Source organism: Triticum urartu, chromosome 7 (assembly GCF_003073215.2).
Source record: "Triticum urartu cultivar G1812 chromosome 7, Tu2.1, whole genome shotgun sequence".
Lineage (NCBI taxonomy): Eukaryota > Viridiplantae > Streptophyta > Magnoliopsida > Poales > Poaceae > Triticum > Triticum urartu.
The window spans coordinates 422,047,713-422,119,801 of record NC_053028.1 but is presented as its reverse complement, the minus strand read 5'-3'; the positions used below and the strand labels follow the sequence as shown (position 1 = coordinate 422,119,801).

The window sequence follows — 72,089 nt, the reverse complement described above, 5'->3', positions numbered from 1 at the left end:
TGAACGGCGGCGAAAGCTTCAAATATGAACACGAAATTCAACATATAGAGTGAACAAAACTACGATCTAATCGCTTGAATGGAATCAGAACATCGAGGTGCATATTTTTCGTGTACAACTTATCGCGAATCGAATCACGGTTGTGTAGAAGGGATGAAGAAGATTCACGAGGTGCTTAGAGTGTAGAAGGGATGAAGAAGATTAACGGGGAGTGAGTGTAACGCCCTCGATGCGGCTATATCTCCCACGTGTCGAAGCACGACTTAGAGGCATAACCGCATTGAAAGCAATGTCACAAGTGAGGTAATCTTCGCAAACAACCCATATAATACAATAAGGGAAAAGATACATAGTTGGCTTACAATCGCCACCTCACACAATACATGAATAAAACATTATATCATCCAAATACAATCAAGGTCCGACTACGGAACCAAAATAAAAGAAGAACCCCAAATGCGACAAGGTCCCCGATCGACCCCAACTGGGCTCCACTATTGATCAACTAGAACGAAACAACACAAAGGACAAGATCTTCATCGAGCTCCTCCTGAGCTTGGTTGCGTCATCTGCACGGACTCATCGACACCTGCAAGCTGGTTTTGGAAGTAACTGTGAGTCACGGGGACTCATCAATCTCACACCCTCGCGATCAAGACTATTTAAGCTTATGGGTAAGGTAAAAGGTATGAGGTGGAGCTGCAGCAAATGACTAGCATATATGGTGGCTAACATACGCAAATGAGAGTGAGAAGAGAAGGCAAGGCACGGTCGATAAAAACTATGATCAAGAGGTGATCCTAGAACAACCTACGTCAAGCATAACTCCAACACCGTGTTCACTTCCCGGACCCCGCCGAGAAGAGACCATCACGGTTACACATGCGGTTGATGTATTTTAATTAAGGTCAACTTCAGGTTTTCTACAACCGGACATTAACAAATTCCCATCTGCCCATAACCGCGGGCACGGCTTTCGAAAGTTCAAATCCCTGCAGGGGAGTCCCAACTTAGCCCATCACAAGCTCTCATGGTCAACGAAGGATATTCCTTCTAGCGGGAAGACCCGATCAGACTCGGAATCTCGGTTACAAGACATTTCGACAAGGCAAAACTAAACCAGCAACACCGCCCGAATGTGCCGACAAATCCCGATAGGAGCTGCACATATCTCTTTCTCAGGGCACACTCAGATTGTCCTAGGTACGGGTAGGCCAGCCCAGAGTTGCCTCTGGTGGCCACCGGCAGCTGACAGGTGGACCAACACTCAGAGGAGCACTGGCCCGGGGGGGTTAAAATAATGATGACCCTTGAGTCTGCAGAACCCAAGGGAAAGAAAAGGGCTAGGTGGCGAATGGTAAAACCAATGTTGGGCATTGCTGGAGGAGTTTTACTCAAGGCGAACTGTCAAGGGGTTCCCATAATAGCCCAACCGCGTAAGGAACGCAAAATCCGGGAACATAACACCGATATGACGGAAACTAGGGCGGCAAGAGTGGAACAAAACACCAAGAATAAGGCCGAGCCTTCCACCCTTTACCAAGTATATAGATGCATTAATTAAATAAGATATATTGTGATATCCCAACAAGTAAACATGTTCCAACAAGGAACAACATCTCCATGTTCCAACAAGGAACAAACTTCAATCTTCACCTACAACTAACAACGCTATAAGAGGGGCTGAGCGAAGCGGTAACATAGCCAATCAACGGTTTGCTAGGACAAGGTGGGTTAGAGGCTTGGTTCACAATATGGGAGGCATGATAAGCAAGTGGTAGGTATCATAGCATAGGCATTGCAAAGAGCGAGCAACTAGCAAGCAAAGATAGAAGTGATTTCGAGGGTATGGTCATCTTGCCTGAAATCCCGCAAGGAAGAAGAAGGAGTCCATGAAGAAGACAAACGGACGTAGTCGAACGGGTCGTCACAAACGCGACGTTCTCTGAACCAAACCGAAGAAGCAACACCGGAAAGAAGCACACAACATAGTAAACAACCAACACATAATCATGGCATGATGCATAATCAAGTGTGATGCATGTCCAGTTTAATGAGGCATGGCATGGCAAAGTGCACAAGCAAACCTACAAATTAAGTGGAGCTCAATATGCAACTCCGTTGCGTATTGACGAAACACCACGTGACTTATTTAGTTCGATCTCGTTTATGTACCCAACAAGATTAAATGTTAACATGGCAAGAGGGTGAAGCAAAGAAAACTACCTATCTAGGCAAGTTTAAATGAGGCCGAAAGCAACGAACACAATTCCGGAAAACTCCTCATGAGCATATTATAGATTTGGTACTGTTCTGCCCTAAACAATATTTTAGAGTTGTTAAACATGCAAAGTAAAGTCACCATGTTAAACTAGGCATTTTTCTACCCCATTTACATATAAAGTTTATTAGGTTTGGAGCTACGGTTATTTAGTTATGAATTAAATCATTTTAGCATGGCATAGGAGCAAATTTAACCAAACATCATTTTAAATATTTTAAACATGGATGAAAATGACATATTATGAAACTATATGAAATTCTAAGCATTTTACATATTTAAACCATTTTAATCCGAAGCACGGTTCATGAGTTATTAGATGCATGAACTCTAGGGACTTTTTCTGTAAAACTGCACTCTCTGGATAAATAGCAAATTCGCATAACAGGGAAAAAACATGATACGGGCCAAATCTGGCTGGCCCAACAGTGCACAGGGGCTCGGGTGTGCGCTCACCCATGGGCTGAGGCCCGACTGGAAGCAGAGGAGGCCGCTGGCTGGGCCAGATCTGGAGTCCAGCAGGTGACTCACGCGCGTGGTGGCCGTGTGCTTGATGCAGCGCTGCTGCATCTCGTTGAAGAAGAACGGCAGTGGCGCCATGGCGACAGGAGGCAGGAGGTCGCAGCGGCGGGGCTCTTCCCGGCCGGATCGCGCCTGAACCCGCGGGAACAAAGTGAGGGCGCACGGATCCACGTAGGAGGAGACGAAGCAGGGGCTTGAGGCGACGAGCTTGAAGGAGGCTGCTGTTGCCTGAAGAAAAGACAGAGAGTTCAGAGAGAAACAGGGGAAGGGAAGGAGAGAGAGACATCGTGGGATGGCAAAGGCCTGACGAGGCGACCTGAATGCTCACCGACCAGGTCGGCGGCTGCAGGATCGTGATGAGGAAGGGGCGCCGGCGGTCAGAAGGGGCCTGAGGCGTTGGTTGGAGGTCCCATGCAAACGGGAGGCTCCTGGAAGGCGTCTGCTTGGAGCTCATGCGGCAAGCGAGGCGGAGGGCGCCAGGAACGGAGCAGATTTGGCGAGGGGAGGCGGAGCAGAGGCAAGCCGGCGGCGTCCGGATCCTCTTGGCAGCCTTGGCGTTCGTCCATGGAGGTCCCCTGTCCAAAGGAAACGAGCAGAGGGATGAGTAGAGGGAGAGGAACCCAGAGAGGGAAAATAAGGGGAAGGGGAACTGGGTACCGGTCTTGTTCTTGTCGCCAGTGGTGGTCGCCGGCAGCAGGTCGAGCTCCTGCTCAAGGAAGGAGGCGCGTGAGGGGCTGGGCTGCTTGGTTGGTCGGGGATGCAAAACGAGGAGGTGGTTGGTTCGGCCGGGTGGGGTGGATGGATTGGATCGGGGATCCCGAGGAAGGGGGAGACCAGGTGGAGCTAGTGGCGGCGGAGAGGAGGATGGATGGGACAGGATCCCTAATTCCTAGGGTTGCCCATTATATACACTGGTGGGTTAGGTTAGGGGCTAACGGAACCCTCCGATCGTAAACGGGCGGTCGGGAAAAATAGGCTAGGGAGCCCAAATAAGAAAACGGAGACATTTTGTAGATGTTTGGGGATGATCCGGATCCAACGGTGACGAAAGTCCGGTTCGGGTCCGGGACAACTCTCGGACGCGCGCGCGAGGAGGGCCGCGGGCTGACGAGAGAGGTTAGGTTGGGTCTGGCGGATTGTGAAGAGCGGGTTGGTCTGAGAGAAGAGGGGAGAGATGCAGCCCGGCACGGTTTCCGGAGACCGAAAACGTCCGACGTTAGACCGGCTATACTGCCGCTATAGTTATCCGTTGGGGCATCAAACGATCTCCGAATGCGATGAAACTTGACAGGCGGTCTATCTACACTATAATAAGACCACACGTCAACTCTCATCCTATTCTGAGAACATTTTCTGGCCACTTATAAAATACTATTTCGGACATGTCGCGGGCACATGCAAGTGTGTCTGGGCTCAGAACGGACAACGGAGAGAACGCGGAGGCCGGGACGGATGCAAGTTTTGAAAACATGATGATGCAATGCACATGATGACATGACAAGATGCAACACGCAAGCGAATGACATGGCAACAACATCGAATAACTGAAAGACACCAGGCACATCGGTCTCGGGGCGTCACAACACTCCACCACTACGAGAGGATCTCATCCCGAGATCTAGAATGGCACCGGAGGGCAAACGGAAGAGAAAGAGAAAGGTAAAATTAAGTTGCTTCTTTGACAAACGAGTGAGACCAAAGAACCTTGAAAAGGTTAAGCCAATCGAGAGAAGCATACAACGGAGATGACGAAGCTGAAAACACTCCGTTAGAAAAGAGGAACAAGGGAGAACAATTTCGGGCAGCACTCCGATTGTAAAGAAAAGGAATTGAATAAGAACTTGATAAGATGAGAAGATACTTGATGAAATCGCAATACACTGCCTCCGTAACTATTGAATGGATGGAACAAGGGGTAAGAAAGATCTCGGACAGCACTCCGGTTTAAAAGAGATGACAAACTTGATAAAATGAAAGAGCTTGAGAAAAAGGGACACAACACTCCGGTTAAAAGGATAAGCATGAAAAGAACATGATCCTGACAAGAACAAGAAGAAAGGTTGAAGAGAGCAACAACACAATGCCTCCGGACAGAAGAAATAGAAGATAGATAATTGAAATAAAAGAATGGAGGAGAAAATGCCAACTTCTGCTACAAAAGAGCTTGAAAAGGCATCTTTAGGAGAAGGGTTGAACTGAGTTGTTGGAAAACCAACAACGAAAAGAATACGCTTGATATGGTCTTAAGGAATACATCTCAAATTATGAGGTGACAACCTGCCACTCACGGGAAAAAGAATTGGATTGATATGAACAAGGAGATGAGAAAATATTTCACAGGGAGGATAAAGAAGAGCTTGGGTCCTTTATAAGCACCATAAATAGCAACAATCCTTAGGGAAAGCTTAAGGTGAAAGAAATAACCCAAGATAACTCCAATGAAGAGATTGATGGATTTAAGATACCCCAGTCTTAACAACCTGTGAATCATGAAACATGAACTCAAATTATCAAGAATGACATAATACCACCCCCAGTGATACGATAGAAAGAATTGCACTCCGGATTGCAAGATGGAGAATGCTTGAACTCCTCTGAAAAGAATCTTGATGAACACTTCGAAAAGGAATTAAATCCTTTATGAACCATCATGTAGAACATCTATGAAAACCTCCGGTAGAAAAAGGATGATCAAACGAAAATAAAGATGAAAAGAATAATATTGGAGCCTGGCAATGATTTAGATGGATCTCCGTGACGATATAGTTGAGAGAGCTTGGAACTCCGGTAAAAGATGAATAATTGAGATCAAGAATTTTGATGAGGCTCCGGAATAAGGAATTAAATTTACTCGATGAAAACAAGAATACGAATTACGTTATGCGTATCCTTCACCAATTTAGATTGATGACAAGCAATGGATTTGGCATACTACTTATTCTCGTAGAAAGGATTAAGATAGATATGGAGCAAACTTGAGAAGGTCTTCAACGAACCACCGGAAGGATTGAAAACAACGAACCACCGTAAGAATTAAAAATGAACGAAGAGAAGATAAAGAAACACTGGGAAGAATTATAAAAAGAACGAAGATACTTGAGAGAATTTAGATACAACTGAAACGAAGAGATCACGCGCTGATTAAAGAATATTGAATGATGCACCGGTAAGATTTGGGGAACGAGAGCTGAAAACTGAGAATGAACAAGTCTTCTGAAATGATGGGCTCCGGATAATCGAACTGAAAAATACCCTTGAATATCTCCTGATGGGTGAAAAGGATTCTCACAATCGAAAATAATTATGAGAGGATGACAACAAGCTAGCACCATGAATCTTGAAGAGAATGGAGCAAGATTAAAGAGAAACTCTTCTTCGGTCTTTAATATCTAAGAATGACGATGAGAAACACCACCAAATTGTTGAGGTACTCCGGGATGAAAAATGGAAAGGTTGAACCAACGATGAAAAGAATTTGAAAGATCTTGGAGAAATACATATGACTAATGCTGAATCATTCTTATGTCAAACTTTGAAAAGAATTTGATTATAACTCCGGAAAAATAAGAAGAGTCAGGTAAGATCCTGGGAAAAAACCTGTGGGTTAGGGCCCACTCAAAAGAAACACCATTGAAATGATTAAAAGAGGGGTTGCACCGGTTGAATTAAATGACTTGAATGAGATAACAACCTGGAAAGATCTTGAACGAATGCAGAGTGGAGAACACGAATCTTCGAGATATCTTGAGCACTCCGGAACAAATGAATAGCGAGAAATGAATGGTTATGAGGTGCACCGGCACGAGAAAAGCATTTGAAATGATGAAAAAGGATATGATCAACACCAAAGCTTGATTTAAATCCACCGGAGAAGAAAAGAATGAATAATGATGAACTTGAGGCTCCGTTAGTATCTTCATGAGCATCACCGGATAAGAACATTCAAAGACAAGAATGAAGAGTCTTCACATGAATAAAATGGATACTCGATTAAGATATATGAGCCCTTGAAAAAAAAAAGGGAGGGAGGGCGGGAAAACAAAGGCAACTTGGAGACGGATGAAACAAACACCGTTGAGAAGAACTGATACTTGATCTTGCGGTTGTTGAAATGATCGGATCCACTTGAAGAGAAATACATCGGTTGAAAAGAATTGACATGACAATCTCGATTATCATGAAGATTGGTATTCACATCGGAGTATGAGAACACCGTTTAGAGAAGGTATGGAATCAACATTTGACATTGAAGCAACTCGAATACCACAACTCAAAACAAAAAACAAAGGATTGGCTTGCAGAATAGGACGGAACAAACATATGATAGAGATTTCGTCCGAAGTTTTCATGGTGGGGCCTACACGGGCTCGATCGTACAGCACCATCATGTACAAGGCAGTGCACATGACATACGAAGCGTCCCCGAGTCGGCATAGCCAAGGACTCTTTAAGACACAACGAGACCACTGTAAAACCAACCGTGAATAGGCGGACCACTAGACGTCGAACCCCAATTTCGTATCATACATCTGTCGGAAAGATATCCTAAGAGCTACTTGAATTCCCACTTATAAACTCCGGAAATTTTCCGGTTATGCAATCAGGTGTTGGGGATACAGGGGAAGCATAATATCTCACCCAAAACTAACAAATCCTACATCCAGCTGTATCCATCCTTCAACACATAACCAAGAAACCTTCGGAAATCGTCTACCTCAACCCTCGAAAAGCATCTGTTATACAAGTTATGGCAATACTCCCGAACTCCCGCCCCAGTACTGGGTCGCGTCGAGGTTATCTCACCAACAACTGCATAAAAGAGATTTTCAATGTTGGCGAAACTAAACTCAGGTATTCCAGAACTGCAACGATAAAATTGTGACGACAACACCTCGGAGCTCAACTCCCGGGGACACTGCCACAACCCCTAAATGTCAGGAGGCACCAAGAACAATGTTCTCGTCACAAAACCATCGGAACGATTCCAAGATACCCGCGTGATCCTAAATTTTTTTATGAAAATTTGAGAAGAGAAGAGTCAAAACTCTACGTCAGGATGCCTTACCAGAGCGATGAAGGGACTGGGGATTAAAAAGAATTCCTAAACTCTCCGATATATAATTCCTAAATGACTCAAAACATTTTTCTAGACTCAACAACGGCTGCTAATCCGATCAAGCAGTGGGGGCTCCTAAGGTCGGGGAAGGCTCTGATTACCAACTTTTAACGCCCTCGATGCGGCTATATCTCCCACGTGTCGAAGCACGACTTAGAGGCATAACCGCATTGAAAGCAATGTCGCAAGTGAGGTAATCTTCGCAAACAACCCATGTAATACAATAAGGGAAAAGATACATAGTTGGCTTACAATCTCCACCTCACACAATACATGAATAAAACATTACATCATCCAAATACAATCAAGGTCCGACTACGGAACCAAAATAAAAGAAGAACCCCAAATGCGACAAGGTCCCCGATCGACCCCAACTGGGCTCCACTACTGATCAACTAGAACGAAACAACACAAAGGACAAGATCTTCATCGAGCTCCTCCTGAGCTTGGTTGCGTCATCTGCACGGACTCATCGGCACCTGCAAGCTGGTTTTGGAAGTAACTGTGAGTCACGGGGACTCAGCAATCTCACACCCTCGCGATCAAGACTATTTAAGCTTATGGGTAAGGTAAAAGGTACGAGGTGGAGCTACAGCAAGCGACTAGCATATATGGTGCCTAACATACGCAAATGAGAGCGAGAAGAGAAGGCAAGGCACGGTCGATAAAAACTATGATCAAGAAGTGATCCTAGAACAACCTACGTCAAGCATAACTCCAACACCGTGTTCACTTCCCGGACCCCGCCGAGAAGAGACCAGCATGGTTACACACGCGGTTGATGTATTTTAATTAAGGTCAGCTTCAAGTTTTCTACAACCGGACATTAACAAATTCCCATCTGCCCATAACCGCGGGCACGGCTTTCAAAAGTTCAAATCCCTGCAGGGGAGTCCCAACTTAGCCCATCACAAGCTCTCACGGTTAACGAAGGATATTCCTTCTAGCGGGAAGACCCGATCAGACTCGGAATCCCGGTTACAAGACATTTCGACAAGGCAAAACTAAACCAGCAACACCGCCCAAATGTGCCGACAAATCCTGATAGGAGCTGCACATATCTCTTTCTCAGGGCACACTCAGATTGTCCTAGGTACGGGTAGGCCAGCCTAGAGTTGCCCCTGGTGGCCACCGGCAGCTGACAGGTGGACCAACACTCAGAGGAGCACTGGCCCGGGGGGGTTAAAATAATGATGACCCTTGAGTCTGCAGAACCCAAGGGAAAGAAAAGGGCTAGGTGGCGAATGGTAAAACCAATGTTGGGCATTGCTGGAGGAGTTTTACTCAAGGCGAACTGTCAAGGGGTTCCCATAATAGCCCAACCGCGTAAGGAACGAAAAATCCGGGAACATAACACCGATATGACGGAAACTAGGGCGGCAAGAGTGGAACAAAACACCAGGAATAAGGCCGAGCCTTCCACCCTTTACCAAGTATATAGATGCATTAATTAAATAAGATATATTATGATATCCCAACAAGTAAACATGTTCCAACAAGGAACAACATCTCCATGTTCCAACAAGGAACAAACTTCAATCTTCACCTGCAACTAACAACGCTATAAGAGGGGCTGAGCGAAGCGGTAACATAGCCAATCAACGGTTTGCTAGGACAAGGTGGGTTAGAGGCTTGGTTCACAATATGGGAGGCATGATAAGAAAGTGGTAGGTATCATAGCATAGGCATTGCAAAGAGCGAGCAACTAGCAAGCAAAGATAGAAGTGATTTCGAGGGTATGGTCATCTTGCCTGAAATCCCGCAAGGAAGAAGAAGGAGTCCATGAAGAAGACAAACAGACATAGTCGAACGGGTCCTCACAAACGCGACATTCTCTGAACCAAACCGAAGAAGCAACACCGGAAAGAAGCACACAACATAGTAAACAACCAACACATAATCATGGCATGATGCACAATCAAGTATGATGCATGTCCAGTTTAATGAGGCATGGCATGGCAAAGTGCACAAGCCAACCTACAAATTAAGTGGAGCTCAATATGCAACTCCGTTGCGTATTGGCGAAACACCACGTGACTTATTTAGTTTGATCTCGTTTATGTACCCAACAAGATTAAATGTTAACATGGCAAGAGGGTGAAGCAAAGAAAACTACCTATCTAGGCAAGTTTAAATGAGGCCGGAAGCAACGAACACAATTCCGGAAAACTCCTCATGAGCATATTATAGATTTGGTACTGTTCTTCCCTAAACAATATTTTAGAGTTGTTAAACATGCAAAGTAAAGTCACCATCTTAAACAAGGAATTTTTCTACCCCATTTACATATAAAGTTTATTAGGTTTGGAGCTACGGTTATTTAGTTATGAATTAAATCATTTTAGCATGGCATAGGAGCAAATTTAACCAAACATCATTTTAAATATTTTAAACATGGATGAAAATGACATATTATGAAACTATATGAAATTCTAAGCATTTTACATATTTAAACCATTTTAATCCGAAGCACGGTTCATGAGTTATTAAATGCATGAACTCTAGGGACTTTTTCTGTAAAACTGCACTCTCTGGATAAATAGCAAATTCGCAGAACAGGGAAAAAACATGATACGGGCCAAATCTGGCTGGCCCAACAGTGCACAGGGGCTCGGGTGTTCGCTCACCCATGGGCTGAGGCCCGACTGGAAGCAGAGGAGGCCGCTGGCTGGGCCAGATCTGGAGTCCAGCAGGTGACTCACGCGCGTGGTGGCCGTGTGCTTGATGCAGCGCTGCTGCATCTCGTTGAAGAAGAATGGCAGTGGCGCCATGGCGACAGAAGGCAGGAGGTCGCAGCGGCGGGGCTCTTCCCGGTCGGATCGTGCCTGAACCCGCGGGAACAAAGCGAGGGCGCACGGATCCACGTAGGAGGAGACGAAGCAGGGGCTTGAGGCGACGAGCTTGAAGGAGGCTGTTGTTTCCTGAAGAAAAGACAGAGAGTTCAGAGAGAAACAGGGGAACGGAAGGAGAGAGAGACGCCGTGGGATGGCAAAGGCCTGACGGGGCGACCTGAATGCTCACCGACGAGGTCAGTGGCTGTAGGATCGTGATGAGGAAGGGGTGCCGGCGGTCAGAAGTGGCCCGAGGCGTTGGTTGGAGGTCCCATGCGGATGGGAGGCTCCTGGAAGGCGTCTGCTTGGAGCTCCCGCGGCAAGCGAGGCGGAGGGCGCCGAGAATGGAGCAGATTTGGCGAGGGGAGGCGGAGCAGAGGCAAGCCGACGGCGTCCGGATCCTCTTGGCAGCCTTGGCGTTCGTCCATGGAGGTCCCCTGTCCAAAGGAAACGAGCAGAGGGATGAGTAGAGGGAGAGGAACCCAGAGAGGGAAAAGAAGGGGAAGGGGAACTGGGTAGCGGTCTTGTTCTTGTCGCCGGTGGTGGTCGCCGGCGGCAGGTCGAGCTCCTGCTCAAGGAAGGAGGCGCGCGAGGGGCTGGGCTGCTTGGTTGGTCGGGGATGCAAAACGAGGAGGTGGTTGGTTCGGCCGGGTGGGGTGGATGGATTGGATCGGGGATCCCGAGGAAGGGGGAGACCAGGTGGAGCTAGTGGCGGCGGAGAGGAGGATGGATGGGACAGGATCCCTAATTCCTAGGGTTGCCCATTATATACACTGGTGGGTTAGGTTAGGGGCTAACGGAACCCCCCGATCGTAAATGTACGGTCGGGAAAAATAGGCTAGGGATCCCAAATAAGAAAACGGAGACGTTTTGTAGATGTTTGGGGATGATCCGGATCCAACGGTGACGAAAGTCCGGTTCGGGTCCGGGACAACTCTCGGACGCGCGCGCGAGGAGGGCCGCGGGCTGATGAGAGAGGTTAGGTTGGGTCTGGCGGATTGTGAAGAGCAGGTTGGTATGAGAGAAGAGGGGAGAGATGCAGCCCGACATGGTTTCCGGAGACCGAAAACGTCCGACGTTAGACCGGCTATACTGCCGCTATATCTATCCGTTGGGGCATTAAACGATCTCCAAATGCGATGAAACTTGACAGGCGGTCTATCTACACTATAATAAGACCACACGTCAACTCTCATCCTATTCCGAGAACATTTTCCGGCCACTTATAAAATACTATTTCGGACATGCCGCGGGCGCATGCAAGTGTGTCTGGGCTCAGAACGGACAATGGAGAGAACGAGGAGGCCGGGACGGATGCAAGTTTTGAAAACATGATGATGCAATGCACATGATGACATGACAAGATGCAACACGCAAGAGAATGACATGGCAACAACAGTGAATAACTGAAAGACACCTGGCACATCGGTCTCGGGGCGTCACAGTGAGCCTAGCTCAACTGGTTCGGGGAGTGGATGTACAAACCCAACACCTGGGTTCGAATCCTCACGGAGGCGAATTTCGGTTCCTATTTATTCTTGAGGACTAGATTAAAAATCCTAGTACTCGTACATAAAAGGCCGGATGCATCCCTGGATGGTGCAGAGGCCGGGGAAGTGAAATTCTCCCCAAATTTTTAAGGGGACGTCACCGGGGTAACCGTATCGCCGGCCATGTCGAGCATCTCCTGCGGCCGGCAGCCGCATTAATGGGGGGCTGGCTCTGCGCTGAGTGTCAGAGGACTGGCTCGAGTGAGTGGGTGAATGACGAGCCGCTCCCGCGAGTGTCCTCGGGCGAAACCCTAGCCGCCGCCCCTCGTCCTCCCTCGCCGATCTCTCTCCCCCCGCCGCCACCGCATAGCGCCGCCGGGCAAAGACCGGCCGGCGTTGGTGGCTGCGGGGATCTTGCCCCTCTCCTCGCGGTTGGCGTCCCATGTGGGACGGCGCTGGGCTGGGCGGGGCCCAGCGGCGCGGCGGAGGGCGTGCTGGGTGGCGGTGCCCCTGCCTGGCGGCGGTGCAGCTGCGGCTTCAGGCCTCTCCGACGCGCGGCGTCGCGAGGTATCCCGGCGGCGGCTTGGCGGCGTGGCGCGGCGGAGCTCCGGCTATGACTCAGCGGTGGGTTGGAGGGCTAGGCACCGTCCAGTGGTGCTGCCTCCACGGCGGTTGCGGCTTGGGGCCCTGGACCCTGATCCGATCTGGATCTGGTGGTGCCGGGATCTGGGCCATGGCGGCTGGCGAGGTAGGGGTTTCGTCGGGGCTTGTCGGCCTCTAGGCACCATGGGGGTGCTGGCGGTGACGCGTGCCAGGCGTGGTGACACTGGTGGACGTGGTGGTCATCTTCTTCCCGAGATGGCCGACCAGAGGCTTGGTGATCGGATCTCGAGATCCATCATCTTGTCCCGGCTGCGAGTAGGGGAGACATGGTTGCCGGTGAAAACCGAGCCGACGGCAGGCGATGGCAGTGTTCTCGCCGTTACCTTGATGAAGGCATCGTCGTGTAACTATTGTCGACCCACTCGTGCTGCTCCGGAGGAAACCCTAGGATCTGGTGTTCCAGATCGGACGATGGCGGCACTGTGGTGTCGTTTCTCTCTTGGGAGCATCGTTTGCGGAGCAGCGCTCACTACTAGGAAAAGGGCTATAGATAGGATTGACACTAATGGCGCACCAGGGAAGTAGTGCGCCACTACTATATACTAATGGCGCACCTGTTGGTGATGCACCATTAGTGTGGAAGACACTAATGGCGCACCGGACAAAAGGTGCGCCACTAGTGATTTTTTTTCATTTTTACATACATACTAATGGCGCATCCGACCGAAGTGCGCCATTACTAGTTCTAACTAGTAATGGCGCACCGGACAAGGAGTGCGCCAGTACTGAATTTTTTTTAATTCTTTTTTTGCAAAACAACTAATGGCGCACCGTGTCAAAGTGCGCCATTACTAGTTTAAACTAGTAATGGCGCACTACTACGCGGTGCGCCATTAGTATATATATATTTTTCACTACTACACGACTATCTCGGTTACGGTTATCCCGCGGGGCAGGTAGTCCACGGATTTTCTGGATGCGTAAGGTGCATGGATGACACAACGTATCGCCAGCTAGATAGAGATCCCGGGTCTTCGAAAACCGTGTTCATGGGACATCGACGTCCCCCTCGCCGCCGACGATCAACCGCACCCTCCCCCGCTCCACCGCCGCCGACGATCAACCGCACCCTCCCCCGCTCCACCGGCCGCCGCCACCGACCCCCGGCCCGCACCCTCCCCCACTCCACCGTCGCCGATGACCCACCGCACCCTCCACTCCACCTTTTTCATATTCATAAATATTTTCAAATAACAAATTTGAACATATTTTTTAAAAAAATTATTACTGTTTTTATAAAGAAAATATTACTGTTATGATTTAAACAAGTTTGAACATATTTAAACACAAATAAATATCAAACAGCATTTTAAATGCACTACTACACGACTATCTCGGTTACGGTTATCTCGCGGGGCAGGTAGTCCATGGATTTTCTGGATGCATAAGGTGCATGGATGACACAACGTATCGCCAGCTAGATAGAGATCTTGGGTCTTCGAAAACCGTGTTCATGGGACATCGACGTCCCCCTCGCCGCCGACGATCAACCGCACCCTTCCCGCTCCACCGCCGCCGACGATCAACCGCACCCTCCCCCGCTCCACCGGCCGCCGCCACCGACCCCCGGCCCGCACCCTCCCCCACTCCACCGTCGCCGATGACCCACCGCACCCTCCACTCCACCTTTTTCATATTCATAAATATTTTCAAATAACAAATTTGAACATATTGTTTTAAAAAATTATTACTGTTTTTATAAAAAAAAATATTACTGTTATGATTTAAACAAGTTTGAACATATTTAAACATAAAAAAATATCAAACAGCATTTTAAATGCACTACTACACGACTATCTCGGTTACGGTTATCTCGCGGGGCAGGTAGTCCATGGATTTTCTGGATGCGTAAGGTGCATGGATGACACAACGTATCGCCAGCTAGATAGAGATCTTGGGTCTTCGAAAACCGTGTTCATGGGACATCGACGTCCCCCTCGCCGCCGACGATCAACCGCACCCTCCCCGCTCCACCGCCGCCGACGATCAACCGCACCCTCCCCCCCTCCACCGGCCGCCGCCGCCGACCCCCCGCCCGCACCCCCCCCCACCCCACCGTCGCCGATGACCCACCGCACCCTTCACTCCACCTTTTTCATATTCATAAATATTTTCAAATAACAAATTTGAACATATTGTTTTAAAAAATTATTACTGTTTTAAAAAAAATATTACTGTTATGATTTAAACAAGTTTGAACATATTTAAACACAAATAAATATCAAACAGCATTTTAAATGCATAAAAATAAAAATTGGGGAGCCTGGGAATCGAACCCAGGACCTCCAGTGTGTGTGCTGCGTGCTGACCAGTCGGGCTAGTGGGCGGGTTCTGATGTAGATTGGGTTAGGTGGAATATAACCTGAGGGCTCGAACTGTAATAAAAAAACATTCTAATGGCGCACCGCTGCTGGGTGCGCCATTAGTAAGCTTCCCCCCACTCCACCTATTCCCCTCCCTCCCTTCCTCCCCACTCGACCTAATTTGCCCCCTCCGCCCCAACCGTACGCCGCCGCCGCGCCTGCACGCCCCCTCTGTCCCCTGCCGCCGCTGCCCCGACCCCCGCCCCCACGCCCCCACGCCCCCACCATTGCAGCTCCCCCGCGCCGCCGCCCCCACGCCCCCCACCACTGTAGCTCCCTCGCGCCGCCGCCCTCGCGCCCCCGCGCACCGAGCCGGAGGAGGAGGACCAGGAGGAGGACGACAAGGAGGAGGAGACGACGACCGCCAGCTCAGCCAAGCCATGCGACGCCGCCGTCCGCGCGCTGCTCTGCCCTACCTTAGCTCAGCCAGGCCGGCGCCGTGTACTCCCTCGACTGCAGGTGAGCCCCTCCCCTCCACTTCCTTCTTCTTCTTCTTCTTCCTCTTGCCCTCAACCTCTGCTCTGAGTCTCGACCGCTGTGCAGGGCCCGTCCATCTCCGGCGAGCTCACCACACCGCGCGAGCTCAACAACCGCTGTGCAGGGCACCACCACGCAGGTGACAGTTAGGTACAGTTACAGAAAATGGCTTGTAAATAGGGTTAGGGTTTGGGAGTGGAGACCATGGCCATGGCTTGTAAATTGTTGTTGATTCTCAAGTAAATTTTTCTGTTAGGTACAGTTAGGTACAGTTACAGAAAAATTCACACGGAAAGGTTGTGTCATGCATCACAGGATTTGTAGGAGTTCTTGGAGCCACAAAAATAACTTTAGAACCCAGAGAGGCCTCAGACCAGCATCATAGGCAATAAGATCAGGCAACATCTGTTCTTATTAGTTTAATAGAAGAGAGAGGGATGGAAAAATAGACAAGAAAGCAGAATATAGCCAAGACAAGTAGCATCTATTCTTAAGCAGAGTATAAGGATAGCATAGAAGAAATAGACAGGGTAGCACCCAACTGAACATCTGCTTCTGTAGAACACTGCACTCCACTTACACATGGTATTTTTCTGCAAATAGGACACCACACCCACAAGCACTTGGGCTAGTATCATTAGCAGTGCTGCTGTAAGTATATATAACAGCAGTAACCTGTAACAACAAGTATAAGTAGCTATTACCCAAAGGTTAGCCAGACCAATGGGAATAGACAGAATTAAGTAACCAACTCCAGGAACTAGAGTAGCATATTCAGTTAACTGAATCCAAACACCCTTTTTATCCTTCAGTTTATGCTGTACTATAGTCAAGAGGATCTGATTGTCTGTAATTCTCATCTCACAGCCATTCTGAAGCACTCGAACTGCAATGTCTTGAAATATCCCACCACAATTTGTTTAAAAAAATGTTTGTTTGCACCTCATCTACTGCTTGCTTCATATTAAGCCTGAACCATCACACCTGCTTAGCATATGATGGGGTCCAAAATCTGTATAACAGTTTAATTTTTTTTTGCATGGAAAGGTTCACCCAAATTGCCATTAAGAGAAACCAGAGCTCTCTACAAAGTCTCGAATACTAATCTTTATAACTATGTGCTTTCTTTTCTATATTTTCTGACAGGTGGCACATATGTTTCTGATGCCATATTTGTTGGTTTTTTCTGGAGGGTGATGATGTCATGTCTCTACCGTAGATTAAAATAAATGGAAGTTTAAAAATATGAGAGAAGTTGTCTTGACTAATTACATGTTTATGTAAAAAAGAATAGCAGGGATATTTTACAACTCCTGTGTGTGTAGTTGCTTGTTTTTACTATAGTTGTGGCTGCTTTCTTCTTGTATCATAAAAATATCCCTGCTGCTGTATTTGTGATGATGTTGTACTTGTGATGATGCTACTTGTGATCTTCTGAAATGACCCATTGGCGACTTCATTACGCGGGGATAATGATTTTGCAGGTACCCCGAGAGGCCCTTGAGTTTGCCGGAATGTCGATTAACTTCCGTTCCGGCAAATTCGGGTATTCCATATGTCCTATTTTTAGCAAAGGTCATGCTGAAATTTTCCGTGAATTTTAGCATGACTTTGCTAAAAATAGGACATATGGGGTACTTGCGACTAATGCCCGTAATCACGCATGTTTTATGATCTGTTGTAAGGGTACTAATTGGTCTCTTCTGCTGCTTATCAGAGATGGCGGGAAGCAGCCACCGCCGCTCTGCGACACCGTAGTATGAGTTGGATGCTTCCGAGTTCTTCACTATCATACTTGGGACTTCAGTATCATCCATGACGTAGGTATATAAAACGAGAGATCTCCCCTTCACCCATCTCATTATGATATCTGTTGTTTGCTACATCACTCATTGTCCCAAACTGCAGAGGTTGCCTGACAGTTTTATGAACATGCTGATGGGTGAAGATCCGCCAAATAATGTGAAGCTGTGACAGGCTGGCAACGGGTTTCGCAGGCAGTGGGATGTGGAGATGGTGATCAAGGAGGGCCACATGTACTTGTCTCGTGGGTGGAAGAAGTTCTACCGTGCCTACGACCTGCGGCTGGGGTACTTCCTTCTCTTCAGGTACGACGACGACGCCATCATGCTCATCGTGAAGGTGTTCAACGCGACTATGTGTCGCATGCGCTACGCTGACGATGATGATGCCGGTACGTTCTGCCTCTTCTTATTCCTCTACATTTGGCTTTGTCTCACATCGATTGTTAACGGTCATTGTTGCATTTAGACAGGTAATGGGAGCAGCAGCAGCGACACTGGCTACAGCCAAAGCAGCAGCGACTATGGCTGTAGCGAAAGCAGCAGCTATTCTGGCTGTAGCAAAAGCAGCAGCGATTCTGGCAGCAGCATAGACAACAAGAAGGATGATCCGGACTAGAGTGCGGGAGAAGAGGAGCAGAGTGGGGATGAGGAGCTGCAGGATGACGATGGGCATCAGGCTGAGGATGACCTAGCGCTGGTGGTGGCTGACCAAGGGCAAGAGATGGTGGTGGCTGACCATGGGCAAGAGATGGTGGTGGATGACCATGGGCAAGAGATGGAGGTGGCTAAGGATGACCTAGCGATGGTCGTGCCTGAAGGTGGCCTCGCGATGGCGGTGGTGCCTGACAATGACCACGCACCGGTGGTGGCGCTGGTGATCCCACAGCTGGGCGACATGACCACGCCAATTGAGGTAGAAGACTACATCCCACTGCCTCCACCGCCTCGCCGCTCTTGGCGCATCAGGCTGAGGAAGGAGAAGGAGAAGAACAATGCATGAGAACTGAACTTTGTGTAACGCCCCAAGACCGGAGCTTCACATGCCTTCCAGGGTTTCCGGGTTTCGTTATGTGCTTTGTTTCGTCTGTTGCATTCATCTTTGCATCGTGTGCATTGCATCATGTCATCATGCCATCATGTCATTTCTTTTCTTAACTCAACTAAATAAACCGTATGGATCTTCGATCCATTTAAACCGAGGGAATTCACATGGTGATTCTCTTTACAACATATCCTCTCGATATTTAGAGAGCTATAGTAATTATTCCATTTATTTGGAATTAACCATAACACACTTGCAAATATCCCATGCCTTTATTATCTTAATTCTTGGTCTCCAAACTTTGCCCATAAATTCTTTCGTCATTTTCTGGAGCTCCAACAAAAATCCGAACATTTTTGGACCTTCCTAACCCTCACTTCCTATTCACACCATTTGATTTTAAATCAAATGAGTTTGAATTTAAAACTTTAAAAATGCCCACTCCATTTTTCTTGGAACATGCGCATTTTTGCGAGTCCGGGAAATTTATTTCCCGTGCCCAAATTCTTCCTCTAACCTTCTCTTCTCTCTTTTCCTTTCTCTTATTTTTCTCTGTTTTTGTTAAGAGAAGAATTAAGAAGGAGAGAGGAGCCCAGCCAGGCATCTGGCCACTTGGGCCTCCTAGCAGAAGCCCGCCTAAGGTCCAGCCGCCGGCCTCTCTAGGGCAGCCCCTCCCTCTCTACTGGGCCGGCCTCCAGGCCCATCTAATCCTAACCTAGCGCCAGGAGACCCCATCCCCTCGATTCCCCTTGTCCTTTCCCCGAGAGCCGCCTTCGCTCGATCCCATCTCCCTCTCCTCCTCGTTTCCTAGCGCCGCCAGAGGGATCGAGAGATCCCTCGACCTCTCCCCTCTGCCCGATCCCTCGACCTCTCCTTCTCGATCCCGTGCGCCTCCCTCTCTCCCTCTACAGCGCACCTCCCATGGCACCGTCACCCTGCGCCAAGCCTTCCCCAAGCCCGAGCCCTGTGCAGCATGGCTGCTGCCTGCCCGCGAGCCTCCTCCGCGCGTCTCCTCCCTTCGCTCGCGCCACGACCAAGTCGTTCCCCATCTCTGCCTTCGTCGCCGTCAACCGGTGCAGCAGGTCCGCCGGCAAGCCCTGCCTCCTCGCCCTCGCTGCCTGCCCGCAGGCCACGCAGCCTGATGCCAGCGACTAACGCCGCCATGGCCGTCCGAGGCTCCTCAGGAAGCCGCCGTTCCTGTGCTGCCGCCCCCCATCTCCGGCCCCGTTGTCCTGCAACGCCCTGCCTCCTGATGCTCTGCTCCAGCACCAAGTCATGGCCGATTTGGTTGTTTCATTGTTGGGCATGAGCAGCTATGGCTCGACATCTTCTGCCGTTGCTCGCCCGCTGTCCACCAGAGGCCCTTATGTCTTGTTTCGGTTTGGATGGGCAAGAATGTCGCCAAGACCCGTACGTGGACCGTCAGACATTTTCTTTGAGATTTTTGCCAAGTACCACGACGACGCATCTTGTTCATCTACCGCCGTTTTCGGAACCACTAAGAACGGCAAGTACCTCGGCAAATACCTTGACGCCCGATGCATAGAACGACTACCGTCACCGACGACCCGAGTACCACTACCGTCGACCCTCGAAGACTCCATGGACGTCAAGATCCTCGCCGTGACCTCGAACAACTACGGAATGTGCACGACTACAAAATGGGTACCACTACCGTTGCCGAAGACCCGTGTAACGGTATCGTCAAGTCCGACTACCGTCGCGTGAACAACTACTTCCACTACCGCCGTCGCGAGAACGCCTACTTCCCTCTACGAACTTGATCCGTTCCGATAAGGCACGCTTCGAAAGGTATAACCATCGACACGACCGTCCGTGGACCGAATGCATATTATGTGATATGAGACGATCGCGTTTGCACGTCGCCCCTCTTTTTGCCTTGCCAACGACATGTGGGAACTTTGTATCCGAGATCACCCCACGATCCTTTCTTGTCATGTTCCGCACACTTTCCCTTTGCGTCGGTATCTCAATCGAGTACCGGAACCGGAACGCTGCCATGGCACCGTTTTTGTTATCGTTGCCGTGGCACCCCTTTCCTTTGCACCACGGTGACAAATGCTTCATAATGCTCTTGTCAACTTTTAATAGAAAATTGCATAAACTTGCACATGTCATTCGCATCATGATAATAACATTTAAATGTTTAAAAATTGTTGTTGCACCAAATTGATAATTGCATATGGGGATTTACCGGATTTGTTGTTTGTTATTTCCGGCCTCATTTAAACTTGCCTAAATGTTTGGTTTACTTATGCTTCACCTCTTGCCATGTTAACCAACATTTAAATTGTTGAGTATCTAACCGAGAGAGAACTAAATATTTGATGTGGTGTGTCGTCAATATGCAACTCGTTGCATATTGAGCTCCACTTAACTTGTAGAGTTGTTTGTGCTTTTTGCCATGCCATGCATATTTAAACCGGACATGCATCATTCTTGGTTGTGCATCATGCCATGTTTATGTGATGGTTGTTTACCATGTTGTTTGCTTCTTTCCGGTGTTGCTTCTTCGGGTTGGTTCCGATAACGTCGTGTTGTGAGGATTCGTTCGACTACGTCCGTTTGTTTTCTTCATGGACTCGTTCTTCTTCCTTGCGGGATCTCAGGCAAGATGATCATACCCTCAAAATCACTTCTATCTTTGCTTGCTAGTTGCTCGCTCTTTTGCTATGCCTATGCTGCGATACCTACCACTTGCTTATCATGCCTCCCATATTGTTGAACCAAGCCTCTAACCCACCTTGTCCTAGCAAACCGTTGTTTGGCTATGTTACCGCTTTGCTCAGCCCCTCTTATAGCGTTGTTAGTTGCAGGTGAAGATTGGAGCTTGTTCCATGTTTGGAACATGGATATTTTGTTGGGATATCACAATATCTCTTATTTTAATTAATGCATCTATATACTTGGTAAAGGGTGGAAGGCTCGGCCTTATGCCTGGTGTTTTGTTCCACTCTTGCCGCCCTAGTTTCCGTTATATCGGTGTTATGTTCCCGGATTTTGCGTTCCTTACGCGGTTGGGTTATAATGGGAACCCCTTGACAGTTCGCCTTGAATAAAACTCCTCCAGCAAGGCCCAACATTGGTTTTACCATTTGCCACCTAGCCTTTTCTTTCCCTTGGGTTCTGCAGACTCAAGGGTCATCTTTATTTAAACCCCCGGGCCAGTGCTCCTCTGAGTGTTGGTCCAACACAGAGCACCATGCAGGGCCATCCCTTGGCAACTTGGGTTATGTCGGCTCCTGTATGCTTAGCTTATCCGGTGTGCCCTGAGAACGAGATATGTGCAGCTCCTATCGGGATTTGTCGGCACAGCGGGTGGTCTTGCTGGACTTGTTTTACCATTGTCGAGGATGTCTTGAAGAACCGGGATACCGAGTCTGATCAGAACATCTCGGGAGGAGGTCTATTCCTTCGTTGATCGTGAGAGCTTGTGATGGGCTAAGTTGGGACACCCCTGCAGGGATTTGAACTTTCGAAAGCCGTGCCCGCGGTTATGGGCAGATGGGAATTTGTTAATGTCCGGTTGTAGAAAACCTGAAGTTAACCTTAATTAAAATGCATCAACCGTGTGTGTAACCGTGATGGTCTCTTTCCGGCGGAGTCCGGGAAGTGAACACGGGGTTGGAGTTATGCTTGACGTAGGTGGTTTTAGGATCACTTCTTGATCATACTTTTATCGACCGTGCTTTTCCTTCTCTTCTCGCTCTCATTTGCGTATGTTAGCCACCATATATGCTAGTCGCTTGCTGCAGCTCCACCTCTTACCTTTACCTTACCCATAAGCTTAAATAGTCTTGATCGCGAGGGTGCGAGATTGCTGAGTCCCCGTGACTCACAGATACTTCCAAACCCAACTTGCAGGTGCCGATGAGTCCGTGCAGATGACGCAACCAAGCTCAGGAGGAGCTCGATGAAGATCTTGTCCTTTGTGTTGTTTCGTTCTAGTTGTCAGTAGTGGAGCCCAGTTGGGGTCGATCGGGGACCGTGTCGCATTTGGGGTTCTTCTTTTATTTTGGTTCCATAGTCGGACCTTGATTGTATCTGGTTGATGTAATGCTTTATTCATGTAATTGTGTGAATTGGCGATTGTAAGCCAACTATGTATCTCTTTCCCTTATGTATTACATGGGTTGTGTGAAGATTACCTCACTTGCGACATTGCATTCAATGCGGTTATGCCTCTAAGTCGTGCTTCGACACGTGGGAGATATAGCCGCATCGAGGGCGTTACACTTTGTCAGGTGTGTCAGATCTCCAAAATGATATATATATATATACTTAGTTACCTATGTTATCTCTAATATGCTTAGTTTCCTATAGGTTAGCTTCATTTTACCTAAGTTGGCTCTAATATGCTAACTTAGAGCTTATATGCTTAGTTTCCTATAGGTTAGCTCCAAAATAACTTATGTTAGCACAAAATGATCAAGTTTACATAATAAGCTTATAGTCTTTTTCTTATTCTTCTTCTTTTCCAAAATGATATAGGTTAGCTTCATTTTACCTAAGTTGGCTCTAATATACCAACTTAGAGCTTATATGCTTAGTTTCCTATAGGTTAGCTCCAAAATAACTTATGTTAGCACAAAATGATCAAGTTTACATAATAAGCTTATAGTCTTTTTCTTATTCTTCTTCTTTTCCAAAATGATATAGGTTAGCTTCATTTTACCTAAGTTGGCTCTAATATACCAACTTAGAGCTTATATGCTTAGTTTCCTATAGGTTAGCTCCAAAATAACTTATGTTAGCACAAAATGATCAAGTTTACATAATAAGCTTATAGTCTTCTTCTTACTCTTCTTCTTTTCCAAAATTCTTCTTATTCTTCTTCTAGTGTTCTTCTTCTTCTAGTATTCTTCTAGTCTTCTTCTTTTTCTTCTTCTAACTTCTTGTTTATCATTTTGCAGATTTGATTTAATTTACGGAAGCTTGCATGGATGGAGTGCTTCTTTTCCATTTGTGTTTTTATTTTGTATCAATGTGAAACTTTTGTGAATTGATGGATAACGGTGTTGGATGAACAATGTGAAACTTTTGTAATATGTAACGATGGAACTATGTGTTGGCTATGTATGTATATATGATGGAACTTGTGTGTTGGCTATGTATGTATATATGATGGAACTTGTGTGTTGGCTATGATTGTTATATGGATGCTTGTTGTATATATATGTGTTGGATATCTCATAGGTGAAATAGTGACCTGAGATTAAGAAGAAAAAAATTAAAAAAAATTGTTACTAATGGCGCACTACCATGTGGTGCGCCATTAGTATAGCAGACACTAGTGGCGCACCATGGGCAAAACTAATGGCGCACTGCCTGGTGCGCCATTAGCATACCAGATACTAATGGCGCACCAGTGGTGCGCCATTAGTAAAAAGTTCTAGTGGCGTGATACTAATGGCGCATCGGTGGTGCGCCATTAGTAGGCAAAACCGGTGCGCCATTAGTAAGCCTTTTCCTGGTAGTGGCTGGATGTCAGAGGCAGGAGGTGGAGCGGCTTCATCTTGCACGGAGCTTTGGTGGTGATGTCAAGTAATGCCTGACCGACAAGTGCTACGCTTTGTCATGCCTGGTCGGCAGGTGCTACGCACGACAGATCATCCAAGGACTTTAAGATGTGTCGGCTGGTGATACCTGGTAGCATGGCGCTGAGGTGTATCAGTGGCGACCGCGACGTGCTCAGCTGTTTGCGCGCAGGGAGGAGGTGCCGTTTGGCGCCGTGTTGGTGTCGACGATAGCTAGACCGAACAAGGTTGATGCATCAGTACAGTTCTAAAGATGGAGCAGTGGTAGTTGGCGGCGGCGGCATCTGAGTGCACGCCGGACCGGTGAGACCCATGCCCAGCAGGCGTCCTGGATGGGTTCTCAGGTCTTAGATGTTAGGTTTGGCCGCGATGTCTGTTTGGTATTAGGCCCAGGCTATCTGCGCCCCTTCATCAGTTGGATAGAGGTGTTTAGACGGCGGCTTTAGTCTTACTGTTGTATTATTTTGTAAGGTCTTATGAGAATAATTAATAAAATGGCCGTATGCATCGTCCATATGCAGAGGCCGGGGGTCATCCTCCTTTTCTAAAAAAAATACGTGCTAACCATGTACATGCATGGCTGGCCAGATCCATCTAGTGCATGGAGCGGGCCTGAAAACGGAGCATTTCTAGTGATGCAACCAAAACGATGTTTTAAGAAGTGTGCGATGCAAGCTTAACAGTGATTGCATACAAGCAAACAGTTCAACACGAAAAAAAGACTGCATCCAGCGGGCCTAGTTAGGTTGGATGCAGGCTACCAAAGGCATCCTAAGCTACTCTCTCGCGCTCGCCCATCTCGCTCAAGCCATGAAACATTTCAGCTCCGACGAGTATTTTCTCCTTCAATCTGTAGAGCAGCCTGGATTGCTTTGCCATTGAGGTTGAACCAAACAAGGAAAGTCCTCTACAACAATCTCCATGTCCAAGATAGCACTACACTATTCTCCTGTGATCTAGCTATCCATGTAGGACGCCTGTAGCTTCCTGGGAGATTCTTGCTCGTCCTTGTCCTTGCCTCTTGTATCTACTCCTACTACTTCCTACCCAAGTTCCAAAGCCACAAGGCTTTTGGCTTGCATGGATTGGCCAGCCCAGGTCGGTCTCTTTGCACCCCGTGACCGTGAGCGGGAGCAGGTCAAGGAAAGTCTACGCATGCTTGGATGGAATCGGATCACATGATCACTGTTTCTCCGCTACTGCTTGCAGTTGCAGTGCCCGTACGTGCCCCATCTCAACTTCTCAACGCTGTATGCATGCGTCGGTGCATGGCCTTCTTCTTCCTGTTGTTTCAGGAAAGAAAACCCTCCTTGGCTCCTTCAGTCATTGATTTGTTACTATCTCACGGCCGCAAGCTGTGACTTGGGCGGTGCGTGCGAGGTGTCCATCCATCTCCAGTTTGAGCGTGACGTGGCGGTCCACATCTATCAGTACGTACGCGCTTCACCGTCCGGCCACTGTAACGACTTCATTTTCCGTGATAGTGTGAGATATGCCTTGTGGTTAGGTTAGGCACGTTACGTGCTTCAAATGCTATACAATAATTCAACGAGTTCTCTCGCAAGAAAAAATTATACTACTAGTTAAAGGAGCCGCGCGATGCTCGTTACTCGAAAGACACGGATGATCGATTAGTGGGCATCTTTTGACAATGACATGCATGTCTCTGTTGCTGCAGGCCGCTGTGGACATGTGGTACATATTCCATCGTCTCCTCGGCTGCCGGCCGCACTTGAGAGAGCCGCCAAGCCAACTGTTACCGGCCAACAACCCCCAAACGAATTGAAGAGAGGCGGGGCGGACCACGCCATTGCCGCACCTCCTCCCCCTCCTCCTTGGCTTCAACTCCACGCACGCACGCATGCATGCTTGCTTTCCAAACCAAGGGATAATTGGCCGCCCATCCATCTAAACATCGCCACCACACACCACATTATTCTCCAGGCACGCACAAGGATCGATCAGTGGAGGGGGTCCGTCGTCCTCTCACACCATGGCGAAACTTAGGTACTACTTCTGCTTCTTCCACTGCATGCATGGCCACGGCTGCACTGCCGAGCCGCCATTAATCTTTGCTTGCTGTGCTTCGCTAGCTCCACTCAGTCCCTTTTTTTTCTATATAAACGTAATGCTGCTGCCTCGTCTCCCTGGACCAGCTGCAGGAGCCTGGTGCGCTGTTGTTTGGGCCCTCCACGGGAAGGGGAAGCCGGCGACGCCATGGACGGTGTTAAGCTCAAGGTCACCAGCAGATACGTAAGTGCCTCGTGCTTCCTGGCCATGTTTATAGGGTTGGCGCGTGCCGACAATAACATGCATGTTTCGTGTGTGCTGTGTATGTGCAGGTTATAATTAAAAATGACATATTCGAGCTGACGCTGTCCAACCCCGACGGTATTGTAACTGGCGTGCACTACAACGGTGTGGACAATCTTATGGAGATTCTTAACAAAGAAGACAACCGAGGGTACCAATCTTACTCTGCATCTATACTTTCTAGTTAGAGCTTCAGCTTATAGGTTATGCTATATCTGTCGATTTGTCTTGTACTACTATCCGAGGCGATGTGAGTTAAGCTATGCATCTTTTCATCTTCTGTCAGGTACTGGGACATTGTTTGGAATTCACCAGGACAGCGAACTGGAATATTTGATGTGTAAGAAGAGGAGCTCAACTTCATTCATTTACCCTCTTTTGTTTTTCTATTTTCTTCTCTTGTTTTGTTTTTTTGTTTCGGAAAGGAGGTTGAAAGTGAACGCTTGCACGCAGGATCAAAGGCACAGAGTTCCGCATCATACATCATGATGAAAACCAGGCTGAGGTCTCCTTCACCAGATCATGGGATCCTTCGCAGGAAGGGAAAGCTGTTCCGCTCATCATCGACAAGAGGTGACTGACTGATGAACAAGCATAAATTTGGAGCTGGGGAAAATCATGTTTAGCTGAGCAAGCATCTCTGTATGTACAAGTACAGGTTCATCGTGCTTCGCGGCTCCTCGGGATTCTACACCTACGGAATCTATGAGCACAAGGAAGGGTGGCCTGATTTTGGCATTGGGGAGACCAGAGTGGCCTTCAAACTTAGAAAAGACAAGTTCGTTCCCAACTTTAAGAAAGAAATTTTTGCTCTTCACTTAATTTTTTTCTTCCCACTGAAACTATGTGTTGGTGGACTTAATGCAGGTTCCAGTACATGGCAATGGCTGACAACAGGCAGAGAATAATGCCGATGCCTGATGACCGGTTGCCTCCCCGCGGCCAGCAATTAGCATACCCTGAGGCTGTCCTGCTTGTGGACCCAATTAATCCTAAACTCAGAGGGGAGGTAAGCTAATAGAGTCACAACAAGATTATCCATGATAAATATTTGACTTCATTCTGAATAACCTCTGCATTACTCATATGTCTGTCAAGGTCGATGACAAGTACCAATACTCGTGTGAAGACCGATACAATAGTGTCCATGGATGGGTGTCATCTGATCCTCCGATTGGCTTCTGGCAAATCACGCCCAGCGACGAGTTCCGTACTGGAGGACCTCTGAAGCAGAACTTGACATCTCATGTCGGGCCCACTATGCTCGCTGTAAGTTCAGACCTTAACAAAAATAACATTTACCCTGTTTTAGGGCTCATTCTTTTTACAGGATCTTCAAATCATAGGAATATGAAAAGTCATGTGCACTCCAATCCTTAGGAATTTTCCATGAGGTCTCACCTAATGCTAAGAATCCTTAAGAATTTTCCATGAGATCTCACGTAATGCTAAAAATCCGTAGGAATTAGGCCAATATAGGCACAATCCTTAGGAATCTAGCACCTCTATTCCTATGAAACTAATGCTCATAGGAAAAAATCCTGTATAAATCCTCCAAACCGAATAAGCCCTTACTGTTTTTATTTTTATTGGGTACTAATATGCAACAAGTTCTGAAAGGTCTCTTTATCTGGTCTTAGATGTTTCTTAGCGCTCATTATGCTGGAGATGACCTTTCGCCCAAGTTCACGAATGGAGAATATTGGAAAAAGGTTCATGGACCGGTGTTCATGTACCTTAACTCCAGTCAGGACGGATCAGACCCAAGTCTACTATGGGAGGATGCAAAAGTTCAGGTGATTATAGTTCAGCAAATAAGTAGTACTTTAGGGTACAATTCAATTTTCACACAACAAGAGAGCACTCCATAAGTTAGTATAATAATTTATCAAATGACAGCAATTATGGCAGAGTGACTGGCTTATATTTTGTATATTGTTATGAGCAGTACATAAGTAACTCGGTCGGCACTTGATGTCATCTTTAATGTTTGCCTTGGAAAATCAGGTGATGATGGAGAAACAGAGCTGGCCCTATGATTTTGCACTTTCAGAGGATTTCCAGAAGACTGAGCAAAGAGGTTGTATCTCTGGTAGATTGCTTGTAAGAGACAGGTAGTACATAATCTCCCAGTTATGTACGACTAGATAAGGTTCACAGTAACTTGAATTTTCAATTACCCTAGATCTAGTTCAAGCACCATACATATGCATATCTTACTACCACATATATGATCAGGTATATTATAGAGGATGAGGATCTTTATGCCGCATCAGCCTATGTAGGCTTAGCATTACCAGGAGAGGCTGGATCGTGGCAAAGAGAGTGCAAGGTACGTACCACATGCTTATAAGCTACAGTATAGCGTTACGACATGCTTATATGGCCTGTATTATTGTGAATAATGGAGTTTTTCCCTGACTTACAGGGGTACCAATTCTGGTGTCAAGCAGATGCAGATGGTAGCTTCTACATAAAGAACATTGTAACTGGAAACTACAACCTATATGCGTGGGTTCCGGGTTTCATCGGGGACTACAGATTCGACGCCACACTAACAATTTCTTCAGGTTAGCCTGGCTTAGTACTAGTTGCAGCCTGCCTCTAACTTGAATGACTGGTGTCCTGACAAGAGATTGCTGAGCAATGGTGTTCAGGGGACGATATCTATCTGGGTGACCTCGTGTTCGAGCCACCGAGAGACGGCCCTACCATGTGGGAGATCGGAATACCCGATAGGTCTGCTGCCGAGTTCTACGTTCCAGACCCCAACCCCAACTATGTCAACAGACTCTTCATCAATCATCCTGACAGGTGAAAGAAACCTTTGCGTCCAGCAGTTAATCATACAGCTGTTTCTAATCATACGGTGTTACATACAGGTTCAGGCAGTATGGGCTTTGGGAGAGATACGCAGAGCTGTATCCGGACCGTGATCTGGTGTACACCATCGGCGAAAGCAACTACAGCACTGATTGGTTCTACGCTCAAGTTACCAGGTGATGTCTGTCTGTTGTTGGCTCACTCAGATATCATACAACTACCCTAAAAAAGGGATATCATACAAGTGTTTTTGCACTAACATCTTGCCTGATCCGTGCCTGTCTCAACTGAACTGCAGAAGAAGCGATGGGGATACGTACCAGCCCACCACATGGCAGATAAGGTTCAGCCTCGACGCCGTCCCTCCCAACAGCACGTACAAGTTCCGGGTGGCGCTCGCGTCTTCAGCCAACGCTGAACTGCAGGTTTCTGAATTGAATTTTCAGAACCAACCCCAACGTTTCGTTCGCTGATGCTCATGTTGGTTCTCTTTCTTATCATGGTCATCATCGCCATCCTGTTGCATGCATTTCCAGGTCCGTTTCAACGACGAGGCACGGGCTGTGCCTCACTTCACCACGGGGCTCATCGGGCGCGACAACGCGATCGCGAGGCACGGGATCCATGGCCTCTACTGGCTCTTCAACGTGGGTGTGAGTGGAGCCTGGCTTGTCCGAGGGATCAACACCATCTATCTGAAGCAGCCCAGGAACCAGAGCCCGTTCCAGGGGGTCATGTACGACTACCTGCGTCTGGAAGGACCCTGTGCTGTGCCTGCCGCTAACTCAGGCCCAAAAGCTAATTGATTAATCAGCCTGCCTTAGCCGTATTGTATTTGTGTAAGTGACACCTAGCTAGCTAGTACAGCTGTAATGTATATGATTCAGCAGAGCATCCATGTCCTAATTAATACCACGTCATGCATAATCTGTATATGCCTGTGTTCTCAACTCTGTTTACTACCGTGCTCGGTTTCTGGTGAAGTGTTTTGGTGCTGTAATATGCCAAAATCTCACCACAACTAGCCTACAATCCAGGGTGCATGTTACTGGAAGAATGAATGTATTCTAGTTTTGGATGTGCTTCTTCCTGGCGGGGAGGGAGTCATGAATGCAACTCGACGACATTCCTCGGCCACATGCGCGCCGATCGTCCTAGCCGTAGAGAAGGCCGTTTCAGGTCGTCCGGGTCCAGGTGTCCGGCCCCGCGCGCGCCACAACAGCCGCCCCATCCACCCTACTCCAGCCCGCAGGCCAATCGCGCCGCAGATCGTGATTTCCGAGATAAGGACGTGGCCCCCTCCCTCACTCCATTGGCGCGCGCTGCCTGGTATTTAACCTCCCTCCCTTGCCCCTCTCTTCCTCACGCAGCCACCCATCAGTAGCAGCGGCAGCCGCACATCAGCAGCTTGCTCTGTTCCATCCGGCAGCAATGGCGGCCTCCACCACAATGGCGCTCTCCTCCCCCGCGATCAAGCTCGCCGGAGCCTCGTACGCGCTCGGCGGCGGCCGCGTCACCATGCGCAAGGCCACGCCCAAGGCCGCCGCCTCCAACAGCCCCTGGTACGGCCCCGACCGTGTGCTCTACCTCGGCCCGCTCTCTGGCGAGCCCCCGAGCTACCTCAGCGGCGAGTTCCCGGGCGACTACGGGTGGGACACCGCGGGCCTCTCCGCCGACCCGGAGACCTTCGCCAAGAACCGCGAGCTCGAGGTGATCCACTGCCGCTGGGCCATGCTCGGCGCGCTCGGCTGCATCTTCCCCGAGCTGCTCGCCCGCAACGGCGTCAAGTTCGGCGAGGCCGTCTGGTTCAAGGCCGGCTCCCAGATCTTCAGCGAGGGCGGCCTCGACTACCTCGGTAACCCTAGCTTGGTCCATGCTCAGAGCATCCTTGCCATCTGGGCTTGCCAGGTCGTGCTCATGGGCGCTGTCGAGGGGTACCGCGTTGCTGGTGGCCCGCTCGGAGAGATCGTCGACCCACTCTACCCCGGTGGCAGCTTCGACCCCCTTGGCCTAGCTGACGACCCAGAGGCGTTTGCCGAGCTCAAGGTGAAGGAGATCAAGAACGGCCGCCTTGCAATGTTTTCCATGTTTGGATACTTTGTGCAGGCCATCGTCACCGGTAAGGGTCCGCTTGAGAACCTCGCTGACCACCTCGCCGACCCCGTCAACAACAACGCGTGGGCCTTCGCCACCAACTTTGTGCCCGGCAAGTAAACACATGAAAATCGACTTCTCAGGAGTATATGTGTGCTCTGGATGTATGATTAATATCTGATCGTTGATGTTGTACACTATCAAAGATGTTTACAAATAGCGCCCATCTGGAACATGAAATGTCTATATGAGAAATGCATGGTTTTCATTTTCCATATGAATACGAGTGGACATTAATTGTTTGGGTTTGCTAAACATCAAGTACTTGATTTTTTTGGTGTCATTCACTTTCCGCTATGTGCGAGGCCGAAGGCGAAGACAACATGAGGATCGGCGGCCACGCCAAGGCCAAGCCGTGGATAAGCAGGAGTCGGCGATAGCCGAGAGAGAGTTTGAAACTTCATGAGTGCGGGGGGGGGGGGGGGGGGGGGGGGGGGGGGGTGGGGGGGGTCGTAGTTGGAGCTGTTCATTGGGGTGGGGCTTAGAGAGATTACCGGGGAGGTTGAGGGGAGGGCGAGGCGGCGCACGGCAAAGCCCGATGCAGACAGCTAGGGCTGGGTTGGAGGGGTGGCTGCAAGAGGAAGATGAACAATATGTGATCTATTTTTGATCGTTGGATGAAGATCCAGTGGTTGTTAATAGTGGCTGAGTCGTAGATGAAATTTTCAGGTACTGAAACCTGACGTTGCTCCGTTGGTTATCACTTTCTCACTTTAGCTGTACTCAAATTGGCTGATGAAGTTAAGAATCTAGTTACACCTTTGTTACATTTTTGTGCAAGAGTGTGACAAACCACCATTTGGTCGTCAACTGCACTTTTGTCAATGCTTGGTACTGCGGGAATTACCCCAACTCCACATATGATGCTTTGTGTTCGTTTTGTATACGAAAGAACTGCTCCACACACGATAATTATGGACCGATCCTTGTACGACAAATCAATCCAGCGACTGTCAACTCTTCTTTTTTTGTCAATCCAGCGACGGTTTTCATCTTGAGAGTCCAACTTCCATTCAAACATTCCACTATTTTTTGCAGATAATATGTAGAGTAAGGAAGATTTGTGAGGGTGGCTATTTTAACGCTTGCAATCCATAAACCGCAAGATCAAATGTTGAAAAAAGAACAGAATGAAGAACTTAAAAGCATATAATCGTCTAGCCAGTAGGCGTATGGCTGGGAAACTGAGCGTCACTCTGATAAGCAATGTCAACACTGTCATAATGCCTCCAGATCAAATTAAATAGCAGAACAATGTATCATCTGGACCATGGCTAGGCCTAGACATTTAGACCAGTAACAACTGTAAAAGGAGATATGCGTGCTGGGATCATATCGCAGTACCACAGAAAATACGTGTAATAACTGAAGAGGGGGAAAATCCCATGTATACCAACAAAATACTCAGTAGTGACACCTGTGCACAAAGGGCTACAGCATGGTGAGACTTGACAGTATATCAACACAAGTCATGTTAAACCAACCACGTATCATATCAGCCGGCTATCCACAGATGCATCAACATCGGGCGTTAACAGAATATTCTCTAATTATAGCACCGGTATTGCTCCTTCCAACAACTGGTTGCAGTCTCTCAGCCGTATACAGATCACGGAAAATAGCAAAAACAGGGACACTATTGCTACTGTTTCGGTGAAAAAAAATGGAAGTTTCTACAATTGATTTGGAGAATGGGGCTACAAAATTTGTAATGACCTTATGTTGTGTCCAGGAAAGGAATGAAGATACTATAGTTTACGTACCTAATATGGCAATAACAAACCCAGTGCATCCCATCTAAGGTAGCCATCAAGGTGAGGGCTTCCAACTTCAGCAGTGGAATCTGCACACATCTGTGTATCCATTCTGCTACAATGGCACAACAACTGAATGGAGCTCAGACTGTATGTATTTGATCAGGTAAAAAACGTGACAACATCTCTTCTGTATCCCCTAACTATCAACATGCGTGGGACGTTCTCTACAAGCAGATCCATGTACTCCATGTAGAAGTATGCAGGGTGATTCAGCGGTGGCGGAGGGAGGCTCACTAGCACCACAGCTGCCATCCTGGAGTACCTGAGTATCGTCGAGTTCAACTTCAACATTGTATAGAGGAATTTATCGACCTTTTGCTCGTTCACAACAACTTGCTTCCCATCCACCATTTGCGGCCGTCCTTCTCTTTGTGTGGTTTCCTTCATCTCAGAAAGGTATGTGCTGATCCTGCGCTGTGCACTTGCGTAAGCCTCTTGGGAATCATCTGGCTGAGCACCACTGCTACTGCTCTCCACATGAGATTCCCATGACTTCATAGTCACAACAATGACCTCGGCGTGCATCCTAAGATCGTACAAGAACTTTTTGACATCAGTCTTTAGCTCTTCAGCATCAGTGTCCTCTTCCGCTATGCAGAAGACTTGGATCTTGCAGCTTTCGAAGGTCGCTTTTGTGAGCAGGAGCTGAGACAGAAGAAGCATCAATCCTCCATCTCTCACAATCCAGTAGAGGTCAATAGTACCATACTGTCTCTGGAACTCATTAGGCCACTCATCAAGACCCTTCACAATAACAACTGCCTTGTTAGCAGTGATGCAATCATTTATTATACTGACAAAGGTTGATGGTATCTCTGTCAGATTCTCACGGCGCCAAATCTCAGGGTACCGCACCACAACAATATTCGGCTTCAAATTACCAAGGCCCATCGTCTGAACAATGCTACGGAAGCCCTCAGACATTGAAGGTGCTACAATTATCTCTGCAACACCCTCACAACGTTTGTACTCAATGTAGGCCTCCAGCTGATGACAGGCAGTCTTAGCATCCTCAGCCAGTTCATGATAATCACCGTCAATTGTCGAGACAAATATTGACATACCACGGCCCTTCTTCTTCATACAATTGGCGAAATCAGCAAGTTTTGGATGACAAGGGACATTTTCTGGAAGTTTACCCCAAGGGCGGCATAATATCAGAGGAATGGGGTACCAATTCTTAGGATGAACTTGGTTTGCTGTGAGAAGAACAGTGGGGTGAGTGTTAGAATAATGAGTTTGCATAGATTACTCTTTGTCATGCAGAAAGTAATACCTCCTAGCGACCTGAGACTCCGCAATGCCAACTGAAAATATGCACTCTTGAACCCATCTCCCCAATCTCCAGCCTTCCCTTTTAAGCTCACATAGTAATAGATGAGGCTTGCAAGGGCAAGGGAGATAACAGTGAAAGACCAAGAGATCAAAAACATGATGACTGAAATTTGAGAGAAAGATTATTAAGTGGAAAGCACAACTATAAACACAACATGAGGGTGCATTTTAACTAGCTGTGGACCACAAGAAATATGAGGTAAGCAAATTGGATTGAAAATCATACGTGTGAATAGAACTCTTAAGTCAAAATTCACAATAATGCCTAAGTCAGTATACATTTTCAAGTATATAAAATAGCATTCAGTAAAAGTATTACAGGCAGCTCAGGATGAATGTCATGGATGACGAAATAAAACAGTGAAGAGTCAAATGGCGTACCAACGCAAAGTAATGCACCAACAAGTGAAAGACTCCAGTGGTGAAGTTTCCATCGAGGGCGCCAACTAGGAGCATCAAGTAAGTCAAGCAGAAAGCACGACAAGTTCACACCAGCATAGCACAACAGAAAGAACATAGTGATAGTAGGTGTAATCAGATCCAAGTTCCCAATAATCACACATCCAATACAGATTAATGCTGTGAATAAAGTTGCTGCGTGAGGTTCGGCTCCTTCAGAAACCTTAAAGTAATTAAGGACTGGAAGGATGTCATCATTTGCTATTGCTGCTAGTAACCTTGGAGCCCCTGTCAAACTCTGCAGTGCTGCACCTAAAGTGGACAGGATAATACCAATGTAAATCACTACTGGAGCAGGCCATGCCACTGTAGCAGTAAGAAGCCTGCAAGTATTAAGGATGTTTATGAGCTAACCACACAATAACTCAGTAACGTAGCAGCTGATGGGACTTAAGACAGAACTGCAGCCTACAGCCATGCTATCAGAACGTAGTTGTTCGATAAAAGAATATAGACAAAAACAGATTCAACAACTATGTGTGTTGTATATAAAGCATGAATATTGACCGTGTAAAGTAGATTAGTCGACAGAACTTTCTTGTTAGCTAAAGATGGAAAAAAAAGAAACAAAAATCGTTCTGACTGAAAGCATGGGGTTTGTGCCCTCAAACAGGACCTACGCAGAAGAACTTTATGTGCCCGATGCCCATAACAGCCAGAAGAACAGCTGTGGCAGTGAGATTTTCTCTACTAATATAGCAAATAACCACACTCTGACGACAGTAGAAAAGCAGAACTCTAGCATACAAAATATTCCATGCCCTAGAGAACACATTACCTAAATTCTAAAGTGGGATCAATGATAACTTTCAGCACTGAAAAGCACGTACCTATCAGTTAGAAGCTCTTCTCTTGTGGACAAGGCTCCAAACAGCAGCACAGAAAACAAGTACATAGCAGTTGTTGTGAGAGTTGCAGATAATGTTCCAATTGGTATTGAACGTTGTGTATCTTTCAGTGAAGCAGATCGATTTGAGCCAGCCATAATTCCAGTGACTGCTGGGAAAAAGAGACCTACCAAAGCACTGAAAAGTATACAAAAATGTGTCAGCAAGTTGCATTTGCACAGACAAAGAAGTCTTGCAGGCCCGTAAACTTTGTTTCCAATAATAGAGTTTTTTTTTGCATGAATTCAATAATAGAGTTTGATTCATCTCCAGCCTTCAGTCTCGCAAGGCTAGACAACAGGTTCCTAAACTCATACAGAAGTTTTACATAGGCCCTTATAAGTCTGGAAAGTCCCTAAACTTGTCGTCCTTGGTCAAATACTCCCTCCGTTCCTAAATATAATGCTTTTTAGAGATTCCAATGCAGACTACGTATGGAGCAAAATGAGTGAATCTACACTCTAAAATACGTCTACATACATCCATATGTAGCCCGTATTAAGTCACTAAAAGGCTTATATTTAGAAACGGAGGGAGTAGTACCAAAAGCTGTGAGTTAACGGAGGTTTCTGATGTGGAGGGTTGGTTTCATTGTTCCATCAAAGATGGGCAGAGATACTGATGCCCTTTCTCTGGCTAGAGACAATCCCATCAAATAGATATGAAATTTGCTGCTTGGGTTTGTCTGAACTAGGTTCAATAATGGTATTACAGTCCATGTTAATGCACCCATCAGGTTATGTGTTTACGGATGGGACAAATTATGTATGTTTACCATGTGAACCCTGTTAACAGAAGTTGCGGTTGATATCAAGTAATTCGGTCAGTTAGACCAACTTGCAGCCAATCAAATATCCTGGAAGTTTAATAACTTAAATGAAACGTTTATATGACTAAATCGCACTTTGCACCAGGTAGATTGCCACTTATTTCACTTTGCACCAGATTTCGCCAAAAAAGAAATTGCACTGGGTCCGGCACAATAATATGTTTAACTGAAATCTCTAAGTATATATTTCGCCCCATAATATACATGCATGAATTATCATCAAAAAAATTCTACAAAACCTGATGCAAATTGCAACATTATTATGCAGACCTAGTGCAAAGTGAAAACTCTTGCAAAACCTGGTACAAAGTGTAATCTACTCTATAAACTTCAGGGCACATTGCAATTCTGACTAAAGAATGAACATGCATGTAAGGACCCTATTAACATATAATGGGAGTAGGTTGTCGCCATGATTGTACAAGTTCATAGGGTCAAGTGAAAATTGTGTACAATGACTAGAGTATGCTTGAGATTCAACATAGATATACATGGAATGACAGAGAATTTTCATGTTTTTAGAGATGTTAGAAGCTTACTTGAAATCCCAATATATAGAACCATTTGGATCAGGAACTCCTGCATTGTTTGTACGTTGATATTCTGAACCCCAGTTGTCTCTGAGTGAGGTTAGACTCAACCCAGTGATCCCCTCTAAGTAGGAAAGCCAGCATTACAATTGAATGCATAAATGCATAATGATGATTATCCAAAATATAGGCCACATGGTACTTACTTGGAGCATTGTGTCTTGGTGCAATGAAGACACCAAGATATATGCACAACAGTGAAAAGAGTACTGGTATTAAGAAGGCAGGTGCAACCTTGTTGATGATTTTGACACCACCGAATACAATAAAACAGAGCAGTATGGTCACAATAACACCATATACTTGAAGGTCATGCAAGCTGGGTGTCGATATAGTTGCCGTGCCAGCTGTTGCTGTACCGTTTAATAATGTATTGTTCACCACTGTTACACTCTCTGCATTATTAAAAAACTATGAGTTAGTCAAATAGAAATCGAAATTGACATTACAAGTTAAGAAAAAAGTAAGTATTGTGTAGTGTGGCTCTACTTCCTTTTCTCAATTTCTCACAAAACATGAACCAAGTTAGCAATGCAAATAAAATAAAATGCGGGCATTCTCTACGCCCTAATAAAAGTTTGAAGTACAGGAGTCACTTGTACATAATTCAACATTTCGACTCGGCAATCACAAATACAAAAGAACTTACTGACTAGTATCACTTGTAAATTACCTTGAAACAATCCTGCAGAAGGAATGGCATCCAAAAAGGTTTCTACAGCACCCAGAACATACCTGAAATGAGTGGTAAGTTAGCATGAATACATGTCAATCAAACTAACAAAACAAATTAAAAATTGAATCATCTGAAATTCCAATGGGACAAAGAGCTAAGAGTTTATATTACTAATTCAGCTGTGTTCTATCATTATTGACAATCCAGACATTTTTCTTTCGAGCATAATGGTTTAAGTGTACATTACTTTATAAATAACCAACCTTTGGAACCTCTGCAAACCAATCATTCATTAGTAGCAGTCAAGGCCAACAAACATCAAAATATAGCACAAAACCCTTCAATTTCACTACTTCATATTCTACTATAAACCATTCCACTCATCTCATACTAACTTGAAGAACTAATATGATGCCAGCTTCCAAGCAGCAGATGCAGAAATAATAATATCCTCATAACTCGGTCCACAAGCAAACAAAGATAAATGAAATTTGAAAGGCAAACTAGTGCTTGGCTATTGCGGTGTATACTTACATGGACCCAGCAACCGCATTTCCAAGAAAGAAACACAATCCAATACTAACTCCAACTTCAGGACCAAGCGCACGGCCAATGAGATAATATGGTCCACCACCCTATGGATCATACAAAATGCACATCAGCTAACGTACACATTTAAGTTTATCAAGGTAGCAGCATCACACATCAAGAAAGTTCTAGAAGTATTCTGTATTCCCAGCAATAAATCTAGATCGTCGAATTTAACCATATCACGCACCAGGTTCAACAAACGAAATCAAGACAATAGACCAGCAAAACTAAGGCATATCAGGTATCAACCCTATTACATGAACTCACCACCAGTAGCAAAATGTCCAGCATACCTTCATTGCCCCATTTGTTGCAATGGCACTTAATGATAAGCCGGTTAAAAATGTACAAGCACCACAGAATGAGACTAAAACAAGCGACTGCCATATGCCTGCCATGCCTACAATCCTACAGAAAGGGAAAAAAATATTAGCTAGAGTTGAATAACCCAAAAAGAAATTTTTAGCTGAAAAAGGTGTACATGCATCACATTTTCTGAAATACCACTTCCAACAAGGGTATAAAAGTGTCCAGTACAAAAGGCATTAATATTGCAAGATTAGTCAAATGTGCCCACACTGGATAACAATACCTTTACAGACTTTGCAGTTACTCTTACTTGGTTCTACTTCTACCATGGGAAAATCTCATACAACTAGGAATTGAAATATTACAGGTGGCCCTCTGCCAGAGAATGATAACACGGTGACCAGCATGGCAGCATAGCAAATTTATTTTGCAAAAAAACAAATAAGATCAAAACGCTGACATGCAGTAGCAAAAACAAGTGCACATAATGGCAATACTAACCAGGTAAAACGGATATAATAAATGATCCCCAAGATATTCTGCAAGCATGGTACAAAGACACCCATCATTGTACCAAACTTAGGTCCAGCTTCCTGCTAACCAAATGAAAGCAATGGAATAAGTAATACAGTTTTTCTAACTATCCATATATCCAAATGACATAAACCAAATAAACAGAAACAAACAGCTCGATGAAAATCAATGAAACAGTGAAGAAACTTTGGAGATCCGGCATGAAAACGCAAATGTACAAATCAGCAACTATTGTTGAATAAATATATTTAGAGATGTAGCAAACCGTCAAACACGATAGGTGACAGTATCAGCAAATAATTGAGCCCAAGCACTACTCTTTCCTGTTAACTAAATCCAAATATAGTAACTCGTAGTTATTCACGTTTAACTAGGAAAAGTGTGATGAAGTATCAAACAGATGGAATTCATCCTAAATTTTGGAACTGGAGACAACCTTCGGCCGTCCAATGGTAATTGCTACATCCTCTCCCTCCCTAGGACTCGAAGGAGCTGGGACCTCTTCTCCTGTCATGCTGTTCAGATTCGATCAGATACTTATGTCATAAAGTAAAATCACTAGTTCAAGCTATTTCTTTGGAGAGCACATGCTTAATATATTAATCAAAACTATGTGTGCTTAATAGAAGGAGATATATCTCAAGTTTTCAGACAAACTAAATAAAATAACACAAAGATGGACAGTACCTCTTGAGGCCCAAAATATTTACAAGTGAATCAAACCCAAAAAGCTCTAGCTTTGAATCCCTTTGAGATCCACTGGATGTAGCATGATCACCAGAACCTCCTTGCATGCTTGGATCAATAGTTAGATTAGCACCACCAGGCTTAAGGTTCCTATGGTATACATAAAAGAAAGCTTGTTGAGTTCATAAATTCGCAACTTGACAGTTTGTGTCATCTAAATCATCTTGCTAATTATAATGACCATTGAAAGAAACGGATGGAATGAAATCTGCAGAAATTATGCCTGATAATGTGTCATGGAATATGCAATCAAAATATAAAATCGAGAAGGGAAGCCAGTAGGTACAAGAAAGGAATATATATGCATGATGCAAATAAGTAAAGTAGTGTCAAGTAATATCCCAAGCAAACTACAAAGATCAATAACAAGAACTGATATTGAAAGGGAAACATTAACCGCTCAAGTAGTGACAGGTGTGGCACTCATTGACTAACATTCTAACTACAGAACTCTAAACCATGGATATATACCAATAGAAGCTCGACATCAATTATCAATATGTGAGTACACACAAAATATCATATGCCAAAAGGAAAATCCTACTGCACAGTCATTCAAATATATCAAACCCGAGTAGATTACAATATATAAAATGATCACCAAATTTCAAAAGTCGAGGTCATGGCCTCACATTGAAGGCAGTCTACAAACAAACAGAACTAATGTGAATTTCACAACCCTGCTCATAATGCATTGGGCTCTAAATGAAGGAAGCAACTCCAAAAGGCTATTAAAAGCCTAAGATTGTAGTCTCAAACAGTCCACAGCCAGTATGTAGTTCCCATGTGTCTGTACTGCTCGCGAAGACTATCATCCGAATAAAACTGTCCAGTTGAACACCTCGTTTGGCTAAATAACTCGCTGTCAAGACAATGCACAGATATTCGCAGCAACTATGCTAGCTGGTGATTCTCGCAGAAGTGTAACACGTACTAAACCCGAAACCCTTGAACTCTGATTGTGTATCAAACAGAAACAAAATGCTAAGGAAACCCACATATATGAGACGAAGTATGCATCACCTAGGCGGCTGGGGTGTTACGGCGCCATGGCCAGTGACGGAGGTGGAGCCGGGGCTGGGCTCCATGGAGGTCATCTGGATGACGGCGCTGTCGTCCGAGCCCACTGGTCGGTAGCGTCGCCCGTTGGGCGGCGCTGGCACCGGCAGCCCATCCTCCGCGGCCTCGATCTCCCCATTCTCCATCCCAGGAAGCTGCAGCCACGCACAAAGAAGTTGGTGCTGTGAGATCTAGGTTTTTAGAGTAGACGCTGAAGCAGTCCCGAGCAGCGGCGGAGCAGGGGGGTGGTGGCCGTGGAGGGCGTGGATCTGGATCCGAGGCTGAGCGTGGGGAGCAGGGGCTGTTCGGGCGGCAGCGGGGCGCGATCGCTGTAAGCTTACCAGGTTTGACGAAGAGCAGGGGGAGGTGGAGGTGGGCGCTGCGGTGACGGAGCAGTCACCGGCGGCGAGGAGAGCGGGGAGTTAACGGGGAAGGTGGGCAACGGTCGGAGGGGAGATGGAAAAGGCTACGAAACTGGGTTTGCTTCGTCCCTCATTTTTTGCGCCGGGCACCCTGGAAATTAGGTCCGTCTTTGAGTTGAGGACACGGCTCCGGAGTGAGGGAGGGAAGGATTGCTTCTCCACGAAGCTCCTACGCTGCGTGTTGACTTTTTTTTGACTTAAGAAGAAGATGTTTCAAATGCTTAAGGCATGTACAATGGTTGATAAGACACTCTTATCTTAAGTCTTGCAATGTAATTTAGATATGACAAAAAAAACATGTCTACAACGGGTCATTTCTTAGCCTTATCTCCAATAACTAGTTATTCCTAAGAACAGGGTGATACGTATATGTGCTAAGAGATCACATCTTGTCTTCTCTTCAATAAGAGAAGACAAGCCTTTTCTTATGATTTCTCTCTCCTCCACCTCATCATTTATCCTACATGGCATTGCTAAGATAGAACAATTGTACATGCCCTAAAACTGCACTCATCGGAGCAAACACAACGTCAGGACCCAAATCATAGAGACACCCAAGGCTGAAACCACTGTCGAATGGCTGAAGAGAATGTTTCAGCCAATGTACGGCTCAGATCGACGAATGACTCACAAGTGGAATTCTACGTCTCTGATGGACCTCGTCGTCGGTTACCTTTCTGTTTAAACAAAGTCACTGTTTATTACCGCGCGTTGTTTTACCGACGTAATTCTGGTTCGGCTACTTATAGCTTGACCCCATTTGGGAAAACCTAAGTTGCAATTCACTATTCCCCTATCTAGAGTAGAGTTAGCTACCTTCCTTGTAAGATAGGGTATCTGTGAGTGAGTTCCTTAATCGAAAGCCTTGATTTCTTCCCCAAATCGCTTGTTCTTATTGATTTTAGTGCGGATCGGTGGATTTCCCTCGAATCAATACTCACAAAGGTCTTAGAGCGTCAACTGATCCTCGTCGGAGGCATACCGACATCAAAATCAGACAACAAAGGCCCGATCCTCTCCTCTCCTAGTCGGCTCGTAGGTGCCCACCGCCAGTGGCCACCCGGCGGCCACTTCCTGCCACTTGTCACTCCGACGGTGGCAGCCACCACACCTTTTACAAGGAGGAAGGGGGCGGCAGGGATGGCCATGGTGTTGGGGAACGTAGCAGAATTTTAAAATTTTCTACGCATCACCAAGATCAATCTATGGAGTCATCTAGCAACGAGGGAGAGAGGAGTGCATCTACATACCCTTGTAGATCGCGCGCGGAAGCATTCAAGAGAACGGGGTTGATGGAGTCGTACTCGTCGTGATCCAAATCACCGATGACCAAGTGCCGAACGGACAGCACCTCCGCGTTCAACACACGAACGGTTGGGAAGACGTCTCCTCCTTCTTGATCCAGCAAGGGGGAAGGAGAGGTTGATGAAGATCCAGCAGCACGACGGCGTGGTGGTGGATGCAGCAGGATCCCGGCAGGGCTTCGCCAAGCGCAAGCGGGGAGGAGAGGTGTTACGGAGGGAGAGGGAGGTGCCAAGAGCAAGGGTGCGGCTGCCCTCCCTCCCCCCCTCTTTATATAGGGGCCTTGGGGCACCGACCCTAGGAGATGCAATCTCCAAGGGGGCGGCGGCCAAGGGGTGGCTTCCCCCCCAAGACAAGTGGGGGGCGCCCCCACCCCTAGGGTTTCCCAACCCTAGGCACAGGGGAGGCCCAAGGGGGGCGCACCAGCCCACCAGGGGCTGGTCCCCTCCCACTTCAGCCCATGGGGCCCTCCGGGATAGGTGGCCCCACCCGGTGGACCCCCGGGACCCTTCTGGTGGTCCCGGTACAATACCGGCGACCCCCGAAACCTTCCTGATGGCCGAAACTGGACTTCCTATATATAAATCTTTACCTCCGGACCATTCCGGAACTCCTTGACGTCCGGGATCTCATCCGGGACTCCAAACAACTTTCGGGTTACTGCATACTAATATCTCTACAACCATAGCGTCGCCGAACCTTAAGTGTGTAGACCCTACGGGTTCGGGAGACATGCAGACATGACCGAGACGCCTCTCCGGTCAATAACCAACAGCGGGATCTGGATACCCATGTTGGCTCCCACATGCTCCACGATGATCTCATCGGATGAACCACAATGTCGAGGATTCAATCAATCCGTATACAATTCCCTTTGTCAATCGGTACGTTACTTGCCCGAGACTCGATCGTCGGTATCCCAATACCTCGTTCAATCTCGTTACCGACAAGTCACTTTACTCGTACCGTAATGCATGATCCCGTGATCAACCACTTGGTTGCATTGAGCTCATTATGATGATGCATTACCGAGTGGGCCCAGAGATACCTCTCCGTCATGCGGAGTGACAAATCCCAGTCTCGATTCGTGCCAACCCAACAGACACTTTCAGAGATACCTGTAGTGTACCTTTATAGCCACCCAGTTACGTTGTGACGTTTAGCACACCCAAAGCACTCCTACGGTATCCGGGAGTTGCACAATCTCATGGTCTAAGGAAATGATACTTGACATTCGGAAAAGCTACAGCAAACGAACTGCATGATCTTTGAGCTATGCTTAGGATTGGGTCTTGTCCATCACATCATTCTCCTAATGATGTAATCCCGTTATCAACGACATCCAATGTCCATAGTCAGGAAACCATGACTATCTTTTGATCAACGAGCTAGTCAACTAGAGGCTCACTAGGGATGTGTCGTGGTCTATGTATTCACACATGTATTACGATTTCCGGATAACACAATTATAGCATGAACAATAGACAATTATCGTGAACAAAGAAATATAATAATAACCATTTTATTATTGCCTCTAGGGCATATTTCCAACAGTCTCCCACTTGCACTAGAGTCAATAGTCTAGTTACATTGTGATGAATTGAACACCCATGCAGTTCTGGTGTTGATCATATTTTGCTCTAGGGAGAGGTTTAGTCAACGGATCTGCCACATTCAGGTCCGTATGTACTTTACAAATCTCCATGTCTCCATTTTGAACACTTTCACGAATGGAGTTGAAGCGACGCTTGATATGCCTGGTCTTCCTGTGAAACCTGGGCTCCTTGGCAAGGGCAATAGCTCCAGTGTTGTCACAGAAGAGAGTCATCGGGCCCGACGCATTGGGTATGACTCCTAGGTCGGTAATGAACTCCTTCACCCAGACTGCTTCTTGTGCTGCCTCCGAGGCTGCCATGTACTCCGCTTCACATGTAGATCCCGCCACAACGCTCTGCTTGCAACTGCACCAGCTTACTACCCCACCATTCAAAATATACACGTATCCGGTTTGTGACTTAGAGTCATCCAGATCTGTGTCGAAGCTAGAATCGACATAACCCTTTATGACGAGCTCTTCGTCACCTCCATAAACGAGAAACATATCCTTAGTCCTTTTCAGGTACTTCAGGATATTCTTGACCGCTGTCCAGTGTTCCATGCCGGGATTACTTTGGTACCTTCCTACCAAACTTACGGCAAGGTTTACATCAGGTCTGGTACACAACATAGCATACATGATAGACCCTATGGCCGAGGCATAGGGGACGACACTCATCTTTTCTCTATCTTCTGCCGTGGTCGGGCATTGAGCCATGCTCAATCTTGTACCTTGCAATACAGGCAAGAACCCCTTCTTTGACTGATCCATTTTGAACTTCTTCAATATCTTGTCAAGGTACGTACTCTGTGAAAGACCAATGAGGCGTCTCGATCTATCTCTATAGATCTTGATGCCTAATATGTAAGCAACTTCTCCAAGATCCTTCATTGAAAAACACTTGTTCAAGTAGGCCTTTATGCTTTCCAAGAATTCTATATCATTTCCCATCAACAGTATGTCATCCACATACAGTATGAGAAATGCTACAGAGCTCCCACTCACTTTCTTGTAAATGCAGGCTTCTCCATAAGTCTGCGTAAACCCAAACGCCTTGATCATCTCATCAAAACGAATGTTCCAACTCCGAGATGCTTGCACCAGCCCATAAATCGAGCGTTGGAGCTTGCACACCTCGTCAGCATTCTTAGGATCGACAAAACCTTCCGGCTACATCATATACAATTCTTCCTTAAGGAAACCATTAAGGAATGCCGTTTTGACGTCCATTTGCCATATCTCATAATCATAGAATGCGGCAATTGCTAACATGATTCAGACAGACTTCAGCTTCGCTATGGGTGAAAAAGTCTCATCGTAGTCAACCCCTTGAACTTGTCGATAACCCTTAGCGACAAGCCGAGCTTTATAGATGGTTACATTACCATCTGCGTCTGTCTTCTTCTTAAAGATCCATTTATTTTCTATGGCTCGCCGATCATCGGGCAAGTCAGTCAAAGTCCATACTTCGTTTTCATACATGGATCCTATCTCGGATTTCATGGCTTCCAGCCATTTGTCGGAATCCGGGCCCGCCATCGCTTCTTCATAGTTCGAAGGTTCACCGTTGTCTAACAACATGATTTCCAAGACAGGGTTGTCGTACCACTCTGGTGCGGAACGTGTCCTCGTGGACCTACGAAGTTCAGTAGCAACTTGATCTGAAGTTTCATGATCAGCATCATCATCAACTTCCTCTCTAGTCGGTGCAGGCACCTCAGGAACATTTTCTTGAGCTGCGCTGCTTACCGGTTCAAGAGGTAATACTTCATCAAGTTCTACTTTCCTCCCACTTATTTCTTTCGAGAGAAACTCTTTCTCTAGAAAGGACCCATTCTTGGCAACAAAGATCTTGCCTTCGGATCTGAGGTAGAAGGTATACCCAATAGTTTCTTTAGGGTATCCTATGAAGACGCATTTTTCCGATTTGGGTTCGAGCTTTTCAGGTTGAAGTTTCTTGACATAAGCATCGCATCCCCAAACTTTTAAAAACGACAGCTTAGGTTTCTTCCCAAACCATAATTCATATGGTGTCGTCTCAATGGATTTCGACGGAGCCCTATTTAAAGTGAATGCGGCAGTCTCTAAAGCATAGCCCCAAAATGACAGCGGTAAATCGGTAAGAGACATCATAGATCGCACCATATCCAATAGAGTGCGATTACGACGTTCGGACACACCATTACACTGAGGTGTTCCAGGCGGCGTGAGTTGTGAAACTATTCCACATTTTCTTAAGTGTGTGCCAAATTCATGACTCAAGTATTCTCCCCCACGATCTGATCGCAAGAACTTGATTTTCTTGTCACGTTGATTCTCAACCTCACTCTGAAATTCCTTGAACTTTTCAAATGTCTCAGACTTGTGTTTCATTAAGTAGATATACCCATATCTACTCAAGTCATCAGTGAGGGTGAGAACATAACGATAGCCACCGCGAGCCTCAACACTCATTGGACCGCACACATCAGTATGCATGATTTCCAATAAGTTGGTTGCTTGCTCCATTGTTCCTGAGAACGGAGTCTTGGTCATTTTACCCATGAGGCATGGTTCACACGTGTTAAATGATTCGTAATCAAGAGACTTCAAAAGTCCATTGGCATGGAGCTTCTTCATGCGTTTGACACCTATGTGACCAAGGCGGCAGTGCCACAAGTATGTGGGACTATCATTATCAACCTTACATCTTTTGGTAGTCACACTATGAATATCTGTAACATTACGCTCGAGATTCATTAAGAATAAACCATTCACCAGCGGAGCATGACCATAAAACATATCTCTCATATAAATAGAACAACCATTATTCTCGGATTTAAATGAGTAGCCATCTCGAATTAAATGAGATCCTGATACAATGTTCATGCTCAAAGCTGGCACTAAATAACAATTATTGAGGTTTAAAACTAATCCCGTAGGTAAATGTAGAGGCAGCGTGCCGACGGCGATCACATCGACCTTGGAACCATTCCTGACGCGCATCGTCACCTCGTCCTTCGCCAGTCTCCGCTTATTCCGCAGCACCTGCTTTGAGTTACAAATGTGAGCAACCGCACCGGTATCAAATACCTAGGAGCTACTACGAGTACCGGTAAGGTACACATCAATTACATGTATATCACATATACCTTTAGTGTTGCCGGCCTTCTTGTCCGCTAAGTATTTGGGGCAGTTCCGCTTCCAGTGACCACTTCCCTTGCAATAAAAACACTCAGTCTTGGGCTTGGGTCCATTCTTTGGCTTCTTCCCGGCAGCTTGCTTACCGGGCGCGGCAACTCCCTTGCCGTCCTTCTTGAAGTTCTTCTTACCCTTGCCTTTCTTGAACTTAGTGGTTTTATTTACCATCAACACTTGATGTTCCTTTTTTATTTCCACCTCTGCTGATTTCAGCATTGAATATACCTCAGGAATGGTCTTTTCCATCCCCTGCATATTGAAGTTCATCACAAAGCTCTTGTAGCTCGGTGGAAGCGACTGAAGGATTCTGTCAATGACCGCGTCATCCGGGAGATTAACTCCCAGCTGAGTCAAGCGGTTATGCAACCCAGACATTTTGAGTATGTGCTCACTGACAGAACTATTTTCCTCCATCTTACAGCTGAAGAACTTGTCGGAGACTTCATATCTCTCGACCCGGGCATGAGCTTGGAAAACCATTTTCAGCTCTTCGAACATCTCATATGCTCCGTGTCTCTCAAAACGCTTTTGGAGCCCTGGTTCTAAACTGTAAAGCATGCCGCACTGAACGAGGGAGTAATCATCAGCACGTGACTGCCAAGCGTTCATAACGTCTTGGTTCTCTGGGATGGGTGCGTCACCTAGCGGTGCTTCTAGGACATAATCTTTCTTGGCAGCTATGAGGATGATCCTCAGGTTCCGGACCTAGTTCGTATAGTTGCTGCCATCATCTTTCAGCTTGGTTTTCTCTAGGAACGCGTTGAAGTTGAGGACAACGTGGGCCATTTGATCTACAAGACATATTGTAAAGATTTTAGACTAAGTTCATGATAATTAAGTTCATCTAATCAAATTATTCAATGAACTCCCACTCAGATAGACATCCCTCCAGTCATCCAAGTGAAACATGATCCGAGTTAACTAGGCCGTGTCCGATCATCACGTGATACGGACTAGCCAACATCGGTGAACATCTTCATGTTGATCGTATCTTCTATATGACTCATGCTCAACCTTTCGGTCTTCCGTGTTCCGAGGCCATGTCTGTACATGCTAGGCTCGTCAAGTCAACCTAAGTGTATTGCGTGTGTAAATCTGGCTTACACCCGTTGTATTCGAACGTTAGAATCTATCACACCCGATCATCACGTGGTGCTTCGAAACAACGAACCTTCGCAACGGTGCACAGTTAGGGGGAACACTTTCTTGAAATTATTACGAGGGATCATCTTATTTAAGCTACCGTGGTTCTAAGCAAATAAGATGTAAAACATGATAAACATCACATGCAATCAAATAGTGACATGATATGGCCAGTATCATTTGCTCCTTTTGATCTCCATCTTCGGGGCTTCATGATCATCGTTGTCACCGGCATGACAACATGATCTCCATCATCATGATCTCCATCATCGTGTCTTCTTGAAGTTGTCTTGTCATCTATTACTTCTACTACTATGGCTAACGCTTTAGCAATAAAGTAAAGTAATTACATGATGTTTATGTTGACAAGCAGGTCATAAATAAATAAAGACAACTCCTACGGCTCCTGCCGGTTTTCATACTCATCGACATGCAAGTCGTTATTCCTATTACAAGAACATGATCAATCTCATACATCACATATATCATTCATCACATCCTTTTGGCCATATCACATCACACGGCACATGCTGCAAAAACAAGTTAGACGTCCTCTAATTGTTGTTGCAAGTTTTTACGTGGCTGCTATAGGTTTCTATCAAGAATGTTTCTTACCTACACCAAAACCACAACGTGATATGCCAATTTCTATTTACCCTTCATAAGGATCCTTTTCATCGAATCCGATCTGACTAAAGTGGGAGAGACAGACACCCGCCAGCCACCTTATGCAACTAGTGCATGTCAATCGATGGAACCAGTCTCACGTAAGCGTACGTGTAAGGTCGGTCCGGGCCGCTTCATCCCACGATGCCGCCGAATCAAGATAAGACTAGTAACAGCAAGAAAATTGACAATATCCACGCCCACAACTGCTTTGTGTTCTACTCGTGCATAGAAACTACGCATAGACCCAGCTCTGATACCACTGTTGGGGAACGTAGCAGAATTTTAAAGTTTTCTACGCATCACCAAGATCAATCTATGGAGTCATCTAGCAACGAGGTAGAGAGGAGTGCATCTACATACCCTTGTAGATCGCGCGCGGAAGCGTTCAAGAGAACGGGGTTGATGGAGTCATACTCGTCGTGATCCAAATCACCGATGACCAAGTGCCGAACGGACAGCACCTCCGTGTTCAACACACGTACGGTTGGGAAGACATCTCCTCCTTCTTGATCCAGCAAGGGGGAAGGAGAGGTTGATGAAGATCCAGCAGCACGACGGCGTGGTGGTGGATGCAGCAGGATCCCGGCAGGGCTTCGCCAAGCGCAAGCGGGGAGGAGAGGTGTTACAGAGGGAGAGGAAGGCGCCAAGAGCAAGGGTGCGGCTGCCCTCCCTCCTCCCTCTTTATATAGGGGCCTTGGGGGGCGCCGGCCCTAGGAGATGCAATCTCCAAGGGGGCGGCATCCAAGGGGTGGCTTCCCCCCAAGACAAGTGGGGGGCGCCCCCACCCCTAGGGTTTCCCAACCCTAGGCGCAGGGGAGGCCCAAGGGGGGTGCACCAGCCCACCAGGGGTTGGTCCCCTCCCACTTCAGCCCATGGGGCCCTCCGGGATAGGTGGCCCCACCCGGTGGACCCCCGGGACCCTTCCGGTGGTCCCGGTACAATACCTGCGACCCCCGAAACCTTCCCGATGGCCGAAACTGGACTTCCTATATATAAATCTTTACCTCCGGACCATTTCGGAACTCCTCGTGACATCCGGGATCTCAGCCGGGACTCCGAACAACTTTCGGGTTACTGCATACTAATATCTCTACAACCCTAGCGTCACCGAACCTTAAGTGTGTAGACCCTACGGGTTCGGGAGACATGCAGACATGACCGAGACGCCTCTCTGGTCAATAACTAACAACGGGATCTGGATACCCATGTTGGCTCCCACATGCTCCACGATGATCTCATCGAATGAACCACGATGTCGATGATTTAATCAATCCGTATACAATTCCCTTTGTCAATCGGTACGTTACTTTCCCGAGACTCGATCGTCAGTATCCTAATACCTCGTTCAATCTCGTTACCGGCAAGTCACTTTACTCGTACCGTAATGCATGATCCCGTGATCAACCACTTGGTCACATTGAGCTCATTATGATGATGCATTACCGAGTGGGCCCAGAGATACCTCTCCGTCATGCGGAGTGACAAATCCCAGTCTCGGTTCGTGCCAACCCAACAGACACTTTCGGAGATACCTGTAGTGTAACTTTATAGCCACCCAGTTACATTGTGACGTTTAGCACACCCAAAGCACTCCTACGGTATCCGGGAGTTGCACAATCTCATTGTCTAAGGAAATGATACTTGACATTCGGAAAAGCTACAGCAAATGAACTACATGATCTTTGAGCTATGCTTAGGATTGGGTCTTGTCCATCACATCATTCTCCTAATGATGTGATCCCGTTATCAACGACATCCAATGTCCATAGTCAGGAAACCATGACTATCTTTTGATCAACGAGCTAGTCAACTAGAGGCTCACTAGGGACGTGTCGTGGTCTATGTATTCACACATGTATTACGATTTCCGGATAACACAATTATAGCATGAACAATAGACAATTATCATGAACAAAGAAATATAATAATAACCATTTTATTATTGCCTTTAGGGCATATTTCCAACACATGGATCCACCCACGCTCAACTTTGCTTGAGGTAAAGAGTTTCAATGTTCGATGAGGCAAAAGTTTGGTCATCCGGTGGTGTTTTCTCCGGGTTTTCTCCAGTGGGAGTTCACTTTAGTGGTTTCTTTCCGTCGTGCTCGCTTTCGGTTGGATTGTCACACTATTAGCATTGCTCTTCAATCATGTTTTGGTGGGTATCCCCAAGGTTTTCATATTCATCATCTAAAGGATAGATCTTTTAAGTTCTCGGTTGCCTCTAAGGCAGTTGGTTTTGAAATCTACAACCAAGGCCGTGTTGTGGAAAAGGACTTTGAATTGGTTTTTAGTCTTTGGGGTGCTAGGGGACCCAACTGGATTCGGGAGGAACAACTTTTTTATCGTAAAGAAGTTGGTTCCTGGACTTTGGTTACTAGTGGATCGCGCTCAAGATCTGCCGCCGGCAGCGCGTCCGGCGATCAACGTCGGCCATCTGTTTTTTCACGTCTGGCGAATAATCCGGAATCTAGTAATAATGTGGAATTGAGAAATAATGAGCCCTTGATGGTGAATCATAATACCTCGGGAGAGGTTCCCGCAATGGTTTCGGAGGGCGGCAATCATGTTTTTTCAAATGGCTTATTCCAGTGCTATGCGTACGGTCAACTGGGCCACTTTGCTAGGGACTGCAGAGAAAAAGGCTTACTGGGCTTTATCCGTTTATACGCTTTGAAACTTTATGAATGGTTTAAGTGTACATTACTTTATGAATAAGTGTACATTACTTTATGAATAACTAACCTTAGATCTCATAAAGTAATGTACACTTAAACCATCTTAGATCTCATGTGATTCACTTCGATATGCAAGTCCTTGAGCTCAAATAGCTTAGCCAGTAGTTTAGACACTTCTCATTCTAATCTATCCACCATGATCTGAACCTTGGTGCATGTGTCCGCCATCACTTCTGAGGCAGTTGCTCCACATAGAACCGTTCCTTTGTGTGTCGGTATACCCATACCTCTCTCTTCACCCCGTATTACTATATATAATATTGCCATGCATATTCTTCCTCAAATCACCAGGAAACTTAATGTTGCATTTGATTTACAAAATATTGTACCTTTTATTGGCATTCCTTGAGTAACATAAGTTTTACTTGCACATCCATTATTAACCTACATATTATCACAAACATGGTCGGAAACCAAGATCTTCCTATTCACTCCCAATTTAGACTGACACCATCAAATATTGGAAGCCATATCCAAGCACGTACCCTAGGTTTTACCATTGATGAATATTTTTCTCTTGTGGGTGCTCCCATGTATTCCCCTCCAACACATATAATAGTGTCACTCGGCTATTTATCAATGCTACAGCTAGTCAAGTACATCCACCAGAATATCAAACCGAAGGGCAATATTATGAAGCTCAATGAAATCAATATGCTACATAGTTGGGTGGCGTCGGAGTTGAATCCGATGGACCTCAAGTAGGGGGTCCCGAGTTGGTGATCTTGGCATAATGGTAATAGGACAAAGAGGGACACAATGTTTTACCCAGTGCTACTTGTGAGCTGGGTTGGGATTTCCTCGAAGATGAGAGGATGATGCAGTACAATAGAGATAAGTATTTCCCTCAGTTAAGAAACAAGGTTATCAATCCGGTAGGGGAACCGCACGAAACCTCGTTAATAGCACCTACACGCAAAAGAGTAAATACTTGCACCCAACACGATCAAGGGGGTTGTCAATCCCCTTGGTGGTTATTTGCAAGGATCAAATCTCATAGTGATAGATACATAAAATAAAATAATGGTAAATAAATTGCAGCAAGGTATTTTTGGATTTTATATATGATATAAGTAGACCCGGGGGCCATAGTTTTCACTAGAGGCTTCTCTCTCGAACAAAAATCATACGGTGGGTAAACAAATTACTGTTGGGCAATTGATAGAAAAGTGCATAGTTATGATGATATTCAAGACAATGATCATGTATATAGGCATCATGTCCGAGACAAGTAGATCAACTCCCGTCTGCATCTAGTACTATTACTCCACCCATTGACCGCTATCCAGCATGCATCTAGAGTATTAAGTTCATAAAAAACAGAGTAATGCCTTGAGCAAGATGACATGATGTAGACAAAGTTAATCCAACTATAAGTGCATCTAGTGCCACCCTAGTTGGTTTTAGAGTATTGAAGACAAACTTGGTTGAGGGACTAATGTGTTTGTGAGAATTGCAGGATAACATAGGTAGTAGTCCCTGATTGATTCGGTTTACCTACCAGAGATGACCCCTAAAAATGTGTGAAGACAATGGTGGTTTGTGAAGACATTCACAGTGAAGAGTATGACATGAGAAGACATTCATGTGAAGCCTATGTAGTGCGAAGACATAGTTGTTTCGTAGTTCCTTTTCTTCTTTGAGTCATAGGAACCACCGTACTGTTAAGTGGGGTCCAAGTGAACAAAGTCAGAGTGACTGAAGTGGTGCTCAACCAAAATCCTATGTATTCGAGCGAAGACAATGAGAGCAAATCTTATCCAGAGCTAGATGAGTCAGCTTTACTTGTAGCCCAAGTCAAGCTGTCGTGTGTGTTTGAAATCCGACAGTTGGACACGTGTCGGTTCCTTAGTGACCCAGGGTCATTTCGGACAAATCAGGTCGGGTTGCCTCCTGGCTATAAATAGCCCACCCCTATATATATGTTGTTTTTCTGTATGCAATCCTAACGCACAACACACACGTCTTATTAGCAGCAATCGTCTGTGTTATTATCGGTCTTCGCACACATTTCTGATTACAGACCTGTTTACCGCGTACCACAAACATCTTGTTAAATTGAACCGTTTTTGTTATCTTGGCTCAATGCAAACAGTTCATTCGAGTGAACTGTTTGCCCTCTATTGCACACACCATGATCTGACTGACCATTTCTTTTGTTCCGCCTAATCATGAATAGTTCATCCGAGTGAACGTATGCCGTATATCGCACACACCTTCATCTGGCTGCCCATTTCTGTTCTTCTGCCTCATCGTAAACAGTTCATTGAACTGAATCGTATGCCCCTCATCGCACACGCAACTAAATTCTGAACCGTGTTTGATGCATCCATCATCGCAAATGTTTTGCATATTTTTGATGGTTTTTTACATCACCGTTTGCGATTATTGCATCGCACACAGTTTCGTCGAAGGGTCTCTGATTGTAGTGTCGTGTTAGCATCATCCTACAGTAGTGATTTATTGAAAAGAATTATAGAGAAAGGTGTTTACAAGAGTATTGCTAGGAGTAAGCAATTTGAGGATATTGTACGCAAGCAAGGAAGACAACGGAAGAATCAAGGTATTGGTTTTGAACGAAAGTTCAATGCCAATGAAGTTGAATGGGAAGGAGATCAATATCCCAAGAAGAAGTTTGTTCCTCAATAGGAGAAGTATGACCCCACTTCTTTTGAGGGAACACAAGCTCAAGATGATCTTCCACCACAAAACCACAAGCTAAAAGGCCAAGACAAGCTTCAAGAAGAGATTGACTCATTTGAAGAAACACCTCAAGCCATGGTCAAGTGGGTTCCCTAGACTTCATCAAGTTCAACTACAACTCCAAGGATTCCCATAAAATTGATGTGGGTCCCAAAGAAGAAGAACTAGAGAGTTCCTGAGGGTGACTCTACCAACAAATTTCACTCATATTTATTTTGGCAAGAACTTGTGCAACCAACTTCAACATCTTGCACTAGTTCATGGAGTCACAAACCCTCTTGTTGGTAAGACAAGGGACAAGGTATTCAATGCATTCAGGATATCATCATATGTGCACTTCACTCTATGGCTATGGATATCTTTGTATGTTCCTTGTGGGACTAACCCATGTAGGTATTGGAAGTGCAAAACTCAAGGATTGCTCCCAACTCTTGATGGACTACATCAACACTGAGCATCCACATCTACACTATCTACATGAAGTCATCATCGACAAAACCCAAGGTTAGTTCTTCCCTCTTTGGGGGGATATCACATCTAGGGGGAGCTTTGCTCTAAGACTTGAGCTAAAGCAACTCTAATGGTGTGAACACATTAATACTTTATGTAAAAGTGGTAACCCCACTTGTGCTTAAACGATAAGTATGACCTATGATCAAATGTTCTCACTTGGCTCCTCAGTCAATATACTCATATATAGATGACTATATCATCGCCCATTGCTTGATAGCTGCTAGAATTGGTTGTGATGTTTGACACATATTTCATTTGCTATCTTATTGTGTGAGCATGTTGGTATGCATATTCTCATTCAAGGACATCCATTTGTAGTTTGATTCATTTGGTTTGTTTGGCCAAATGAATGTACAATAATGCCGAAGTACCTTCTCTAGCTATCTATCTCGACTTGTCTAAATTCTTTCTTGCTATATCACAAAAACTTGAACAAGTCAATTTTGGACCCTCTAGGTGAGGAGCACTCGGAGCCACCGATCTCACTAGGGTTGACCTCCAAAACCTCCTAAGTGATTTTCGGATAGACTAATTCACAACCATCCGGTCTCACCCAAAACACTTGAACTGATATGTTTTTCTAACTTGGAGATACCAATCTAAAATTCTCGGCATCACTGATTTGATGTGCTCATAGCAGTTACTCATCTCGGTGCCACCGATTTGTTTTGCTCGGTCTCATCGACAGCTCACGGATATATATATCGCGCGAACCATACGTTGAAATTTCTCAACAATTACGTCTCCTGCACCCCATCATTGTCGTCGCCCATGATCCCTGGATCGTCTTCTCGTCTCCAGCACACCCTCGCCGCCGGATTCCGTCACTGTCAACGGCATTCTTCGCCGTTGTTCCCGCCGTAGAGGATCTACACCGAGTTAGGGTGAGATTTGATCCCCTGGTGCTTCAAACTTTAGATTCTATGCACTAGAGTACTTGTCCCCGCAAATTTCCCTTGGACTGGGATCTCTATTCCATAAAATTCCATAGAAATAGATTTGAGCGAAAATTTTAGGGTTAGGCTTACGCAGAAATTATCTCGGACAGACCGAGTGGAGAGAATCGGACTCACCAATTTGGCCTCTAGCCATTGCACATTGTACGTCTCGGTGTCACCGAGTGGTACAGATGGGTGAATTCGAGACTAAGGTTTTTGTATAACCCTAGCTTGTCGGAGAGACCGAAACGCACCTCGGTCCGACCGAGTCTGTGTGGCCAAGTCTCTATTACCGCTGCGGTGCTACCGAAATTATCTACTCGGAATTTCCGAAATCATTTCCGTGAAAACCCCAAACTACAGTTTTTACTCAATTTTTTTGTCAAAATATTGTGTTTTTGTGATGCTCATCCATTCCAGTCTATCCAATCTAATTCACAGGTGCCATCGTTTCAAATGGCAGTGACAGTCAGAACAAGTCAGGGGAGCATGATGTTGGTCTAAGTGTAGGCTCTAGTCTTAAAGAAAGTTACTATGAGGGAGATGTTGGAGAACGTTGCAGAAAACAAAAAATTTCCTACTCGTTTCACCAAGATCCATCTAGGAGTTCATCTAGCAACGAGACATCGGATGCATCTACATACCTTTGTAGATCGCGCACGGAAGCGTTCAAAGAACGGTGATGATGTAGTCGAACACGACGTGATCCAAATCACCGATGACCAAGCGCCGAACGGACGGCACCTCCGCGTTCAACACACGTATGGGACGGGAGACGTCTCCTCCTTCTTGATCCAGCAAGGGGAGGAGGAGAAGTTGATGAAGATCCAGCAGCACGACGGCGTGGTGGTGGATGCAGGGCGTCACAGTAGCAGGGCTTCGCCTATACTACGAGGGAGAGACGTAACGGGGAGAGAGGGAGGCGCCAAGGCTCAGCTATGAAGTCCTCCCCTCTCCTCAACTATATATAGGGGTGCCAAGGGGGGGGGGGCGCCGGCCCTAGTAGATGGATCTACTAGGGGGGGGGGGCGGCGACCAAGGGTGGGGGGCTTGCCCCCCAAGCAAGGGGGCGCCCCCTTTAGGGTTCCCCCCCAACCCTAGGCGCATGGGCCCTCGGGGGGTGGCGCCCCAGCCCACTTTGGGCTGGGTTCCCTCCCACTTCAGCCCATGGGGCCCCCCGGGAGAGGTGGCCCCACCCGGTGGACCCCCGGGACCCTTCCGGTGGTCCCGGTACAATACCGGTGACCCCGAAACTTGTCCCGATGGCCGAAACAGCACTTCCTATATATAATTCTTTACCTCCGGACCATTCCGGAACTCCTCGTGACGTCCGGGATCTCATCCGAGACTCCGAACAATATTCGGGTTACTGCATATACATATCTTCACAACCCTAGCGTCACCGAACCTTAAGTGTGTAGACCCTACGGGTTCGGGAGACAAGCAGACATGACCGAGACGACTCTCCGGTCAATAACCAACAGCGGGATCTGGATACCCATGTTGGCTCCCACATGCTCCACGATGATCTCATCGGATGAACCACGATGTCGAGGATTCAATCAACCCCGTATGCAATTCCCTTTGTCAATCGATATGTTACTTGCCCGAGATTCGATCGTCGGTATCCCAATACCTCGTTCAATCTCGTTACCGGCAAGTCACTTTACTCGTACCGTAATGCATGATCCCGTGACCAGACACTTGGTCACTTTGAGCTCATTATGATGATGCATTACCGAGTGGGCCCAGCGATACCTCTCCGTCATACGGAGTGACAAATCCCAGTCTTGATCCATGTCAACCCAACAGACACTTTCGGAGATACCCGTAGTCTACCTTTATAGTCACCCAGTTACGTTGTGACGTTTGGTATACCCAAAGCATTCTTACGGTATCCGGGAGTTACACGATCTCATGGTCTAAGGAAAAGATACTTGACATTGGAAAAACTCTAGCAAACGAACTATATGATCTCATGCTATGTTTAGGATTGGGTCTTGTCCATCACATCATTCTCCTAATGATGTGATCTCGTTATCAATGACATCCAATGTCCATAGTCAGGAAACCATGACTATCTGTTGATCAACGAGCTAGTCAACTAGAGGCTTACTAGGGACATGTTTGTGTCTGTTATTCACACATGTGTTACGATTTCCGGATAACACAATTATAGCATGAATAAAGACAATTATCATGAACAAGGAAATATAATAATAATGCTTTTATTATTGCCTCTAGGGCATATTTCCAACAGGAGAGAGGAGTTCTCTAGATTTTCCAAAGGCAACTACCAGGGCCAAGAAGAAAAAAAAGATGAGGAGTTTGTTGAAAAGGAAACCACCTCAAAGAAGCCTAAGAAAGTTGTGCTTGCCAAGGAGTATGGTACTGTTGCAAGTACTAGGCCAGCAGCTAGGAAATCTATGGCCAAAGTAGTAGGCAAAAAGAGGGTGAGGAAGGAGTCAGTTCAGGTGACCTTCAAACCTACCTCCATGAGGAGAGATGACATGGATGAGCATGAAGAAGAAGAAGGGGAAGAGCCAGTTGCTAATCAACCTCCTACCAAGCAACCAAAGCTCATGGCTGATGCTATGAAGGGTTTAACCCCCTCCAGGTCTAAGCCTAAGGCTACTACTTCCAAGGCCAGAGCGAAGACCATAAAAAACATCTCTGCTGCTGAGAAGAACAAGGCCCCAGTGCCTGAAAGAGAAGAGGAAGAAGACAATGCCCCAGTGCTCATGAAGGTCAAACCCAGATTGCCTGAACATAATGATGCTCATCCAGTTGCTGAAAACATGAAGGAGAGGAAGGACAAAGGACGAAGGAAATGGAGAGAGGAAGACCTCTATTTCATCAGAAGGAGGACTGCTATAGATTATCGCTTCCACACCAAAGAACAACAAGATTTCTATAAGACAGTGTTGCTTGATAAGGAGTCCATAGTCAGTGACATGAAGTGGGTGGACTGGAAGTACATTGATCTGCATGAGGACAACTTCCACCATGTTCATGAGGATTTCATGATTGTTGGTGTTGATGCATTCATTGGGAAGAAGGTGACAGCATGGAACGACGAGATGATCATGCAATTTTACTCGATAACTCACTTCTATCCCAATGGAAGAATTCTCTAGATGACTGAAGGAGTGAAGTACCAGTCTAGCGTGCTTGAGTGGGCCACATTGCTTGGTGTCCCCGAAGCTCATGAAGATGACATGGATGTGTATGCTAAGCCAAAGATGGACCACAATTCCATGGCTAACATGTACATGAAGATACCTGTGAGAAGTACAAAGACTCTCACAAGTCTGGCTCCATTTATCACTTATTGGCAAGACTTGCTATCCGCAACACTATCATGAGGCATACTTTGATGCCCAAGTCAGGTGATGAGAGGATGATTCGAGGGCACTCCATTAATATGTTGCATTATATTGATCAACATGAGAAGTTCAAAGTCATGGATCTCATTATTGAAATCATCAAGAGGACAACTGCTGACCAGAAAAGATCTTGTGGGGTTGCCCCTCATATTCAGATTCTTATCAACTCCAAGGGTGCAAACAAGAACTTTCTATTGGATCATGAGCATTTGCCACTTCGGCTAGAGCTTGAGGACAACACCGTGACATGATACATCTCCAACGTATCTATAATTTTTTATTGTTCCATGCTATTATATTATCTAATTTGGATGTTTTATATGCATTAATATGCTATTTTATATGGTTTTTGGGACTAACCTATTAACCTAGAGCCCAGTGCCAGTTTCTGTTTTTTCCTTGTTTTAGAGTATCACAGAAAAGGAATACCAAACAGAGTCCAAACGGAATAAAACTTTCGCGATGATTTTTCTTGGACCAGAAGATATCTAGAGGACTTGGAGTGCAAGTCATAGAAGCTATGAGGCGGCCACAAGGATGGAGGGCACGCCCAGGGGGGTATGGCACGCCCCCACCCTTGTGAGCCCCTCGTGACTCCACCGACCTAATTCTTTCACCTATATATACTCTTATACCCCAAAACCATCCGAAAAAGCCATGAAAACACTTTCCCACTGCCGCAACCTTCTGTACCCATGAGATCCCATCTAGGGGCCTTTTTCGGCGTCCTGCCGGAGGGGGATTCGATCAGGGAGGGCTTCTACATCAACACCATCGCCCTTCCAATGAAGCGTGAGTAGTTTACCTCAGACCTACCGGTCCATAGCTAGTAGCTAGATGGCTTCTTCTCTCTCTTTGATTCTCAATACCATGTTCTCCTCGATGTTCTTGGAGATCTATTCAATGTAATAATTTTTGCGGTGTGTTTGCCGAGATCCGATGAATTATGGATTTATGATCAGCTTATCTATGAATATTATTTGAATCTTCTCTGAATTCTTATATGCATGATTTGATATCTTTGTAATTCTCTTTGAGATATCGGTTTGGTTTTGCCAACTAGATTGGTTTTTCTTGCAATGAGAGAAGTGCTTAGCTTTGGGTTCAATCTTGCGGTGTCCTTTCCCAGTGATAGTAGGGGCAGCACGGCATGTATTGTATTGTTGCCATCGAGGATACAAAGATGGGGTTTTCATCATATTGTTTGAGTTAATTCCTCTACATCATGTCATCTTGCTTAATGCGTTACTCCGTTCTTTATGAACTTAATACTCTAGATGCATGTTGGATAGCGGTCGATGTGTGGAGTAATAGTAGTAGATGCAGAATCGTTTTGGTCTACTTGACACGGACGTGATGCCTATGTTCATGATCGTTGCCTTAGATATCGTCATAACTTTGTGCTTTTCTATCAATTGCTCGGCAATAATTTGTTCACCCACCATGATATTTTCTATCTTGAGAGAAGCCTCTAGTGAAACCTATGGCCCACCGGTCTATTTTCCATCATATTAGTTGCCGATCTACTATTTTTGCAATCTTTTACTTTCCGATCTATAAACCAAAAATAGAAAAAATATTTACTTTACCGTTTATCTATCTATCTCAGATCTTACTTTTGCAAGTAATCGTGAAGGGATTGACAACCCCTTTATCGCGTTGGGTGCAAGTTGTTTGATTGTTTGTGTAGGTATTCGGTGACTTCTTCGTTGTCTCCTACTGGATTGATACCTTGGTTCTCAAAATTGAGGGAAATACTTACTCCACTTTGCTGCATCATCCTTTCCTATGATATCTCTTGAAGCTACGTCGGTATTTTCCCAAAGAGGAAGGGATGATGCAGCACAACGGCGGTAGGTGTTTCCCTCAGATATGAAACCAAGGTTATCAAACTAGTAGAGAACCAAGCAACACAATAAACAACACCTGCACACAAATAACAACTACTCGCAACCCGACGTGTAAAAGCGGTTGTCAATCCCTTTCGGGTAGAAGCGCCCCAAGCTGGGCAAACAGACATGAGAGAGTTGTAAATATTGATAGATCGAACGCCAAATAAAATAAATTGCAGTAAGGTATTTTTGTATTTTTATTTTAATAGATCTGAAAATAAAATGCAAATAAAATAGATCGCAAAGGCAAATAATATGAGAAAGAGACCCTGGGGCCGTAGGTTTCACTAGTGGCTTCTCTCAAGAAAAATAGCAAACGGTGGGTAAACAAATTACAGCTGGGCAATTGATAGAACTTCAAATACTCATGACGATATCCAGGCAATGATCATTATATAGGCATCACGTCCAAGATTAGTAGACCGACTCCTGCCTGCATCTACTACTATTACTCCACACATCGACCGCTATCCAACATGCATCTAGAGTATTAAGTTCATGGAGAAACGAAGTAATGCAATAAGAACAATGACATGATGTAGACAAGATCTATCTATGTAGAGATAGACCCCATCGTTTTATCCTTAGTAGCAACGATACATACGTGTCAGTTCCCCTTCTGTCACTGGGATCAACCACCGTTAGATCGAAACCACTACAAAGCACCTCTTCCCGTTGCAAGATAAATAGATCAAGTTGGCCAAACAAAACCCAAATATCAGAGAAGAAATACGAGTCTATAAGCAATCATGCATAAAAGAGACCAAAGAAACTCAAATACTTTCATGGATATAAAAAAAAAATTTGATCATGAACTCAAAGTTCATCCGATCCCAACAAACACACCGGAAAAAGAGTTACATCATATGGATCTCCAAGAGACCATTGTATTGAGAATCAAACGAGAGAGCGGAATCCATCTAGCTACTAACTACAGACCCGAAGATCTACAAAGAACTACTCACGCATCATCGGAGAGGCACCAATGGAGGTGGTGAACCCCATTCGTGATGGTGTCTAGATTGGATCTGGTGGTTCTAGACTCTATGGTGGCTGGAATTGATTTTCGTCAACTCCCCTATGGTTTCTGTAATATTGGGGTATTTATAGAGTAAAGAGGCGGTTCGGGGGGGGCACCCGAGGTGGGCACAACCCACCAGGGCGCGCCTGGGCCCTGGTGGGTTGTGCTCTCCTCGGAGCACCCCCCAGGCGCAGCCTTGGCCCATTAGGTGTCTTCTGGTCCATAAAAAATCTCCGTAAAGTTTCGTGGCATTTGGACTCCGTTTGGTATTGATTTTTTGTGATGTAAAAAACATGCAAAAAACAGCAACTGGCACTTGGCACTATGTCAATAGGTTAGTACCAAAAATTGATATAAAATGACTATAAAATGATTATAAAACATCCAAGATTGATAATATAACAACATGGAACAATCAAAAATTATAGATACGCTGGAGACATATCAGCATCCTCAAGCTTAACTCCTACTCGTCCTAGAGTAGGTAAGTGATAAAAACAGAATTTTTGATGTGGAATGCTGCCTATCATGTCATGTCATATCATATTCTTTTCTTTATAGCATGGACATTTGGACTTTTATATTGTTCAAAGAAATATTCTAGTTTTGACATGATAACTTAAATACTGAAGCATATCAACAAGCAACCATGTCTTTCAAAATATCAACGCTAAAATAAGCTATCCCTAGCCCATCATGCTCAATCATTGATCCATTCATGAAACACACTCGCATATTAACTACACCCAATGCTCAAGTACGATCATAGTGCCTCCTAGTTGGTGCTTTTATAAGAGAAGATGGAGACTCAAATTCAAAAATAGAAAATGCATAAAGTAAAAGAAAGGCCCTTCACAGAGGGAAGTAGGGATTTGTAGAGGTACCAGAGCTCAAAGCAAAAAAGTTAGAGATAAATTTTTTTCGGGAGGTGTATCCATCCCACCAACGAAAATGACTTAGAGTTCCCAACACTTTCCATGCTAGATATATCATAGGCAGTTCCCAAACAGAAAATAAAGTTTATTTCTTTTTCAACCATACTTTCACTTTCCATGGCTAGCCGTATCCACGGTTGCCCTCCATACCAACACTTCCCAAGGAGTTTATTATTTGACAACATAAAGTAAATTCATTTTTCATTTCGGGATTGGGCATCCCTAATACCTTTGTCTTACTCTCGTGCAATGACAAGTGAATAAACACTCATCATAAGAATAACACATCTAGCATGGAAAATACTAGCCACCCCTCACCGCTCCGCGAGCGAAACGAACACACAAAAGAGAAGTTTGTTTTGAAAATTAGAGATGGCACATACAAATTTGCTTAGAACGGCAAAAGAATACAGCATATAGGTAGATATAGTGGACTCATGTGGCAAAACTGGTTTAAAGGTTTTTGGATGCACACGTAGTGATCATACTTAGTGCAAAATGAAGGCTAGCAAAATATTGAGAAGCGACCAACCAAGAAACGAATAATCTCATAAGCGAGCATTAAGCATAATTAATACCGAATAATGCACCACCAGTAGGATATAATTTCATTGCACAATTATTGACTTTCGTGCTTGCATAGGGAATCACAAACCTTAACACCAATATTCTTACTAAAGCATAATTACTCATCAACATAACTCACATATCACATCATCACATCTCAAAACTATTACTAAGAATCAAGTTTATTTTGTCCAATGATCTTCATGAAAGTTTTTATTATATCCTTCTTGGATATCTATCACTTTGGAACTAATTTTGATCTGTTGCTTTTGGCAAGCTCAAACAAATATAAGTGAAGATCATGAGCATAAATATTTTTTTCTTCTTTCTCCCAAATTAATTTAAGTGAAGCAAGAGAGAATTTCTTGAAAAATTTACTAACTCTCAAATAAATCTAAGTGAAGCAAGAGAGCATTTCTTCCAAAATACTAAGCACATCGTGCTCAAAAAGACATAAGTGAAGCACTAGAGCAAGTCCATAGCTCATAAAAATTTAAGTGAAGCATAGAGAGCAATTCTAACAAGTCATGACATAATTTTGGCTCTCTCAAATAGGTGTGTCCAGTAAGGAATCAAGACTTAAAAACACAAAGTAAAACAATCAAATACTCATATCATACAAGATGCTCCAAGAAAAACACATAGTATGTGATGAATAAAAATAGCTTCGAGTAAAATACCAATGGTCGTTAGAAGAAAGAGGGGATGCCACTCGGGGAGCAAGCTTAGTTGCTTGCTCTCTTTTGGATAATTGCTGGGGATGCCGGGGCATCCCCAATCTTAGGCTCTTCTTACTCCTTATTCCTTCACCCATCATAGGATAACCCAAAACTTGAAAAATTCAATCACACAAAACTCAACAAAACCTTCGTGAGATCCGTTAGTATAAGAAAATAAATCACTACTATAAGTATTGTATCAATCCAATTCATATTTTGTTCTTGCATTATATCTACTGTATTCCAACTTTTCTATGGCAAAAACTCATCAAAGAAAACCATAGAGCCATCAATACAAGCACACAACGCAAAGAAAACAGAATCTGTCAAAAACAGAACAGTCTGTAGTAATCTGGGTGTTTCGAATACTTATGTAACTCCAAAAACTCTGAAAATTAGGACGACCTGAGAAATTTGTATATTTATCTACTGCAAAAGGAATTGGTATTTTATTGCTCTCTGGTTAAAAATGAGAATTGTTTTCGCAAGCGCAAAAGTTTCTGTTTTTTCAGCAAGATCAAACACTGATTAAAACACAAAAAACACAATCATAATAGTATCATAATTGTGCCGACACTCAAAAACAGGAAGCAAAAAGCAAAAATAAATTTTATTCATTGGGTTGCCTCCCAACAAGCGCTTTAGTTTTACGCCCTTAGCTAGGCATAAAGCAAGGATCTAAGTTATGTTACCATTTTTCTTAATTCCCTTAGAGGTGTTTTCATCATGGGGTTTTTTAAAAACAACATAAAACATATTATCCATAGAAACCTTAGCATTATTAAGTTTCCCATTATCATAACCACGTTGATTTCTGGCAAATCCAAGAGTAGTGTTGATTAACATTATTGAAAACTTGTTGAATTACATATAGAATGGGGACTTCCTTTTTAAGATTCTCATCAAAGATTTTATTATCCCCAAGCAAATCTCTTAACGCATAATCACTATTGTAAAGAATTTCATCTATCACGGGCTTTTCACGATTCATACCATAAAAATCAAAGATTTCCCTAGCTTTCCGTATGATATAGTCAAACTCATTCATAAGAACGAGAGTGGCCAACGTTTTAGCCTTAGGATTCTTTATAATGGGGAACTCAAAAGACAATCTCTGCAAAGTAGGATGAGTACGGATAAATTTACTTTCAAGTTTCAGAACTAGTGCTGAAATAGCATCCGCATAATATCTAGTGGTTCTAAGTATAGGAGCATCATTGAGACTTAGATTTCCCACACAATTGAGAATTTCTTGGGTACGTTCCTTTCTCATAACGTTCCCTTGTCCTAAGATAAAAGTTTTAGCATCCAGATTGCCCGTACGTCCAATTTTAGGAGTTAGGCCATCATCTGTTGGTGCCATACCGAAGTCACTCATGATTGCAAGCAAAGGGTAGATGTGACGAGAAAATGGCAAATGAAAAAGAGGGGCGAATAAAACGCCAAATATTTGTGAAGTGGGGGAGAGGAAACGAGAGGCAAATGGTAAATAATGTAAATTGTGAGGAGATGAGATTTGTGATTAGGAACCTGGTATATGTTGAAGATCCTCCCCGGCAACGGCGCCAGAAATTTCTTTTGATGCCACTTGAAGCTACGTCGGTATTTTCCCAAAGAGGAAGGGATGATGCAACACAGTGGCGGTAGGTATTTCCCTCAGATATGAAACCAAGGTTATCGAACCAGTAGGAGAACCAAGCAACACAACGTAAACAACACCTGGACACAAATAACAACTACTCGCAACCCGACATGTAAAAGGAATTGTCAATCCCTTTCGGGTAACGGCGCCCCAAGATGGGCAAACAGACGTGAGAGAGTTGTAAATATTGATAGATAGAACGCCAAATAAAATAAATTGCAGCAAGGTATTTTTGTATTTTTTGGTTTAATAGATCTGAAAATAAAAGGCAAATAAAATAGATCGCAAAGGCAAATAATATGAGAAAGAGACCCGGAGGCCATAGGTTTCACTAGTGGCTTCTCTCGAGAAAAATAGCAAACAACGGGTAAACAAATTACTGTTGGGCAATCGATAGAACTTCAAATACTCATGACGATATCTAGGCAATGATCATTATATAGGCATCACATCCAAGATTAGTAGACCGACTCCTGCCTGCATCTACTACTATTACTCCATACATCGACCGCTATCCAGCATGCATCTAGTGTATTAAGTTCATGGAGAAACAGAGTAATGCAATAAGAACGATGACATGATATAGACAAGATCTATCTATGTAGAGATAGACCCCATCGTTTTATCCTTAGTAGCAACAATACATACGTGTTGGTTCCCCTTCTGTCACTGGGATCAAGCACCGTAAGAACGAACCCACTACAAAGCACCTCTTCCCGTTGCAAGATAAATAGATCAAGTTGGCCAAACAAAACCCAAATATCGGAGAAGAAATACGAGGCTATAAGCAATCATGCATAAAAGAGATCAAAGAAACTCAAATACTTTCATGGATATAAAAAGATAGATCTGATCATAAACTCAAAGTTCATCTGATCCCAACAAACACACCGGAAAAAGAGTTACATCATATGGATCTCCAAGAGACCATTGTATTGAGAATCAAACGAGAGAGAGGAAGCTATTTAGCTACTAACTACGAACCCGAAGGTCTACAAAGAACTACTCACGCGTCATCGGAGAGGCACCAATGGAGGTGGTGAACCCCATCCGTGATGGTTTCTAGATTGGATCTGGTGGTTCTAGACTCTGTGGAGGCTGGAATTGATTTTCGTCGACTCCCCTAGGGTTTCTGGAACATTGGGGTATGTATAGAGCAAAGAGGTGGTCCAGGGGCACCCGAGGTGGGCACCACCCACCAAGGTGCGCCTGGGCCTCCTGGCGCGCCCTGGTGGGTTGTGCTCTCCTTGGAGCACCCCCAGGCGCAGCCTTGGCCCATTAGGTGTCTTCTGGTCCATAAAAAACCTCCCTAAAGTTTTGTGGCATTTGGACTCCGTTTGGTATTGATTTTCTGCGATGTAAAAAACATGCAAAAACAGCAACTGGCACTTGGCACTATGTCAATAGGTTAGTACCAGAAAATGATATAAAATGATTATAAAACCTCCAAGATTGATAATATAACAACATGGAACAATCAAAAATTATAGATATGTTGGAGACGTATCATCCTCTTCAAGGGAAAAACCAATGCAAGCTCAAGAAGTAGCAGGAAGAATTTCTGGTGCCGTTGCCGGGGAGATCTACGACAAGTCAAGACATACCAAGTACCCATCATAAACTCTCATCTCTCGCATTACATTATTCGCCACTCGCCTCTCATTTTCCTCTCCTCCACTTCTAAAACGATTTTCGAAAAGATTTGCCTTTTCGTCGCCCCTCTTCCGTTCATCTTCTTCGCTTGATTTTTGTGTGCTCGTGTGTTGGATTGCTTGCTTTGTCACGATGGCTCAAGAGAATACCAAATTGTGTGACTTTTCCAATACCAATAACAATGATTTTATTAGTACCCCGATTGCTCCCGCTACCAATGTGAAATCTTGTGAAATTAATGTTGCTTTGCTGAATCTTGTTATGAAAGATCAATTCTCCGTCCTTCCAAGTGAAGATGCCGCATCCCATCTTAATAATTTCATGGATTTGTGTGATATGCAAAAGAAAAAAAGATGTGGATAATGATATTGTTAAATTGAAGCTATTTTTGTTCTCACTTCGGGATTGTGCTAAAACTTGGTTTTCATCTTTGCCTAAAAATAGTATTGATTCATGGGATAAGTGTAAAGATGCTTTTATTTCCAAGTATTTTCCTCCCGTTAAGATCAGCCCACTTAGGAACTATATTATGAATTTTAAGCAACTTGATCATGAGCATGTTGCACAATCTTGGGAGAGAATTAAATTGATGATACAAAATTGCCCTACTCATGGTTTGAATTTATGGATGATTATACAAAATTTTTATGCCGGGTTGAACTTTTCTTCTAGAAATCTTTTAGATTCAGCCGCAGGAGGTACTTTTATGGAAATTACTTTAGGAGAAGCTACTAAATTCCTAGATAATATTATGGTTAATTATTCTCAATGGCATACCGAAAGATCTTCCACTAGTAAAAAGGTGCATGCGATTGAAGAGATTAATGTTTTGAGTGGAAAGATGGATGAGCTTATGAAATTATTTGCTAGCAAGAGTGCTTCTATTGATCCTAATGGTATGCCTTTGTCTACTTTGATTGAAAATAATAATGAATCTATGGGTGTGAGTTTTATTGGTACGATTTTTTTGGTAATAACGCGTATAGAGGTAATTTTATTCTTAGGCCGTTTCCTAGTCATTCCTCTAATAATTATGGTAATTCATACAAAAATTCTTATGGAAATTACAATAAGATGTCCTTTGATTTTGAGAATAGTGTTAAATAATTTATGAATTCGCAAAAGAATTTCAATGCTTTGATTGAAGAAAAATTGCTCAAGATTGATGATTTGGCTAGGAACGTGGATATAATTTCTCTTGATGTTGATTCTTTGAAACTTAGATATATTCCACCCAAGCATGATATCAATGAGTCTCTCAGAGCTACGAGAATTTCCATTGGTGGGTGCAAAGAAAGAACCGCTAAGATGCGTGCTAAAAAGGATTGGTTTGTAAGAACGTGTTCTTCTAGTTTCCATGAAAATAATGATGAAGATCTTAAAGTGATTGATGTGACTCCTATTGAATCTTATCAGATAGAGGAACCCAGTTTACCTCAAAGTTCTGGAAGCAGTTGCACGAAACTTTGGGAACCAGGCTAGAATTCAGTATAGCTTTTCATCCGCAGACAGATGGACAGACCGAGAGAGTCAATCAGATTTTGGAGAATATGCTGAGAGCTTGTGCGCTAGATTATGGATCTAGTTGGGACGATAATTTGCCATATGCAGAGTTCTCTTACAACAACAGTTACCAAACCAGTTTGAAGATGGCCCCTTTCAAAGCTTTGTACGGAAGGAGGTGCAGGACACCGTTGTCGTGGGACGAAGTTGGAGACCGTCAGTTGTTTGGACCTGACTTGATTAAGGAGTCTGAACAGAAACTGAAGTTGATTCGCGATAGGCTCAAGGTAGCCCAGTCCAGACAGAAGAGTTATGCAGATTCTAAACGCAAGGAGACAGTTTACGAAGTTGGAGACAGAGCTTATCTTCGAGTATCTCCACTTCGGGGAACAAAGCGTTTTGGAGTTAAAGGGAAGTTAGCGCCACAATTTGTAGGACCATATCGAATTTTGGAACGTATGGGAGAAGTGGCCTACAAGTTGAAATTGCCCGAAGGATTGTCAGGAATTCATGATGTGTTCCACGTTTCACAGTTAAAAAAGTGTCACGCGGAGATGGTTGACATACCATTGAGAGACACAGTGCCTTTGGAAACTATTCAGTTGGATAACGATTTGACCTACGAGGAGAAACCAGTTAAGATCCTCGAGTTTGCCAGCCGAGTTACTCGCAGCAAAGTTATCAAGTTTTGCAAGGTTTAGTGGAGCCACCACACGGAGGATGAAGCCACCTGGGAACGAGAGGAAGATTTGCTCAAAGACCACCCTCACCTATTTTCTAGCCAACCCGAATCTCGAGGGTGAGATTCATCTTAAGGGGGGTAGGTTTGTAACATCCCAAATTTTCAATTTGGAATGTTATACATTAGATCATCATGCATATCATGTTTTATTTGCTTTGGGTTTTGATCCTAGAAAATTCTAAGCAACTCAAGGACCCACAGAGAGAGTTGGGGATTTCGTTATTTTCATATTTGAGTTTTTCTCAAATTTTGAGAATAGGATCATTTGATTTTATTTATTTTATTTATTTTATCATCAATTATTTCTATTACAAAAATATGAGAGAGGGAATAAAATGACTTTCCCAAAATATAGAAATATTGAGGATTTAATAAAACAAAATCAAATAGTTTTATTTTAGAGTTTTTTTTGTTGTTTTATTTGAATTAGGAAAAATGCGTGTTTTTCAAAATTGCATTTAGGGCCCAAATAAATGTTCACTTTGTCGGGCTTGATTTTAGAAGCCCGGGAAAATTTATTTCGGGATTTTTGGAGTCCGTTTAGTATTTCTTTTTATTTTTTTCTTCTGAGCGTAATTATTTAAAAAAAACGGAACCGACTATGGGCCGTACTCGGCCAGGACTCCGCCTGGCCGGGGCCTTTATAAGCCGGGGCAAGCCAGCCCGAAGGCCCAGCCGCCCCGAAACCCTAGCCGCGCCCAGCCCCAGCCCCGCCGCCGCCGCGCTGCGCCGCCGCCGATCCGCCGGAGCCGCACGTCGCCCGAGGTTCGCCGCACCTCGAAATCCATGCCGTTTAAAAAAAATCCGTTCGTCATTTTTCTTTTTCTTCGGATTTTTCCGCGGTTATTTTCTGATCGTGATTTCTGATCCGATTTTCGTTTTAGTTTTTCTTTTCGCTCGTTTATCGGAATCAGGCGATTCAAGCGCCTGGAGTTTCGTCTCGAAACCCTCTATCCGAATAATCAACTTAAACAAGTTTTTGCTACTGTAAAATTTGACTTAGGTTCAGATTACTAGAATGAAGTTGTTTTCTTTCGCCGTTTGACTTTCTTTGCTTCGTTCGATTTGATTCTTTTTGCCAACCGGAGTTCTTAAGTTGAACCTTCTGGTTAGATCTCTTATTTGAGTTTTACCTGTGCATTAGATGAGTACTTATTGTATGCTTGTTTGTTTGCCTGCGATAGAGTACCCGAAGTGCGCCGCCTGTTACTTCGAATCGTTAGGTTTCACGGATCATCAGCAAGGCAAGTAACACTTTGATCATACCTTTTCTACAACCCAGTTTTTTTGCATTAGATCAATCTTCACACATTGCATGATTAGGATCTAATTAAACTGTGGGATGGGAAATAGATGAGGTAGTACCTATTACCTGTTTATTATCAAACCTTTGGGAGTTACTTCTACGTTTGCTTATTATGCCATGCTATGCTAGTAGACGTGGATTGGGTGAGTGAAATCCATGACAGATGTGAGATTGATAATTAATGGTTTATCTAAGGTGGCAACTTAAACACACATGTGGGTGGATTGAGGCACCTGGGTATTCCAGG

General features: G+C 45.1%; 3 protein-coding genes across 6 annotated transcripts; 2 read left to right on the top strand and 1 right to left on the bottom strand.

The window, feature by feature from the left end:
• The first annotated feature begins 25,872 nt into the window (after nt 1-25,872).
• Nucleotides 25,873-30,243, top strand: LOC125524755 (probable rhamnogalacturonate lyase B). The gene is made up of 16 exons (XM_048689785.1): nt 25,873-26,155; nt 26,305-26,401; nt 26,491-26,612; nt 26,748-26,801; nt 26,915-27,034; nt 27,120-27,239; nt 27,329-27,470; nt 27,560-27,730; nt 28,102-28,257; nt 28,469-28,575; nt 28,700-28,793; nt 28,890-29,031; nt 29,119-29,275; nt 29,344-29,460; nt 29,583-29,709; nt 29,821-30,243. Exons 1-16 carry the CDS (start codon nt 26,142-26,144, stop codon nt 30,088-30,090), a joined length of 2,010 nt encoding a protein of 669 aa, XP_048545742.1. The 5' UTR covers nt 25,873-26,141; the 3' UTR covers nt 30,091-30,243.
• Nucleotides 30,244-30,634: 391 nt separating this feature from the next.
• On the top strand, nt 30,635-31,655 carry LOC125524757 (chlorophyll a-b binding protein of LHCII type 1-like). Its single transcript, XM_048689786.1, has one exon. The coding sequence runs from the start codon at nt 30,716-30,718 to the stop codon at nt 31,496-31,498; it is 783 nt and encodes a 260-aa protein (XP_048545743.1). The 5' UTR covers nt 30,635-30,715; the 3' UTR covers nt 31,499-31,655.
• Nucleotides 31,656-32,799: 1,144 nt separating this feature from the next.
• Nucleotides 32,800-41,803, bottom strand: LOC125525015 (cation-chloride cotransporter 1). 4 transcript variants are annotated; one of them, XM_048690040.1, is made up of 14 exons: nt 41,613-41,803; nt 41,236-41,426; nt 40,153-40,302; nt 39,902-39,980; nt 39,433-39,527; nt 38,916-39,030; nt 38,566-38,666; nt 38,029-38,090; nt 37,502-37,750; nt 37,305-37,419; nt 35,880-36,074; nt 34,972-35,372; nt 34,532-34,693; nt 32,800-34,454 (listed from the first exon to the last, which is right to left on the bottom strand). In XM_048690040.1, the coding sequence occupies exons 2-14, from the start codon at nt 41,415-41,417 to the stop codon at nt 33,355-33,357; spliced, it is 3,006 nt and encodes a 1,001-aa protein (XP_048545997.1). In that variant the 5' UTR covers nt 41,418-41,426; nt 41,613-41,803; the 3' UTR covers nt 32,800-33,354. The 4 variants fall into 4 exon arrangements, with proteins under 4 accessions (XP_048545997.1, XP_048545998.1, XP_048545999.1 ...); XM_048690041.1 differs by having other exon boundaries at nt 39,433-39,524; XM_048690042.1 differs by lacking the exons at nt 41,236-41,426; nt 41,613-41,803 and having other exon boundaries at nt 38,890-39,030; nt 39,433-39,524.
• Between the last annotated feature and the right edge of the window lie 30,286 nt (nt 41,804-72,089).

What these genes read in the sequence shown, in the direction of transcription:
- LOC125524755 (XM_048689785.1), top strand. An exon ending in TCGGGCCCACTATGCTCGCT is followed by an intron (nt 27,731 to 28,101) that starts GTAAGTTCAGAC and finishes ATCTGGTCTTAG; the next exon opens with ATGTTTCTTAGCGCTCATTA. An exon ending in TTCATCAATCATCCTGACAG is followed by an intron (nt 29,276 to 29,343) that starts GTGAAAGAAACC and finishes TGTTACATACAG; the next exon opens with GTTCAGGCAGTATGGGCTTT.
- LOC125524757 (XM_048689786.1), top strand. Translation starts at nt 30,716, where the DNA reads ATGGCGGCCTCCACCACAATGGCGCTCTCCTCCCCCGCGATCAAGCTC.
- LOC125525015 (XM_048690040.1), bottom strand. Translation starts at nt 41,417, where the DNA reads ATGGAGAATGGGGAGATCGAGGCCGCGGAGGATGGGCTGCCGGTGCCA. An exon ending in GTAACACCCCAGCCGCCTAG is followed by an intron (nt 40,303 to 41,235) that starts GTGATGCATACT and finishes TGTATACCATAG; the next exon opens with GAACCTTAAGCCTGGTGGTG. An exon ending in AATGCGGTTGCTGGGTCCAT is followed by an intron (nt 38,091 to 38,565) that starts GTAAGTATACAC and finishes CACTCATTTCAG; the next exon opens with GTATGTTCTGGGTGCTGTAG.